Source organism: Pyrus communis, chromosome 7, assembly GCF_963583255.1.
Source record: "Pyrus communis chromosome 7, drPyrComm1.1, whole genome shotgun sequence".
NCBI lineage: Eukaryota > Viridiplantae > Streptophyta > Magnoliopsida > Rosales > Rosaceae > Pyrus > Pyrus communis.
Genome location: NC_084809.1, coordinates 5748191 through 5820279, shown reverse-complemented (window position 1 = coordinate 5820279; position 72089 = coordinate 5748191). Strand labels below are relative to the sequence as shown.

Genomic DNA, 72089 nt, shown 5'->3' with positions numbered 1-72089 from the left:
AGAAATAATACATTTTTTTTTTATTCTGAAGAATAGGGAAGAATGATTTTATTTACATTTCTAGTGATATGCGAACATCACTGTATTCTGGTCTTGAGGAAAATAGTCTCTGAAACCCTGTCATTCGGAACTCGTATCAGATTTATAATCTCTAAAAATAAAAATATATTATTAGATTACTTGGGATATCCCTCGTTCCCTAATCCTTGAATCACTTGCTTGCTGGCATGTTTACGGATTTCTTAACAAGAAAATTGATTAATAAGACATTGTTGGATGTTGAAGCATTATTAAATAGTATTTACTGCATGTGCTCTTTATCCCACTTTCATTTACTACTATTACAATGCCTTTTATGCCGCGTGAATTTTAATTATGTATTTAGTTATTCTGCCAGCAGTCATCCATCATATGAACCGATCATCGACACGAGTTAATGTTAAATTTCATTTTCCAGGTTGACATTGACTTTGATAAGGAGCCAATTGGAACAGGGAAGGATGGTAAGAGTGTCTATTTCAGGGACATTTGGCCGTCCACAGAGGAGATTGCTGAGGTAAATTAGAATTTTGGATTTCTTGCAAAACTCTAGCAGTATACAAAATCGATTCATGACTGTATGTATGGTTTGTAGGTAGTGCAATCCAGCGTGTTGCCAGATATGTTCAAGAGCACTTACGAGTCAATTACTAAGGGCAACCCCATGTGGAATCAGCTATCAGTTCCCGAATCCAAACTATACTCATGGGACCCTAATTCAACCTACATTCATGAGCCCCCATACTTTAAGGGAATGACAATGGATCCTCCCGGTGCTCATGGAGTGAAGGATGCATACTGCTTGTTGAATTTTGGTGACAGTATTACAACAGATCACATCTCCCCAGCGGGAAGCATCAACAAGGATAGTCCTGCAGCCAAGTACCTTCTTGAGCGTGGGGTGGATCGCAAAGACTTCAATTCTTATGGAAGTCGTCGTGGCAATGATGAAGTTATGGCAAGGGGAACTTTTGCCAATATCCGCCTTGTTAACAAGCTTTTGAATGGGGAAGTAGGTCCAAAAACAGTTCACATTCCTTCCGGGGAGAAGCTCTTTGTCTTTGATGCAGCAACTGTGAGTTACCACCGAATATTTGCACAAATTTCTATCTTTTGTTAACTACAGAAAACTATTCACTAAATCTTGTCAATCAATGTTCTGTTTCTATTTCAGAGATACAAGGCTGATGGGCATGACACTATTGTGATAGCTGGAGCCGAGTATGGAAGTGGAAGCTCTAGGGATTGGGCCGCCAAGGGCCCAATGCTATTGGTGAGTTAATTTACACAAGCCATTTGAATGAGTTTGCAAGTTTTCGTTATGGTATCTTAATCTTTGGTTGACTAACTTTTGCCATGCAACAGGGCGTTAAAGCAGTGATTGCTAAAAGTTTCGAGAGAATCCATCGCAGTAATTTGGTTGGAATGGGTATCATTCCTCTTTGCTTCAAGGCCGGTGAGGATGCAGACACGCTAGGATTGACTGGTCACGAACGTTATACCATTGACCTCCCTAGCAACATTAGTGAGATTAAACCTGGCCAAGATGTGACTGTCACAACGGACAATGGAAAATCTTTCACCTGCACTGTTCGCTTTGACACTGAGGTACTTGCTACTTTCATCATCCGTGTATTATATTGCTTTTGTCTAATTTCCGTTTTATTCTAAAACTAAGTAATGTTCGGTGATAATACCGTTCGGTAACACTACAACGTTTTCGTGAGCATGAGCTCGTCATTAAAGATCTCTTTCTAGGTTGCTCATTTGTGATATGGTTGCACTTGCAGGTGGAATTGGAATACTTCAACCACGGAGGCATTCTGCAATACGTTATCAGGAACCTAAGCAAGCAGTAATTGAATCGTGTTGTTCCGAGGACTTGTTATCCATCTCACCGGAAGCGTTTTCGATTGAATGTGAGGAAGAAAATAAAGACCCTAAAATTATAGGAAACGATCCCTTTTCGCGGGACGGAGGCCATTTTTGGTTATTCATTTTAACACTGCCCAGGTTGTGTAGGCTTGTTGGTTTGTCGGTCTTTCGACAGGGTTAAAAATATAGTTTCGAGCAGTAGAATAATTTTCCGGTTCCGATTGTTTGCTTGTTCTAAAGCATTTAAATATGTACCTTGGGCTTTCAAGGGCACCAAGATTATAGGCAGTGTTGTGCCTTTGAACACGATAAACGGCTAATGTGATATTTTGTTCATGGTACATGATGAATCTAACTCCTCCTCAAACCCCACCCAATTATGATAACGAATTATTGCTCGATTTTCATCAAATGTGAATTTGAACACATTATTATTAGTTTATTATGAGGTTTAGTCTAATCTTTCACTCCTTTACTGTGAATAATATTGTTTGTTTGTTCGAGGAAAAAAAAAACAGCTTGAAGAATGCAGAGATTTTTGGTGACTCGCTTTTTGATTTGATATTAATGGGAAGGAAAATAAATGAATACGTTGTTAATCTTGATTATTGATTTCAAGTATAAGGGTGAGTAGTCTAAGAATCATCGATTACTATGCGACCGAGAAATGTGACAAAGAGAACGGAATTTTTGAGAAGTGTATGATACTGTAATATTGTTACGCGTTATAACACGAGAAGGACACCATACAATAATTTCTCAATTAGATATTTCATCATGTTTTCAATCCACTGGTTCAACTTTTTGAGTATTTTTAGGCGCTGGTTGCACAATTGGATTAAATCTAAACAATTTAAAACTAGTGACCGATGATTATTGAATTTGATTTAACGACTTAAAAGACGTCGGTACTGATGACAAATTGTGATTAATTCACTGAATTCATCCAATTATTTTACGGTTAACATGACTATAAGTGTAAACGATGAGTGACTCGTGTCGTCTTGAAGGATTCGAAAAGAAAGGATTTAGTGTAAACGATAGACGAAAGGAAAGAGCACAATCTTGCCCAAATCCATGCCAGAATACGCATCAAATATGCTGTGTGACAATTTGTCAATTAGCCAAAAACCCAACGGATGCCTAATGGCAAAGCACCCCATATGCTGTGTGGGTCGATTTGTCAATTAGCCATACCCAATATTTATTTAAATACCTTGATATTAGATTATTAAATTTGATTGTTATTTATGTCTTACTTTTCTTTTTCCTTTTGATACAATAATTTTAAAGGAGAGAAATTCGTTGTAATTAAATATCAAACTAATTATTTATGAGAATTGAACTCGAAATCTTATACTTGACTATCCATTTATTATTGTTTTATGTTGCTCCTCACGAACTCTCTAGGTAGGATCGATTACAACCTTGTTATCGGAGGCAATGCATGCATTCTTCTAAATCTAAACTTAAACACTACACTCTAATTTTTTTTTTATTTATTAGGAGCGATACTCCAATTTATTTTAAAGACCTATTTGTCGATTTGTTCTTTGAATTTGTATAGAGCTGTCAATTTTCTCATGAACTTTAAGTTTAGCCAATTACACCCCCTAAACTTTTATAAATAGCTAATTTCCCCCTAGTATTAAATTTTGAAAATTTTCATTCAATTTTTCATCAATCTTGGTCATGCGGACAATACATGACAACTATATATTGTCAAAAAGGTAAGTTTGTTTTGGAAAATTGGGTGCAAAGCCAATAATTTTCAGCTTGTAATTGGATTCCCATAACTAATTCAAACAAAAAGTGTACGGAGTGAGCTAGTGGAAGAGAACAAGACGAAGAAAAAAGCAATCCGTTGTCCGTATTAGGGATAAAATTACTTATTGCCCTCAAACATTTGCCATGTTACCAAAATGGATAAAAATTTGAATGAAAAATTCCAAGATCTAACATCAGAAGGGAAATTGGCTAATTGTAAATGTTTAGAGGATAATCGGCTAAAATTAAAATTTATGAGGGAAACTAGTAACTCCTTACAAGTTATGGGAGGAAATTAACAAATACCTCTAGTTTAAATTATAAGGTGGGGGCATCAAACTTGGTGCAGAGCCAACTGGTTAAATTCAAATCTGTAACTACCATAATCTTTCAAAAGTTCCAAAAATTAATGGCCTAACTGTCTTGAACAATAATTTGGTTGCAGTTGCAACTTAAAGCAGAAATGAATTAGTAATTTATTCGATGGTTGAACGATCACCTACTTTTCTGATTTGCGCCTTTAACTTATATATGCAACATAAAACTAGAAACCCAAGTAATTATCGTGAACAAGTAAACCACAAATTTTGGCTTTTGATGGCGAACATATAATGAATCAACTGAACAAATTTGCAGACTTGAAGTTAGTACTAACTCAACAAACAGTAGTACAATGATGGTATGGTGATTAAATACTAACCCAATAGATAGATATATATAGATACAATTAGTGTGTATATATATATATATATATATATATATACACACACATATCAATGTTGATCCTCTGGAATGCTCTCTAAAGTTGGCCTCCAGCAACTACTACTGCTTATGCTTTCATCATCACTACTTGTTCCATTAATTTCAGACACCCTAGTTCCTCTGGATTTGACAGCATTCAACAATTCCTCCAAAGATGAGTGGTTTGAATCTTTCTTATAATTCAGCAGCTGTTTCAGCTCCTCCTGTGTGACAACCAGTCTAATCCTCACAGCCCCACCAGTTTTAGAATCACCACCATCAACTCTTTTACCACTGTTTTGATGATCTTCTTGTAAATTAAACCTCACAGACTTCTTCTCCTGCTTCAAATTCGAAGGCACTGGCATTGCTGTTTTTCTGGCTTCTAGGGTTTCTGCTTCTTTTGCTGCCTCATGCTTCTCATAATCTTGTGATGCAATCTTGTTATTATTTCTCAAACAATTTCCCATAGCTGAGATTTTCTAGAAAAAATGGAGTATTACTTGAGAGAGAGAGAGAGAGAGAGAGAGAGAGAGAGGGGGGGGGGGGGGGGAGAGAGACGTGGTAGGGGTTATAAAAAAGTGTTTGCATTAGTATATATAGATGGAGAACCGGAGAAGGGCGAAACAAAAGCACATGAGGTTGCGTTTGTTGCGCCGAATATTTTGAAGGAAAAAGTGGGATTAACATTTAATTATTGCTTGAGAACAACACTACACTTCCTCACATAAATTAATTAAGCGATTCTCGATTTCTTATATTTCTAGTATTGTGAAAAATATTCTACCATACTGCGGCATATGTGATTGTTTTATGTGATTAGCGTAACCGTTTATTAACTGAGTTTTTTATTTCTAGTTCTGGTCAACCAGAAGCACAATTCAAAAGTATCTGCATTAATATAATGGTCTTTCTATTCGATTAAGATTCCTTTTGATCCGTCCAATATATATGCATGCGTGTTTGGCTTAAACTTAGATAAATTAATACTAATTATAGTTTAATTAATTAAGTTCCCCTAAATCACTGCCAAATACAAGGTACAGCCACTGTAGATGACACCAGATGATACTTAATTAAAATTTGTTGTTAATGGTAGGTTTTATTTCTACATATGTGCTGGATTCTATGCAATTTACATACTCCCAATAGAGGGTATCAATCAGAATTAAGTACGTGACGAAGTTGGTACAATCCAGCTCCGATCATTTCTGTTCTATTCCTAATCCTATTATCTAGCTAGCTACTTATTTGGATGACAATGAGATGATCCGATAAACGATTAATCATACAAACCGATAGTACTCAATTCATGCATGTAAAATATTCATATTCCATCATGATCCAATTACCAGTAAGTGACCCCAATTATAAGAGAAGGATTAATATGGCAGCGTACACTGTTGCGATGACTTTTCGTGCCAATAATTCAACAACACGTGTAAATTTATTCATTTAGTAGGATTTTGAGTTATTCGTCCAGCACACCATGACGACAGTATATTTTTATCAAGAAGTTGTTCTCTAATTATAGATGCAAGCTACACAGATAGGCTTCACCAAATTTTAACTATCTTTTATATTACAATATTAAGCATACATAGATGTAGGAACCGTCCACATTTATAAGTTGATCGATCATATAACGAATTAAAGTGTCATATGAGCTCATGCCATCAGCTAGAACAGTGCTTTTGTATATTTGCGTTTTATGATGAACTGGTTTTTGCTTATAGGACTATTATACTGATGACGCGCAGAGAACAGACTTGATGGAATTGTTGCTTGGACAGATCATACTCCTAAAACAACAGGTATAAGATGCTTTAGTTATCATATTATAATTAGGTGTGCGCTTCAAATTCACAGTAAAACAACTTAAATATTTATCTGACAATATGAGTCTGATATAATATTACTCAGTCTGTGATGTTTGGTATTTAAACTAGTATATACGTAGGTTTCGACGCATTGGATTTATAGATATCATCAATAGATGGTGAGGATTTACAATTTGACATCATCCAAATTTATGTAGCAAACAACAAAAGTTTGACAAGTGAACATTTTCTGATTATCAACAAGTAAAATACAAGTCAAAGCAGCAATTAGTAACATATACGTGTCTGCAAACTAATGTGTTGGACAGCTATATCACGTAATTGGTTGTAAAGGGTGGTCGGGTGGGGTTCACCGCATGTGATGGAGATGCTCTGCATGGTGAGGTGGGTTCACTGCATATCATGTGAATTCTGAAAACCGATATTTTCAACTTCATTCTCTGCATTGCATTGCGTATACCACGATTTCAGGGGGGTCGTTGAAATTAAACTTGAATTATGTATTTACACAGACACACACACATAGGAGAGGGTTTTACGCGTTAAAAGTGTCTTTGGAAACATATCTCACATGGATCAGATATTTATGTTCATTGTTTTATTGATTTCTTTACGAAATATTGGAGCCTTGTTACGCGTATGCAGATGTGGATGGTGGTTTCAACTTTCCTATTCATATTGTTATCATACATGATATATAATGGGAGACAACTACCTTTCACAAGGGCACAAAGCCCCAAATTTGGAAGGATCATGAACAGTGGGTTGACCAATGTGACATTGACTCTCTTAGTTCACATTTTTTTACCAAGTATTCTAGCACCGAAAAGTATAGGGTTTCAGGTGTGAGGGTGAAATCCAAAGACAACAAAAAAAACGTGTGAGGGTAAATATGCTCATAAACAAGTAATTAGTTATAACTTAAATTCGTTTAACCATTATTGTAGGATCCCGAGTCTTTATATTTATCATCTGACATGTGACATGTGACAACATCGATATTTTGGCGTTCCATGATACAAGGGTTAGCGTGTCAAAGTGTTAGAAGAATGCATGGTATGACATGCTAACCCTCACATTGTGGCATGCCAAAACATCCATGTTGGGCCTGACATGACAAGTGTGACGAATTGTCGGCATAATGTATGTCATAGCATGCCATGCATTCTGTTGACAATTTGCGAGGCTTGTTATGGTGTGCCACGATATGAGGGTTAGTGTGTCAAGACATGTCATGCCCTGCATTATGGCGACAACTCGTGAGGCCTGTTATGACATGCATTTTTTTAACAGTTTGCTTACTATTTCGGAATAATTAAAAAAGAAAAAAAATCTAGGAGGGAGTAGGCCCCAGGGCCTTTTTTATTTTATTTTAATAAATTAGTACAAAATAGGACATTAGTCATATATAAATGTGTTCATACCGGTAAGAACACGTTCATTAGTAGAGCTGAAAATTTACACGCATTCTTACCGGTAAGAACACGTTCATTATGGAGCTGAATATTTACATGCATTCTTACCGCTAACAACCTTTGTAAATTTTCAGCTCAATTAGTGAACATGTTCTTATAAGAACTAGTCATATATAATTGCCTACTATGTTGTAGTAATTTTAAAAAAAAAAAAATTTAAGGCTAGAGGGTCTACACTTTCCTAGATCTTTTTTTTTTACATGCATTTTGCCAACACTTTGCCTACCATTTCGGAATTATTTAGACGTGAGGCTAGTGTCGGGGCTAACAATGATGTTTTTGCGTGCCATGATATGAGAGTTAGCCTGTCAAAGTGTTAGAAAAATGCATGACATGACACGCTAACCCTCGTATAGTGGCACTCCAAAACTTGTTGTTGGCCCCAACATGACAAGTGTTGCAAATTGTTGGCAGAATGCATGTCATGACACGCCATGCATTATGTCAACCATTCGCGAGGCTTGTTATGAGGTGCCACGATGCAAGGGTTAACGTGTCAAGACAAGTCATGGCGACACTAACTGCAATACCCTGAAAAATTTAAAATATATGATTATGTGAAAATTTTTTTGAAGGTGAAATGCCCTTATTTGGTTAAGCTAATTTTATGAGGACGTATTTTATCCTCGCATATTTTATCGTATTTCTTGACATATCTGGATAGAAGACGATTCCACGAGCTCGTAGGTGAAAGCCGTTTGCGAGTTCGGATTATAACGGTATGCTTACGGACATTTGAAGTTGTTTTACTAAACTATAGTTTTAATTTAAGTGATATGCTATCCATACACCCCTTTTTACTTCTCACACACCCTTATTAATTTCTATCTGTTGATCTTTTTCAATTCATCCAATTTGATGGCCGGAAACTTGAAAGGTTTGGGAGAAGTAAAAAGGGGTGTGTGGATATCACACCCCTTAATTTAATTAAACTCCCACTAGGTGGGAGTGAGAACCAATCAAGGGCTTGGATTCGGCCCAATCAATTAAAGGGGTTATGAGACCAATCAGATTATGAGAAGGGAGGCATGAACCAATCAGAAAAAAGAAAAAAAAAACAAAAAAGGAGGGAAATGAGAGAAGGAGGGGGAAGAACAGGGTCACCCTTCAACCCTCGCCTTTGACTCGTTTCCTCCATAATTTTCAATGGTTTTCCATGAATTGGACCAAGCTACCACTCCCAAACATCATATAGCCCTTCTCTCTTCCTTTTCCACCCCATATTTAGAAGAAAATTGTTGTAAATGGGTGGAGAATCGTTGGTGGGTGCGACAGGTTCGTGCGAGAAATCCCAAAATCCTGAAGCTATTCCCACCAATTACCACCACCATTAGACTCCCCATGAGGCCTTGAACAAAGCCCAAGCCTTGGTTGGGGCGGTGGAGCACTGGAGGTGGCAGATTGAGGTCACCCAATTTCTAGGGTTCCGACGGTTCGTGGCCAAATTAAGGTATTTTCAGGATGAATTAGACCTCGGCCCATGTATGAAAAATGTTCCTCTCCTTGAGTTGTACATTCTTGAAAAATTTGGTAATTTTTGAAAATAGTTGAAATTTTTCGACGAGTCGGGACAGCCGACCACCACGCACAGTGGCACGTGCGGCGGTGCGTGGCCAGTGAGCCAACGCTACCATTTTATGCGTATTTCGATATACTGAAACCATATTTGATATGCATTTGGTATGACTCACTTGTTTGAACCTAGTTAGTGATTGTTAGTCACTTGAATGATTTTCAGAAATGAGTTAGAAATTGAAATTGTGAACTACGAATGGCTTGATCCCTTTGTAGGGTACGTTGGCAATCTAATAAGAAGGTTAGATGAAGCCATAATAAAATAACTGAGATTTAATCTTTTCTTGGAAATTGTCTAAGAAAATGAATTTGGTGATCATCTTCCGAAATAAATTTTGGGCCTATCTTAGTTTTTGCTTCCAAATATAAATTTTCGGGTCGTTACACTAACACTCACGTCCTGACACGCCAACATTTAACCAACACTTTGCCTACTATTTCGGAATAATTTAATACATGTCACGACATCCTAATCCAATAACATTCCCATCAAAATGCATGCCATGACTTGTCATCGCATATCAACATCGATGTGTTGGCGTGACACGATGCGAGGGTTAACATGTCAAAGTGTTAGAAAAATGCATGGCATGACACGGTAACCCTTGCATCGTGGTATGCCAAAACATTGATGTTGGCCCCAACATGACAAGCGTTGCAAATTGTCAGCAGAATGCATGTTATGACACGTCATGCATTATATCGACAATTCGCGAAGCTTATTATGGCGTGACATGATGGGAGAGTTAGCGTGTCAAGACATGTGACATGTCATTGCATGCCAACAACGATGCTTTGGCATGCCACGATGCGAGGGTTAACGTGTCGAGACAAGTCATGGCTTGTCAAGACATGTCATGCCCTGCATTCTGATGATAACTCATGAGGCTTGTCATGACATGTATTTTTCTAACACTTTACCTACTATTTCGGAATAATTGAAAAAAAAAAAGATCTAGGAAATAGTAGATCCCGAGGCCTAAAATTATTTTTTTAGAAATTAGTACAAAATAGGACGCTAATCATATATGAACGTGTTCTTACTGGTAAGAACACGTTCATTATTAGAGCTGAAAATTTACAAAAATTCTTACCAGTAAAAACGCTTGTAAATATTCAGCTCACATATTGAACGTGTTTAAATTAACTCATGTAATCGAATGGAATCCAATCCTCCCACGACAGGTTTGAATTAAATCCCCTTCGTACCATATCGTTTCCTTTTCTTTGCCGTCTCCTACACCCTTCTATCTCGATGTCTTCTCCACTTTATGTAAAATCACAAAGCACTTGTCATCAAAGTGCTTGCTATGGCTGTGTAGTTTTATTGTGCAACATCCAACTATCTATTGTCTTCCATCATAAAAATATAACAAGCTCCGTAATTTGATGGGTGTGTGAAGGGACATACAAATAACTTTCTTAACCTAAATTGTTTTGGGGTAATGACTAACGTTAGTAAGGGCTGATTTGGTATTGCTATGCTTTGGAAAAAAGCTGCTTCTGCTGTGTTATGAGAATAAGCAGCTATGAAATAAAGCAGCAGAGTGTTTGGTAAACTTTTTGTAAAAGTGCTTTTGGAAAAAAAAGCAGTATGATAATGTTTAGTAAACTTTTATGTAAAACAGCTATGACTGTGTGAAATAACGAAAAATGGTATAATACTATAATATTATTATGATATTTTATTTAATATTATTATTTTTATGTGAGGATTTTGTGTGGCCGTGGGGCCCACACCCCATTTCTCTTATCCCTGTGTCTTCTTTTCCCTCTACACTCTCGAACTCTCTCGAAAACTCTCAGCTCTCTCTCTTTCTCTCTGCACTCTCTCCTCCACCGAGACAACCCCACACACAAACATTCGATCTCAGACCATCTCACCTTAGCTCTCTCTCTCTCTACACTCTTTCTTCCTCCTGCTCGGAATCCTTGGAATCAACCGTCTGAGCTTGAGCTGAGTGAATGTATCGGTGAAATGGAGAAATGGGTTTTGGGAAATTAGGGTTCTTGATGGGTTTGGAGCCGCCATAGCTTAGTGGACGAAACGACGTCAGAGGCTGGGTCTGTTTTCCTCTGATTTCTGTTCAGGACTTTCTCCGCCAACTCCCACTCGATCAGGTCTAGGTAAACGGCGTCGTCAAGGACCTGGTCGGCGAGCTTCGCCCAGTCCTCGAAGTCGCGAGCGCAGAGATTTTTGGAGACCCACTTGAGGTAGGCTGAAGGGAGGGTGCCCAGCATCTTGCCCTTGTATTTTCCGAAGTCAATGACTCTGTCTCTGGCAGGCGACGGTGTTGAGGAGGATATAGAAGGTGGTTTGGGGGGTTTTGTGGGTTTGAAGGAGCAGGAGAGGCAGAGAGGGTGCAGAGAGGTGTGGGAGAGTGGTGAGTTTGACGGAGGAGTATGGAGGCGGAAGAGAGAGCTTAAGGTAGGATTGCCAGAAACTTTCATTAAAGGGTCACTGTTCACCCGTGTTTTAGAGGTTTGCATAGAAGTTGAAAAGCCAGCTTTTCAAAGCTGCATTTTGGCTTTTTTTCATCCAAAACTGTGAAAAAAAGCTGAAGCTGGAAGTTTACCAAACACAAAAATGACCCCTAGCTTTTTTTTATATCAGTTTTTTTTCAAAATCACCTCAACCCCAAATCATACCTGAATCTTACCATTTATCTCTTCCCCTGCGATTGAGTCAAAGAACAAGATTTGATAAAATAAAATAAAAACAATCGAAGAACAATATTTTTTGTGTGTATTTATATCTATTTAATTATCAAGAACGCTCATTTCGTAACTATTATATATCTCTTTGAAATTTTCAGTCAAAAGGAAAATTGACGATTAGTTCTTGGAATTGAATTGTTAACTGAAATAAATAATTGTAGTCTTTCAACCAGTTGGCATTGTGCGTCGAAAGAAAAGTGGAAAAGAAGGACAAAGAGAAGACTCGCACAGAAATGTATTAGTGCTAAGGTGCAAAATGTGTGACGTGGGAGGATTAAATTCGTTAGATTACATGAATGATCAAGACTTGTAAGTAAGAGGTTTTAGATTCGATTCTCGCCAGAAGCAACGTTGAAGCATATTATTATGACAAATCTATTGTAAGGCTTAGCCCACTATCCTACCCCTTAGGGTAGATACTACCTTTAAAAAAATAAAAAATAAAAACTAAATTTTACATTCTCTAGGTATGTGGCGATCCTCAAAATGGATTATGGGGTTGCATTTTTCACACATTACACCTTTGATGTTTTGAATTCTTATGCATTCTAATTATTTGACCTCCCAAGCCTTTCATTATATCTATAACATGATAGACTTTAGACTAGTTCTGGGCTAACGTGTAAACAATATTTTCATCACATGAGCAAAAGGATAATACTTCCCTTCCCTATATGTTTAATACTATTTTAGAACTTCTATGTGCAATTGAGAAAATTGAAGCATCATGATTCATTTTATCCGCAAAAGGTAGTACTTCCCTTATTTCAAATAAGAATGAAAACTCTCATTTCTCTCTAATGTGATATCATTTCACCTTGTAAATGTCATAATCCCAACTTTTATTCTTCTTATCATAAATCTAAATATAATATTTATAAAAATTCATTCGACTTGAAAGTTGTTTAGACTTGCATCTTCATGGGGAATTGTTAATTTCTTTGATTCATATGATGACTATACTATTTTCAAATTAAATGAATGTTTCTATGCATGATGATAAGAGAATGAACGATTTTGATTATGAAGTTTGCACAGTTAAATGACATCACATTAGTAGAGAAAGGGAAAAGTCCCACTAAAGATAATATATCCCTCATTCCTAATAAGGAGAAAATTCCTCATTCCCCACTAACGCGACCGTAAAACATTATCATTCATTCTATTTACATCCTCATCTAAAATGACATGAAAATTTTATTTAATTTGAAGACCTTGTAGTTATTCATAGATTTCGAATAAATCGGTAGTTTAATCACCTCAAACTTGTTGACTGTATAATATCCCCAAAAAATCCTTCTTCCTTGTACAATGTAAGTAGCCCTAAAAAGGAAGGAGATACTCTAATTTGCTTGCATCCGACGGCTCTCTCTCCTTTTCTGACCGGCATCCGACGGGTCAAAAGCCGCCATGCCGCACCTAAACGCAACACAACTCGACACACACAAGCAACTGCTCACGTGCCAATCGTAAAGCCTTGGGCTTCCAGCACGTGATCATCCCTGACATTCACCGCAACACGTGCCTTCCTCCGTCACACGTGCGAACTGTGCCATGGCTGGAGAGAGAGGCTGAACTCCATTTCTCTCTCTCTCTCTCTCGTCACACTCTCACCCCGCTTCCCATTTCTTCTTCCTCTACCAATTTCACCTGCTTTCAACCTCTACCAGTATTTGTATAAACGTTGAAAGTTTCATACTTTCTGTTGCTGCTTCTCTGTCAGCATTTATACTGGGCATTTTTTGAGTTGTACCGGTCCTACCAAGTGATTGGTGTTCCCTTTTAGGTGTTTTTTTTTTGGGTGGGGTTTTATTTCAGCATGTAAATTTTTTAGTTGGTATGTTGGAGTAAAGTTTATGGGTACATTGGTATATTATGGTTTCTGCAGATTAGATTATTGTTTATCTTATTTGTTTCCAATTGGATTGGCAATTTGGCATGTTAATTGTTTATCTTATTTGTTTGAAGTTTGAGGACTGCTCATGTATTAGACCTGTCTTCTTGTTGATGACTGAGTTGGGTTTTCTACTTATGAGTTCTGTTAACGTGTTTGCACGTGTATACGAGTCCCATTGTGACCCGGTTATAGCTCCTGATGTTGCAACCGGTGTAAACCCTCAGCCTTTTCTTCCTTTATTAGCCCCTTCACCATTGACGCCATTCACGAATAACAGCGTCCCAGCATTATCAGGTACGAGGAGCAATGTCAAGAATACTTCTTGTGAATTACCATGTGATAGGACTAGTCGTTCTCTAAGAAGATAAAGTCCGGCGAGTTTATCTATCAATTAGAAGTTGAAAGCATCCTACATTGTCCAAGTTCTAGTAGTTTTAATTAGGTTGCACACTTGAAGTTTGAATGGTTCACTTAGTGCAGAAATCCATTAGAAGATGCTTAACAAATAGGCACCTTTATGTCATGGAAAATGTGGAGAAGCACATGATGGTTCGTTATATGTTTCAGGACTCTACATTAAAATTTTCAGTGGCTGTAAATATGGTGAGCATAACAGCAACTGACTGCTGGGCTTTCTTCGCACCCTTATTGGCCTGATGTAGTTTGTTGTCCTCAATTTGACGCCACCTTAGCGGCTCTTATAGGACACTCAAGTAAATCCTCTGGGATGCTCTCTTTGAATGCAACTCATGCAAAACACTGCCTCTCAGATGTTGAGAAGATCCTAGAGGGTCAAGGAGCAAACGAGAATATTCAAAAGACTTGCTCAATTCGACCAGAAAACCTTACTGCAGCCTCTTGCCCTGTTACAGAGGTTGATATGTTTGAGAGCACTGTGGATTCTTCAAAACTAGTTGATGCTTGTAAAAACGTTGATCCCGTCAATGAGTGTTGTGATCAAGTTTGCCAAAATGCCATATTAGATGCTGCCAGAACAATTGCTGCGTTTGGTATGCCAAATTCGGAAGGGGTCCACGGGTTGCCTGAGCACTCAACTAGGATTGATGATTGTAAGACTCTTAGAGGACTTTCAAGTTGCAAAGTAAATAAATGTCAGCACACAAATAACTTAAGGACCCTTTTATTTCAGAGTTATCAATCATATGTTGACTTATAGATCTTCAATGTTTTTGTTGCGTATGGTTCAGTGTGTCCTCTGGTTTCCCCCAACATGACAAATGTTGTGAAAGAATGTGCAAATGCGATAAGCAATGAGACAGCATGCTGCAATGCAATGGATAGTTATGTTTCCCGGTTGCAAGAACAGAGCTTCATTACAAACTTGCAGGCCTTGAATTGTGCAGCATCACTTGGAGAAAAGTTGCTGAAAGCTAATGTGTCCAATGTTTATAATCTATGTCGTATAAACCTCAAGGACTTCTCTCTTCAAGGTCAGTGTTGTTATATCTGATTGGATGAACGAATACCGTATATAATCTTCTTTCAGTTCTTCATTTTGGCGAAAACTGATACTGATTAGCATATTCTTTTCCGATTTATTGTTCGTGGGGGTGGATTTTACTAATTGGATGCACCAGTTGGTTCACAGGTACTTCTTAATATATCATAGAAACATACAATTGGCCTCGCTTTGCCTCGACTCTGTAGGTTGACAACTTGCAACTTTACTCTCATTTTCTCCCTTATTCTCCTATACCGTGACAGTAATAATGGTTTCTTCTGTGTTGTGGGACTTGAAGAAGGAAATGTAAGAATTCGGAATACTTGCTTACTAATTTACTAAAATTAGAAGCACAAACTTATATGACAGAAGCTTTGAATGATTAGCCGATGCCACATCAGCTGATTTACTTTTGATCAAACGTTAACAAACCATTAGCTAAGCTAACAAGAATTATCGTATGCTTGTATCTGTACTAATGATACAATGAGGATGAGCTTGAGATAATTTTGACGTATCATATAAAAATAGTGAAAGTGTATCAGACTAACAATCTCTGTTTGTAGTATCATCTGTGTCCGTTCTTTTCATATGGTTAATATGAACAAATACTTAAGCATGTCGTTCTCAATGAATCTGCTATTCTTCGCTCACAAATTTTTCTCTTAAGAATTCTTATCTTTCGTTCTAGCTTTTTACTATCCAATGTATTCGCTGCTCTAAAATTGTGTGTTTTCCGTTTATACTGTCAGTAGAGTATGGCTGCCTTCTGCCGAGCTTGCCTTTGGATGCGACTTATGATAAAACTTCGCGAATCAGCTTCGTTTGTGATCTTAACGACAACGTTGCGGCTCCATGGCCGTCTTTGTCTTCTGAATCTCCATCATCTTGCAAGAAAAGTAAGCGAGAAATGTGTTAAGCTCTGCATTTTTTAGTTGAATTTAGTATCCTATGCTTCCTATGGTTTATTCCAGCCACACGTTTTGCACTGCTTTTCATTTGACTTGTTCAAAACTTGGTGGGGTTGCAAGGACTTTCCAATTGGCTTTTTGTGTGTAATTATATATTCCTCTGGGTTGATCTGGACAGCCAACGTGGTTAGCAATCATAACCCATAGCATTTAAAATATTACTTTTAGACTTTTAGTAGTGTAATGTGATGCAAAAGAGAAACTTGTTCACTGCTTTTAAATTTTAGAAAGTCCAACACAATATGAACACCTACTATGCCATGATAAACTTGATTTCCAACACATGTGCATATGAATTCAATGATTGAAAATGATACAATTTTATATTAGTAAAAGTCGTGCATTTAGGGATTTACCCCCATACTGATTAAGGAGAGGGGATTTGTATCTGACTCACTAGCTTAACTCATATTTATTTAAACACTGAATATTAAAAGTACAATTTTTCATAATAAGCTTTCAAATAATATAGGTTGAACATGGTGACCAACGAGAGGGGTTCGAATTTGGCCAACTGGACTAACTCATATTTATTTGAATGCTGAATTTTAAGCTTTCAAACTTTAGAAATATGTAAGTAAAGTTTATAAAGTATAAAAAAAAATCAAATATGTGCACATTAGGGAATTAACTTTCACGCTTCTGTCACTCATATTTAATTTTGGTATTTGAATCGAATAAAGCAAAAAAGAATTAAGAAATAAAAACGAAAAGTGATTTTTACAAACTTATTTTTCTCATGCACGTATATTTTTTGTCATTAAATTGAATAAATCAGAGTAGAATGAAAAAAACAATAATATATAGTGGTGCATTGAGAAAAAATAAAAAGATAAAAAATACATAAAGTAATGAGAGATTTTTCAAAGTGTCGTAAACACAGTCCAGTACATCAAACGATATATTTTGTTATATAAGATGTTAGATTATCTACCAACGGAGTTCGAATCCATACCATCATGCAGGAACTAAACTCATTTTCATCACTACAGTAAATGACCACTTGCTCTTCAAAATAAGAGTTTAGAGACATCATTTCTTCATTATATTATTACATTATTACGACGTCACTTTTTTGTTCTTTTTTTTTGTTCAATAGCAACCCATATGTTCCACGCCTCTCGACGATTTGAATGTTTTGGCTCACAAATCAAAACTTGCAACTTCCTCCATGTTGACTCTCTCCATCTTACATCATCTCTCTCGTTTGTCCAGATCTCAATTATCCCATTTGTCACGTACCCCATAACCATCATTTATCCCTTCCTAATCCTACCTACTTAAACAAACTTGCCACGCCGCTCATCCCGCACCCAGCAGCTGAACCCAGCAGATTGCTTCAAAACCAAAATCTCCCAAATGACTTCTCCCAAAAACGAGCTTCAACATCCTCTGTTGGAATCCTACCCTCCCCTTCCGTCCACCAAATCCTTCACCTCAAAGCATGCTCACGAAGAGCATGCAAGCGGCGAGCTGGAACAAGTACTATGCGACACCGGCAAGCCGTTTTCACAGCGGCTTAAACCCGCCCTATGGATCGAGTCCAAGCTCCTCGTCGTCCTCGCCGCCCCCGCCATCATCGTGTACATGATCAACTATGTCATGTCCATGTCCACCCAAATATTTTGCGGCCACCTCGGTAATCTCGAGCTCGCCGCCTCCTCCCTCGGCAACAATGGCATCCAAATCTTCGCCTATGGTCTTTTGGTATGCAACGGAATTATTAACAGACTGTTTGGTGATAAAAATTTGATAAAATAATTTTAGTGATCATAGCGTATTTGCATCTTTCATGAAATAAATTCAGTGAATAAATTTTGCGAGTTTTGGTATCTTGGATCGAATAAATCACTAGATTAAATGTATGTAATAGGAAGAAACGTATGTCGATTTTCAGGTTTTATCTAAGTTAAACTTGGAAATGCTGAGGAAGGAAACTTAATCTTCTAAATCCGACCATTTTTGGGGAGATTCAAAGTAAAAAAAATTCAATAATTCGCATCCATTTCTTCATTCAGCATACATCTCAATCTAATGAGTTGTAATAATTCAAACCAGTCCTTGACACCGAGAAAGTCCGTAATTCCGACATCTGTCTTACTATTTGTTCTTATGTCCGGACAGTTAGGTATGGGAAGCGCAGTGGAAACCCTATGTGGACAAGCATACGGTGCCCAAAAGTACGAAATGTTAGGCATATACCTACAAAGATCAGCAGTCCTCCTATTTTTCCCTGGTGTACTCCTCACCATTATTTACGTCTTCTCCGAACCAATCTTGCTTTTACTTGGTGAATCTCCGAGCATTGCTTCTTCAGCTGCAGTTTATGTGTACGGACTGATCCCTCAGATCTTTGCCTACGTTGTCAACTTCCCGATCCAAAAGTTCATGCAATCTCAAAGCATAGTTGCCCCAAGTGCTTATATATCGACTGGAACCCTAGTTATCCACATTTTGCTCAGCTGGGTCGCTGTGTACAAAGTGGGGTTGGGTTTGCTGGGTGCGTCGCTGGTGCTCAGTCTGTCATGGTGGATCACCGTGGTGGCACAGTTCGTGTACATTGTTAAGAGTGACAGGTGTAAGAACACGTGGACAGGGTTTTCGTGGCAAGCTTTCAGCGGATTGTACAGTTTTTTCAAGTTGTCTGTGGCGTCTGCTATCATGCTTTGCCTGGAGACGTGGTACTTTCAGATTCTTGTTTTGCTTGCTGGGTTGCTGGAAAACCCTGAGCTGGCCCTTGACTCCCTCTCCATCTGGTAAGCCATGGTTAAATGTTCTTTGACTGTTTTTTATTTATTTTTGTCAGTTTCTTTTTTAGATTCTCACACCGCTGATTCAATTCTAATTATCAATTAAATGAATTAAATAGATTCAACAAACATGATTAGATAATTGTCTATGAAAAGCTCAAATAGTGTATGTTTATCATTTTTTATTTCCCCTTATACACATCTTTGTTTATAAATATAAATAAATAAATAAGGGTGAAAAAACTATGTAAAAATCCTTGTTTTTCTTACCCACGGAAGAGGTGCTTCTATAATGACCTGACCCCCAAGGAAAAATGCTTATACTATTTCCCCGACAATACTTGGGTCTTCACAGGCATGCCTTATTATTACACGTCACTACTCAATACTGGTCGGACCCAAACCCTGCAGTTAATTATTTACATTTGGCCATAGGGAGAAACTTTTTTAATGTGACGGAAAACCGGTCCAACCACCAAATATGCAATGATTGTATTAAGTATTTAGTGTAGCAGATGCTCCATGCTTAAAAAAATTTTGGACCACAAGAAAAACTTCTTTTATTATTATTTGCCGATCGTAGGATAAAATTTACAAATTAAATGACTTTTCATCAATAAGAAATGAGTACGTTTATCAACATTCAGGCAATAACTCAATCCTCAATTTCTATGTAATTTAGTTTACACAATTTAGTTTACAAATTTAATTTATCTAGTATTACCATTAAGACGGCGAACATATGGCCCAACCGAATATCTGGATGCCAATTGATATACATGCAATAAAATATATGATGTGCATACTCTATTTTTGTTTCTTGATTATCATTTTTTTTTAATATAGAAAGTGAGAAATAAAAGAAAAGTACAAGAAGAAGTTTAAAATATCGCCATATAATGGGTCACATGTTGTTAGGAATTTCTACTTAAAATTAGTGGATGACCCGGCTTCTTCTCGCTCACCAAAGCGTCAATTATTGATATAAAATAAGTAAAAATACTCTCAAAAAACAATAAAAACGGAGGTTTATGAATGGATTAAGAGGTGAATCTAAGTTGTCGTGTTGGCTTCAATTATTGATATAAAAAATAGTGTGAAAACAACGTACTTTATGCTGTAGTAGGTAAACTCTAAACTGTTGTAATGATTTCATTTATGAATTGAGAGGTGAAAGAATCTGCATTCACTCATTTTTTTAGGATATAACTTGGTTGCTGAAAGAATCAGTAGCATTCCCTGCTAATCACCAATCACGGTTGGACACATGTTCAAGTTGTGATTAAAAAATTCACAATTTGGACACGTGTTCAGCCGTGATTGGTTATCAGCAGGAGGTGCTGCTTAATCTTCAGTAGTCAAGTCCCGTTCTTTTTTTTTTTTTTTTTTTTTAAATTATGCAAAAAGAAAGATAGTTAATTATTTCTTTCGGCGATTTTGCAAATAGCGAAAAATAATAATGTTTATATACTTTGGTTCAAGTTTGATCTCCTCTAATTCTTTGTTTTTTAATATTTAACAATTTAACCAACTAGTTACGAATCGTGATGCATTGCGAGATTTATTGAGATCAATGGGTCCGCAACTTGTCATGTGTTTACATGCGAGTGGTCAATTTTGTCTATCTAAGTTGGCAAACATTATTTGAATTAGGATTGAATGGAGCTTAAGCGTCGAGACATAGCCTTACATTTTAGATGGAATTTTCCACATGAGGTTAGCGAACTTTTTGGACAATGGTAATTGCTGGCTGGATGGAAGATGTGAACGAATTGACTAGGAGCTTTGTGGTCTCCAAGTCAAATTCTAATTTCATTCATACCCACGTGGCACTTGCATTGCTTGATAAATATTCTTATCTTCTATGCATTATTACAAGCCAAAGACAAATGTGCGTTTTGTCTCTTTCCTAATAGTTATTTTTGGCATCATTCTATTAATTCCTGCTTTTAGGCTTTAGGCAATTCTTGGACCACTGGCCCTAAAAATGGGTCTAATTAGTATGGACCTCACCATCGCATGAAGGCCGTGTAACGGTCTCATTTGGTGAGCGGATCATAACATGATTAAGACTAGGTTGAATTCAGTATGATATGTTTATGGAATGATAATGAGAATAGTAAAAAATTAGAAAATTTGGAAGTAACGAGCATGGTTGTGACATAATTGAGATTAGGTTAAATCTAGTTACCTAGAGTCATGTCCTAATACTCATGCCTCGTTTAGTGATCATCCATTTCATGATTTAGACTAGATTGAAATCAATATTGTTTGGTTTCATTTAGTGGGCGAATCATGACATAACTTTGAATAAGTTAAATCCAGTTGCATAGAGACTAGAGTCATATACCTTGGAGAAGAAATTTATTTTGTCAAATGTGTGGGACATTTTATTTAACGTTCCAATCCCTCTTCTATATATTAAGAGCACCAATCGTGGGACAACAATACAATAATTCTTTACAATTGCAACCGTCATGTCATGCTCTCTCCGAGTCGAAGGTGGTTAATATTTGATGTGCAAGTTTATCAGAACCAACCACCAACTCTACATGGAAACCTAATTTTGTGTCTTTAATTGAGTTTGACATATGAGGTTTTTTTAATTAATTGCAGCATGACAATCAATGGATGGGTCTTCATGATCTCAGTTGGGCTAAATGCAGCTGCAAGGTCAGTGCCATATTCATATATATTACATACATGCGCCTGATGAAAGGGATCCCGATTCACTATAGCCGGAGCTGAATCCATATCGATAAACATATTGAATATCAAAAGCTGTACGATCAATTATCGGAAGTATCAATAATATGAACGATATGTTGATAACCCGATACAGTTAGAATATGATTGTCGATATCTCCCGCTCCAGCTACAATGGATTTGAATTCCTCTTACGAGGGGTCCTATACATAAATATCGATAGGTCACATAACTTTTTTATGTAGAGAACATGGAATTATTTAAACTTACTTTTACTTTTCATGATTTACTGCAAGCAGTGTGAGAGTGAGTAATGAGCTTGGAGCTGGACATCCAAAGTCTACAGCATTTTCAGTTGTGGTGGTAACTGTAGTCTCTTTCATTATCTCAATCGTCGCAGCCATAGCTGTTCTTTTACTGCGTCATAAGTTGAGCTACGCCTTCACCGAAGGTGAAGCCGTGGCTGCTGCTGTATCTGATCTCTGCCCGCTTCTGGCCCTCACCCTCCTCCTTAACGGAGTCCAGCCAGTTTTGTCCGGTAAATATAAATTGGAGCATTCGTCCATGAACTTCCCTACGTTAAATGAAACATATGCCAACTAATGTAAATGCACGAATTCAGGTGTTGCTGTTGGGTGTGGATGGCAAGCTTTTGTTGCGTATGTGAATATTGGATGTTATTACGTGGTTGGAGTACCATTTGGTGCGCTCCTAGGGTTTTACTTCAAGCTCGGCGCCAAGGTACAAAAAACCAACATCAAATTGAAAAATATAATTTCGTAGTTCTCATTACTGAATTATCTAATCGTATGATGCGAATGTTTTTTAACATTAATTGTCGTATCATATAATGCACTAATGTGATCGAAAAAAGTATCATACAAATGATGACGACTATAATAATTATGTGCGATAAATTTGTAGGGAATATGGTTAGGAATGGTGGGGGGCACATTGATGCAAACACTCATCCTACTGTGGGTGACCATTCGGACTGACTGGAACAAAGAGGTATCAGATTTGAGTGCCACTTTTCTTTTACTTCAAATTTTTTTATTATAATTATTTTTAGATTTGAGTGCCACTTTTCTTTTACTTCAAATTTTTTTATTATAATTATTTTTAGATTTGAGTGCCACTTTTCTTTTACTTCAAAATTTTTTAGTATAATTATTTTTGGGATTTATCTTGCATGATTTATTAATTAACATTATAAATGATTTTTTTATTTTTTTATTTTTATATAATCGTTATTAATACGAAACCATACATTTGAATTGAATTGCAGGTGGAAGAGGCAAATAAAAGGCTGAATAAATGGGATGTGAAGGAGCCACTCAAGTAGTGAGAAAACAGTTGTGAAAGAAGGAACATTCATTTTTGGGTGTGATTATGATTTGATTTAAGATACATAATAATATGTACTGCAAAACAATTTAATCATTATTATCTTCCACGATTTTACCATTCACTGCTGCTTTATGGTAACTTTCTGTTACGATATGATAAAATTACGCACGACTTGATGCCACGACATGAACACACACAAAGGTTTAATGTTCGGGTTGAGCATTGACGGGCAAACCAGTTAAAAAGGGTCGTGTTTATGAGAAGAAACAAAATCATTGTGTTTTGTTTCATTTTATAAGCTATTGACTATACTTTTCCTTAACAGCTTGGGTTCGTGTGGATTCGTTCAGAAATCGGGTTGTGTCCAACACGATCTGTTTGCCAGGTCAACTTTTCAGCATCCACCTTAATGTGAAAATACAGATACTGGAATTGCTCGCGGTAATGCAAGTACATTCGATAATTCTGACACATTTGACAAGCAGGAATGTGAATTCAAAAATGAAACAATCCAAGGCTGTTACTTCTTCTTCCCTGCTTTTCCCTCCTTCCTTCTTATGATTTCATCAGCATATTTCACACCCTTACCTTTGTACGGTTCCGGGGGTCTCCATTTCCTGATCGACGCAGCAAACTGACCTATAGCACTCTTGTCGTATCCGCTAACAACGATTCTGGTGTTTTCTTCGACCTTGACTTGTATACCATCAGGGATATCCATCCTAACCGGATGGGAGAATCCAAGACTTAGTACCAAGATCTTTCCTTCTAAAGTAGCTCGATAACCGACGCCTACCAATTGCAACCTCTTATCAAATCCTTTTGACACCCCCACCACCATGTTGTCGGTAAGCGTCCTAAGCAAATTATTCAAACAGGCACATAAGGAACAAACCATTAAGAGTAAGGCTGGTTTATTGTTTAAAGTACATGGCCAAGGAGGGAAGAAATGTACCTGAAAAGGCCATGCATTTGATTGGCTCTTCTAGTCTCTACTGCCTTTCTGACCCTTAGCGCCCCAGAATCCTCCTTCTGAACCAGCACTTCTCGCGGGTAAGTTAGTGAAAGCTGCCCCAATGGTCCCTTGACTGCCAAAGCCTGTCCTTCCAAAGAAATTGTCACATTGGATGGTATTTCAATTGGCTGCTTTCCAATTCGTGATTCCTTACACTCTATTGTCTTCTTCAAAAACCCGACATGAGATACAGGTACACTACAAACAGAGAATCCGTTTCTCTCGCCCAAAAAAGCAGACCGCAAATTGCTGAAGCATGATAGTAAAAAGGATCTTCACTAAACCAGAAATAATCCACTCTAATGTTAACTTCAAAAACATAACAAAACAATTTAAAAACTAGGTTCTTATGTTCCATTGGGTTTCTGAAATTCATGAAAGTTTTGACCTTCTCCAAACACTGGATAACAAAGTAACGGAAACTTCAAAACATAAGAACACAATCTAACCACTAATTTGTTATGATCCACTGGGTTTCAGAAAAATTCATGAATCCATTTCAAGTTTGGACCTTTTCCAAAATTTGAAACCCGAGAACAAAGTAACGAAACTTCAAAAACATAACACGGTGCAAACATTAGTTTCTTATGTTCCATTGGGTGTCTGAAAAACACATGAAATCGGACCTTTCCCCAACTTTGAGACCTGAGAAACCAACACTACCCTCAGTTGAGGCAAATGCACTAAAATACGATATTATTTACACTAAAAAGGATGAAGAGTGGGTTAAGCTCACAATTAACTAGCAATAATGTAATTCAATTTCACTTTTAACGAAAATAAAACTTAAAACCTCTCACTTAAATATCACTAAACCATTCTACTACGTCTGCCTTGCATTTGTTACCTGCATTATAAATTTGATACCTTTCCACGTGTGGGGTGTAGTGGGGCCAGTGGCTGGCCATGAAATTGAAACGGCACCGTTTGAATGTGAAACTAAGGTAGGGTTACAATACAGGCCATCATCTTCTACCTCTAGATTAATTCTACGGATGCGCACTCTTTTTTTATGCTTAAAACAATTTTCTACTTAATAAAATAATCACCTGAAAATATAATAAAATCCTTCAATTCCCACAACCCAATCTTCTTGAAAAAAGCTTCAAATTGTCAGAAAGATTCAAACTTTACAAATTATTACAAGTAATTTTGACCCAAAAGACAAGGAACAGAAAACAAATGCTTGAATTACAGAGCGGCATAGTAAAAGTAAAAGCAAAAATAAAAGTAAAAGTAAAAGTAAATTGTGAGCTGACTTGGTTTGGAAAGATGAGGTGAGTGAGGAGGCCATTGTTTTCAAGAGCTTGAGAGCCTCACCCGCTGCATTTGTACTCTACTTCTCTGGACTAATCAAGATTGAAGGGAGAGCATGGATCCTTTGTTATCCAGTTCCCAACCACTTGCTACAATTACAAAACTACCCTCCAGACTTGGGCTTTCCCAACCCAAGCACGAATCCGGATTCTCGGTTCTCTTTGTAAGGATCGCGAATCCGTAAATCATATCCGTTTATAGTACATCGTACGGTCATAAATGATTTTAAATATTTTTATTTAAAATTAAATACAAACAATATCTAACAAAAACTAATCGTACAATGTATGATGAATGAACAAGATTTACAAATTCTTAGAATTCTTATTAAAAGGATCCGAAGAAGATGCTGTTGGGCTAAGCACAATTTACAAGATGTCACGATCCATGTAGGAGCCCAAATGACAAAAACATTTTCTAATAAAATTTTCATTTTTTTTGTGGTTAAACATTTTATAGTGAAATAAGGTGAGTGGACAATCGGTCAATGTACTTATGCAGTTATGCTTATATCTTGTGAGAAGAGAAATGAAGAGAAGTTAACCTTTATGTTTTGTGTAGTGCTATTTACGTAATTTTGTTTTTTAACTTCTTAGAGATTTTTGTTAATTTTTGTTCGTTAATCTTTTTTAATTTATTCAATTCGACGACTGAAAATTAAAAGAATGTATAAGAAATAAAAATAAATGTGTGAACAATATCACGCTATATTTAATTGCCAAATTATCAATGAAAAATGTTTTCTCTTTTGAAATAGAAGAAGAGATTCTATGTTCGAATTTTACTACGCCATTCATAGGAAAAGTATGTTGTTCTTCCTTTTCCTCTGTAATTGGAAATTGTTCTTAGATGTGAAAGTAAAGAGGTGCATGGTCGATAAACAACAAAAATTATTGTGTTTGTCGAGAAGTGATAGTGTTATTTCATTGCTCCAGTGATCAAGACATTGATCTAGGGTGCATTTGCACAAACAAGCAATTAGAGTAAAACTCCTACATGACAATCACAAGCACAAGCGTCGCCACTATAGAGCTATCATAGGAACACTAGATCATACCTACATCATGGCACACACTGGCTATTCTCGAATAGCAAAGTCACATAAAGTCATTGTTAAAAGATGAGACCGCATTACGCTGTCGATGAAAAACGAGACCACAACGCTCACTAGATGAGACAACACCCGCTAAACGCAGTACAAACAAAACCTACACTAATTCCATTTTCTCTCCTTGCACTCTTAGAAAAGAAGAAAAATGTAAAAGAATGATGTGTGAAAGTCATAAAAAAAAACACTAAATGTTGATAAGAAACCTCCTATATATATCACTGACAACTAGCTTATTTTCTTGCCAGGTGGGATCTTGCTATCCTTCACGTACTCCACTAGGTGATGTGAGACTCTCAGAATTCCATGGCCATAAAAGACTCAAAACCTAAGACCATCTTTAATGGTGACTTAAAACCTAAATTTTCCCTTCCCCACCCCCCTCCACCAAATCCACTCCAACCCAAAACCTAAAACCCAAAAGGAAGGCAAATACCGGCCACAATTTAGCTCACAAATTGAAGTGAGACCCACAAATGAGAGTGAAAAGTGGGTTGTGAAGCCCACACCCCAAAACCTAGTCTCCCAATGCGCTGCACGTGCCAATGACTTTTCCAGCCGAGGCCTACCCACGTTGGGCTGCCGCCCTTGCGTCTCAGCGTCACTATAGCCCAATGGCTACTTTTCTTCATCCAACAGCCAGTTTAATTGGACCGTTGGTTAATCCAACGGTCCATGTTCAATTTTTTTTTAATATTTATATATTTATTGAATTCAACGGCTTAAATCGAATATAATCAAATCTAACGGTCCAAATTTAAATCCAACGGCTAAAATTATTTAACTTAAAATTCAACCAAAAAATTTGATGGTGGATACCATTATTAAGTTTATGAGTTTTCGATTGTATTAAGTTTATGTGGTTTATTAATTGTCTTTTTTTTTTCTTTTTCTTTTTAAGTTTATGCGGTTTATTAATTGTCATTTGTATTAAGTTTATGTGGTTTATTAAATGTTGTTTGTATTGAGTTTAAGTGGTTTATCATGATTTTCATGTATTGATTTAGTGATTTTTCAAAATTTATTGGAATTTAAATATTTTTAGGTTAAAATGTTCATATAATTAATTTAGCATAGTCTACATAAATATTTTTTTAAAAGTTAATTTTAAAAAAATTAGCCTTAATTCATTATTTGATAATCTCGGGCTAAAATTTTAGACCAGAAGAGTTGGAGCAAAAAAACTGTTTCTAGACTAAAAATTTTTAGGTTTTAATTCACCATTAGAGATGGTCTAAGAAAAATAATGAACTTTGAGAATATGACATTAGAAGTAGACCTGGTGCTTCTTCCATTCTAGTGTGATTCTTTTTTTTCATAATGTCCAATATCATGCTCACTTGCACTTCCAAATTCAATCATTCAACCACAACAGACTCCTTCCTTCAAATGTTCAACGGTTGGACTTCTAAAATTTTCACTTCTATGAAGTTGAACTGAAAATTTCTCTGGAAATCAATAATTTGTAGGTGAAATTTACCAACTTTCTATGGTTTTTCAGTTCACCAATGAGTGCTCTCAACTGGGTAGTTCACTGATCAAGCAATAAAGCTTTCCTCCTCAATCTTTATCCAAAGTTTGCAGAATATCCTATGTGTTTTCATGCCATATTTACTGATTATATGAAGCTTTTGAAACATGGGTTTTAGAAAAGTTCGAGACTTTACTGTGAGGAATTGCTGCAGAGGGAAAAAAAAATGAGGGGTGCTGTAGTTTCGCCACTGCAATTTCTGATATGGGTTTTCCTCACTAGCTGTTTTTACTGCCAGAAGCCTTCTGTGGTGAACATTGGAGCAATTTTTAGTTTTAACTCGGTTATTGGTAGAGTTGCAAAGACAGCCATGGAAGCTGCACTCTCTGATGTTAATACAGATCCAAGAATACTCAGTGGGACGGAGCTGAGGTTGCTTATGGAGAATACAAATTCTAGTGTGTTCTTGGGATCCGTTGAAGGTACTAATTGATCGGTATTCTTGTTTCTGCGTATGAATATCATTACTGGTTCCAGTTCATTATTTATTAGGAATGTAGAACAAACTTTGGATAGCGGGAATTGAAAATGACTCTATGCAATACCTTTGAGGGAGCTTTCAAATGATTCCTTGAAACGAGTCTTTCGAAAGTCATTTGTTTAGTGTCTTTATAGTGTTTTAGTAGTAGTTTTGCAGTGATTGAGTAGTTCATCGCTAGTGTTCTTGTAGTACATCTTAATAATTGAGTCTAGAGTTCCTTGGTACTTTGAAAGTGCTAGTGGTTGTAAGACGATGTATAGGACATTCTCAGGTTGCTATGACTCAAATTTTCTCACCTCTTGTATTTGTTGTAGATTTGAAGTTCCAAAACACGTGGAATCAATCGCTAATTTTCTCACCTCACCTCTGCTCTGATTAGTTTAAGATTTCTTTCACCACTATTAGCCCTTCATGAGCTCTTTTCTTGTCTTTCATATACATTTTCAATGGCACCGCGTCTAGTTTTAAAGTTGATTTCCTTTTAATATTTCCATATGTTGCGCTTCTTATCCTCTCCTGGGACGTTTGATATTGAACTTCACTCTGAATTGCAATCAATGTAACCCACATTTCTTAATGGCTCACTTTCTGGGAGCAGTTTTTCAGGTGCTTGACAAAAGTATAGTAGCCATAATCGGACCACAGACCTCTTCAATGGCTCATATGATCACTGAAATTGCTAATGGTCTCCAAGTACCTCTTATCTCATATGCTGCCACTGATCCTACTCTTTCTGCTCTCCAATTCCCATTCTTTCTCCGAACTACACAAAGCGATGCTCACCAAATGGCTGCTATGGCTGGCTTGATTGATTTTTATGGGTGGAAAGAGGTTATTGTTGTCTTTGTGGATGACGGTTATGGGAGGAATGGAATATCTGCTTTGCATGATAAACTTGACAAAACAATGTCAAGGATTTCTCATAACTTGGCTTTGCCTGTCCAATATAATTTAAATGACATTGCTGATTTGCTCAATAAATTCAGATTTCTTGGCCGTCGTGTCTATATTGTTCATGTTGATCCCGATCCTAGGTTGAGAATCTTTACTGTTGCCAAAGAACTTCTTATGATGACAAGCAATTATGTGTGGTTTGCAACAGATTGGCTTTCTACTACAGTAGATTCATTCTCTCCAATGAACCGAACTTCACTCACTGCCCTTCAAGGTGTAGTTACTTTACGTAAGCATATCCCAGAGTCCAGTCGAAAGCGTGCATTTATGTCTAGGTGGAAAAAAATGCAGCAAGACGGTTTAGCAAGTTCCGAGTTAAATGTCTATGGACTTTATGCTTATGACACAGTTTGGGCTGTTGCACACTCGATTGAAAATTTTATGAATGAAAACAGAAATATCTCATTCTCTGTCCTTGATAAATTACTTGACATGAGACAATCTCAAATTCAGCTGGGCAACCTTATGATGTGTTCAATGAAGCACTGAAGTTAGTCCCGTATGATGTTCCTTACAGATTTGAACCTTCTGGTGATGGCCAGTCCAATCCCAGTTATGATGAGCTTGTGAAGATGGTTGCAGAAAACGTAAGTAAACTTTACACAGTTATAATTGGTCAATCCAAAGAAAATTTAAAATGTGACTGTGGGGTGGCATTACAAGCCAATACATGGAAACATGATGTGAGTAGGAGTCAATTGCAGTTCTAAGTTTTCTGTATTTTGTAAATGGAGTCCATTGCAGTTCTTCTCGAAGATTAATATCTTGAGTACGATATCATTACTGCAAATAGATATTATTATGTACTTCTTTCAACTAAACCGATCATGTGGTTCTGACATCATTCGATCCTTTCATATTGCAGGTTCAGCTTTTCAACCCTATTTAAGAAAAATCATAAGCAAATATTTGGGCTCTGCAGTCTAATAGTTCTTATTAACATGAATCCTAAAAGTTAGCTTGTTAAGTTCACATCTGTTAGATTACTAGTTTTCCAGTTGCTTATTTTTAATAGATTAGCAGTATGTAACCGTTTCCTCGTTAGTTCATATTCTTGTTGAAAGATTGAAGAAAATTAGCCTGCACCGATCCTGTTCGACCATCCCCTTCAAATCACATTTTAGTAAAGTATTTACTTTCTTATCAATCACAGAACCCGCTTTGGCGAATGGTAATGGTGATATGGCTTTTCCTATTGATGGTGATCACATCAAGCTATACTGCAAGCTTGACTTCAATCCTTACAGTTCAGCAGCTTTCGATTCCCATCATTGGAATTGATCGTTTGATTGCAAGCAATTGGCGTATAGGCTACCAAGTAGGGTCATTTGCTTATAGCTATCTGACTGATAGCCTCTACATTCATAGGTCGAGACTTGTTCCACTAGGCTCCCCGGAGGAGTATGAAACTGCACTGCGAAAAGGGCCGGATGATGGAGGGGTGGCCGCTATTATAGATGAGCTTACTTATGTTGAATTCTTTCTTTCAAGTCAAACTGATTTCGGAATTATTGGTGACACATTTACGAGGAGCGGATGGGGATTTGTAAGTACCTTTGTCTTTCACATTAGATATTACGCCTCTGGTGACAAGAATCTGGACTCCGACGAGTCCGAGCTTCTGGGGTCTATACCTATTATGTGGCGCCTTCACTCTCGCTGCGCTTGTAAACTTTCGGCTAAGAGTGATACACCAATATGTCCGCTACAAGAAGCAGCGCGCAAACCATCTCTCTTCATCTTTGTCATCAAGCTTGTGGAGTTCTCGATGTTCTCAGGTCATGAACTTTGTTGACTTCATCGACGAGAAGGAAGAAGCAATAAAAAAAATGTACGCTCAGGGTGACGGTACTCAAGGTCATGTTAGCTGATAAATACTTGGATCATAAAAGAACAAGCTTACTTTATGTTAGTTCAACTTGAGAATTCTGATGATCATTTACTATAAGGTTTTTATCACCAATGGTCCCTGAAATTGACCAAACTCATCATTTTGGTCCCTTACTTTCAAAATCAATCAATGTCGTCCCTGACATTCACTACCACACATCAATTTGGTCCTTCCGTTTAGATTCCGTCAATTATTCTGTTATTTTGCATGTGGGACCCACAAATCCAATAAAATGGTGACACGTGGATTATACAAAAGAATGGTTTTTATCGCAAATGGTCCTTAACATTGATCAAACTCCTCATAATGGTCCCTGAGTTTCAAAAATCAATAAATTTGGTCCTGACTTTCACTATCGCACATCAATAGTCTTTCCATTAATATTTCATCAATATTTTTTGTTAGTGTGTTGATGTGGTCCCATTAATCCAATCATATGGCGCCAAGTGGATTAACTATAAGAAATTAATTTTTATTAGAGTGAACCAACTGACGAGTATTATGCGCTAACATTTCTCTTGCATCCCACAATTCCGATTGGAAAATAAGATTCAATCTAAATTCGATAAAATTGAATCCAAATTCAATTCAAATTTGATGGTATTATAACCAACTAGAGAGAATGAGAAGTGAGTTCACGGAGGACAAGAGCTTTAGTGGTGTTATGGTGCCTTTTCTTTTTGAGCATACCTAGATGAAGACGATGATGTCCTTTTGTTTTTAATTTCTATAGTACTTTTAGTTCTAAATCTTAAATTTTTTTTAGTTAATCCACGTGGCGACATATGATTGGACCAGTGGGACCATATTATTATACTAACAAAAAATATTGACGAAATTTGAACAAAATGATTAAATTGATGTGCGGTAGTGAAAGTCAGGGACTAAATTTTATGATTTTTAAAACTCATGGACCAAAATGAAGAGTTTGATCAATGTCAGAGATCATTTGTGATAAAAAATAAAAATAAAAACCTTCTTTTGTGTAATCCACGTGTCCCATTTCATTGGATTTGTGGGTCCCACATGCAAACTAAAAGAAATAGTTGACGAAATCTAAATGGAAGGACCAAATTTATGTGCAGTGGTAAATGTTAGGAATGACATTGATTGATTTTGAAAATGAGGAACCAAAATGATGAGTTTGGCCAATATCATAGACCATTGGTGATAAAATAACATGTATATTAATTATTTTTTCTCTAATCCATTGAGAAATAGTTTTCTGAATATTTGAGTTAATTATAAAATGCACCTTGAGGTTTAGGGTCGTTTTCAAAAAAGGATACAACGCTTTTATCTTTTCACTTTACCGCACGCTAATAACTCGAGTCATTTTTGTTCACAGCCACAAACCTCAGGGGCATATTTTGTAATTAGTTCTAAAATTTTATTGGATTATGGAATTTTACTGGCAACTTTGAATTTTGCTAAATGGTTTTGTCAGAAACATTGTCGTGAGATATGGTCAAGAAGGAACAATGTACATGCATTATCCTGAATCCTGATACCTCCGTTGTTGTTGATGCTATGGTGTTATGCCTTTATTGCTGCTGTTATGGCCGGTCATTTCTTTTGCACATGGCTAGATTTTCCCACCCAACAAAAAATAAAGGGGTGTGCTACCCACACATCCATTTTTACTCCGTACACATCCCTTGTTAATTTATGTCTATTAATCTTTTTCAATTTATCCGATCGGACTGCTGAAAACTAAAAATGTGTGAAAGAAGTAAAAAAATGTGTGTAGATATCACATCCCAAAATAAAATTATAAAACTTTCCTTTTCACCGGACTTGATTACGATACATTCATGGACTTTGTATATTCACCAATAACGGTCATATACGTTGTCATGACATCTAACAACAAAATATATCCGTCAATGGGTGATTGTATTAAGTATTCACCACCATACTTGTAATAAGTGGCAATAGGTCTTGTTCAAATTTACTCACACACACACACACACACCAGATGATAATTGGTCTGGCAATAGAACTGTTGACTAGATGACGAATTAGAGAAGATTGACTAGAATAAATTGATAAGATGAATGTATAGAAATCTGGCTCGGTTTCTATTTTATGAATAAGATAATAAATGAATACTTAAATTCTGGAATAACTGAGATTGCTAAGTAAAACAAGATCATAAATTATAATGAAAATAATGAATTCAAATTAATGATGCAATATAATTGTTGAAAATAGAATTTATTATTAACTTTTGAAAACTTACAATTGACTGATAAATTTAGTAGAAGTTGTGGAGGATGGTGCTCGTAGGTATCCTTGACAATTGAAAATTAACATGTTTACAATCTTTCTTTGGTTGCAGTGTGAACTCAAAGAAATTTTTGAATTAATTGGAAAGATTGTGGAGATTCCTCCTCCTGTTCTTTCTCGAGAGTGTTCCTTTTAAAGACTTGGAAAAGAGTCTTGGACGATTGGTTTCCTTATTGTTGGAGATATATACATATATATATATATATATATATATATATATCTCTCTCTCTCTGTTGTAAACATTCCTAGTTTAAGTATGATTGTGTAAATCCTAGATTAGATTTGATTCTAGTTATCCTTTCATATTGTATCTTGTATTCCTTAGGGATGAATGAATATCTTCTCTCCTTTTACTACTATAAATAAAGGCATAATGTAGGAGGGATAACAACACACATTCCCCTACAATTCTACAAACACATCTCTCTCACTCTCTCTTCTCCTTGCCGCCAGCCACCATAACCTTGTCAGATAAAATAGACCACAACAATACCATGTTTCTGTTAGCCCACAAGTTGATTAATACACATGATACAATACACATACTATTTATGAAAAACGAGAAAAGTTATCATCTTAATAATTATATTAGTTAAACAGCGTTAATTGCGTTTTAAATGTGTTAGTTAAACACACATCAGGTCATATGTTTGTACGAATTCTAGTCATAAAACATGTCATGTTTGAAATTGGCAATTTTGTATCCTAAAATTAAAGATCAACTTAAGAATAGTCTTGGTTGATGCAGATATAGCGATATGCTTTGAATACACACCGTTAAACAGTTACCGATGACCTTTACATTTACTGAAGTTGGATGCTTTTGTTGTGTTTGGCATGTCCTTCTACATAATTTGATTCTTATGGACCAGGATCCTCTCCTAATCTAAGGATGATGATCCTCATGACCAAGAGATGTGGACCGTTGGATAAAAATCCAACGGTTATAATTATTATAACTTTAAAGGGACCCGCCTGTTTGTAACTGTTGGATAAAAATCCAACGGCCTACATTCCTTGGTCATGAGGATCCTCATCCTTAGATTAGGAGAGAATCCTCATCCTTAGATTAGGAGAGGATCCTGGTCCGATTCTTATCGTCCACAGATATGGAAAATATCTCTTAACACATAACGACTTGCCTACCAATCTGGAAAGTCATTATGTTATTCCGAATTAATAACATGATATCATGTGTTTTAAATTTGTGATTTCACACGAATAGTTTGAGACACTATTATTTTAAAATTCTATCTGGCCTTTAAGTTATTCTTTTAATAAGCCAAATAAAGATTTTAAAATAGCAGCGTCTCAAATTAATCATATGAAGTCATATGAAATTCTTTAAACACGTGACGTCATATTATTAATTTAGAATATTAAAATGGCCTTCTTTTTTTTTTTTTTTTTTTTTGGACAAAAATGGCCTTCTAGGCGTGTCAGTAAATTGATCTCTTAACAGTAAAAATTTTATCTACAATGAAAGCGCCAAGCATAACTTAAATTTCTATCGTGATAATGAAAAAAAACAATCATGTCTGTGATTTATTAAACCAATGTTGAAAGAGGTGGCTAATTTGAGGTGATGTTAATTAGATGTTCTTGTTTCTTGTGGAGAAAAGAACGTTTACGTCCGTTGTGGAGAAAAAAAACAAGGAATTGTTTGGCTTTGTCTCAGATATTTTGTAATTTTGTTCCACTTTGAGGTGACAACTGTGCAGCCAACGACCTTTCGAATTCACAGAAAACAATGATAGCAAAAAAACGCAAAAATCAACGCAAGTGTACTGTGAAAGGAACACATGCAGCTTCACGTTGGCTTCTTTTGATGGAAGATTGTCTGGAAGACAATGATTATTCACCCTAATTAATCATGCTTTGCTTAAAGGTTTGCCATGAAATCATTTTTGACCAGGTTTTTGTCAGTCCCTTTCCTTCTGTTGAGGGATTCTTCAAATAAGCTTATAGAGAATTGTGTTTTTATTGTGTTTTAAACTTCAGAGAAGAGTATGTTCGTGATAAATATTTTAAGGATTGTGTTATTTACGCTTTATTTTTATTTTTATCTCTTACATAATTTTATTAATTTTTTATTGTTAATATTTTTTAATTTATTTAATTTGACGATTGAAAATAAAAAAAAATATGTAAGAAATAAAAATGAATTTGTCAAAGGCTCTACCCTATTTTGATTATTTAAAAATGTAACTAAGATATTTTTGGTTCCTATTCAATATTTTATTTGTTGTCATCGTATAATCTAATCAAATACTTAGTGGAGGAGGTGGCATCAGAGCCAAGTCTTTGTAGTCGTTTTCCAAAACTTTGGCAGATGCAATAACTCTTTTTATATTTTCCATATCTAAAATCAAAGTACAAAATTATATTGTCACACAAAACACAAAAGGGTTTTGTTAGTTGTTTCGAGCAATGTATTTATTTTCTTGCAACAAGTTTAAATCTTCCTATTAGTTATACTTGTGACTAGATCATTGAGATATAGTTGTGTGTTCGTTCTATTGCACAAAGTTCAAAATCTCCTTACTTACGCCATTAAATATAATAGTGCATTCGTCACTCACACTATATAATGTGACCACCCTTGCATGGTTGTTCACAATTTTAATACCCTCTATCTAGTGGCCATTTTTTTCTGTTCTACCTACCAAATTAAAGGTCCTACTTCCCATGTCAATAAAGGACAATATTCTTTTCTTTTTTTTTTTAATGAAGGGATGATAATGGATTAGTTGAGTCAAATTATATAAAGCTTGGTAATCAGATTATAATAGTAATTTTACTCTCTAAACCACACAAGACGGTAAGAAAGAACCAAGACCCTAGGAATTGGTATGAATAGTGGCTCCCCCAAAGAATTGAAAGCACAAAATGGCATGCCTTAAATTGCCATTACTATTTTCCTCTTTCCCAATAACCAACAATTTGAGTATTCATCAAGGCAGAGCTAAGCTAACCACATGTAAATGGTGGATGAAATACAATTGTGCAAGAGGCATAACGTCCAAGTTTTGGAGGGCTTGAATTTGGAGAAACACATCGACTCTTTAATGTGAATCTTTCTGTATTCAGAGAAACAAAGAAGTAAAACAATGCAACCTACGTTTTGGACATGGCTAAAGTTGTGATCCCATGGCTTATGTAGAGTACACGGTTAGATTTTTCTTTAGTATTTATAGACGCTCAATGATGATACATATTTGATTGTTCGGTGTGATTTAAGGATCTTCGATCACTCGATTTAAGTAATTGGATCAAATCTAACAATCAAATGTGTCGACACTAAATACATGTAGGTACTTAAGAAAAAGCTCACAAAATCCACCCCAAGTTTGATAGAGGTACTTAACCATCATGAAGATTAAGTATGAATGTGTACGGTTTAAATTTTTATAGTATCTATAAATGTTCAGTGATGATACATATTTGATCATTCGGTGTGATTTAGCAATCTTCAATCACTCAATTTAAGTAATTTGATCAAATCTAACAATCAAATGTGTCGACACTAAACGGCAATAAGTACTCCAGAAAAAGCTCATAAAATCCACCCCAAGTTTGATAGATGTACTTAACCATCAAGAAGATTAAGTATGAATGTGTACGATTTAATTTTTTTAGTATCTATAGATGCTCAATGATGATACATATTTGATCATTTTATGTGATTTAAAGGTCTTCAAACACTCGATTTAAGTAATTTGATCAAATCTAACAATCAAATACGTCGACACTAAATATCTGTAGGTACCTAAAAAAATGCTCACAAAATCCGCCCCAGGTTTGATACAGGTACTAAACCATCATGAAGACAAAGTACGAATGTGGATGTGTGAATATTGGTTTATACTTAATTCTCATGTTTACACAAGTATAATGCACACATGTGTCACATATGGCACATTTTATACGATTACCATTTTTTTAAGTTGTGAATTGCCCTAGTAGTTAGTACATTATTTTTAATTGATGGCGTCCCCAATTCAAACAAAACATGTTTTATTTTATTCCTTTTTTCTAATTTTTACTATAAATACAGAGAAACTATGAACACTGATAAGATAAGTTACATTGAGTATCATTTTAGTGAATGATAAAATTATAGTTAAATGAATTTAGCCAAAATGATTTCTGACATTGACATAACTCATCGCTTTAGTCCATGACATTGAAAATCGATAATAATGGTTCATGAGTTTGTCAGCCGTCAACTATTTTGGTCATTCTGTGAAAAATCTCTGTTAAATGGAAAAACGAGGGGTTATTGGACAAAAATATTTTTAAGATTTTTCATAAAAATATCAAAATGATTGACGGTAGACAAAATTAGTGACCACTTCTATCAATTTTCAATCTCAATAACTATCTCAATGACCAAAATCGAAAAGTTATATTAATCTCAATACCATTTTACTAAAAAGCATTAAATAAAATAATAACAAAATTGCTCAAGAATCGGTTGAAGTTCAACTGTTCAACCTAAATCATCATTTATGTTAACTTGCGGATAGCCAATTAAATGATGCATATTATATAATATGCATATAAAATAAATAATAAATATAAAAAATATCCTAAAAAATGAAAAGCCAGAAGTTGATTCTTTACTTGTGCTTGGAAGACTGTTGTGGGTAGGGGTGGGCACGGTCCGGTTCAATCAGTTTCCACCCACAAATGGAATTGGAATCGAAAAATTTTAACAGTTCGGTTCGATGCAATTCTGTTTAAATTTATTACTAAAACCGTACGGTTAGGTTCATGATGGTTTCAGTTTGGTTCATGCTAGTTTACGGTTCTAACCAACATTATATATATATATATTTTTTTTTTTAATTTTCTACTTCTAATACCAAACACATATTTCAACCACAAATTCAAGTAAATTTGAGTTCCACTACTAGATCTACAAAATTTGTGACCGGAAGATAGAAAGTATGCATATAAAATAAATCAAAATATAGAAAAGCTCATATCAAGACCAAAGTGTATATCTTGAACTAAAACTAAAGTGTACATAATGCATAATATACTAGAAAATAATGGAGAAAAATAAAGTAGCTAGGGGGAGAAAATTGATAAAACAACAAAGGAGGAGAGAAGTGAAGAAAAATATTGGGTTTATGCACATGGTCTTCTTGGAAAATTGTCTTATTTATATAAAAATAATAATAAAAGCATAATTTATATTAAAAACGGTAAGGTCCGGTTCCTTATGTTCTTAATATTTTCAAACCGGAACTGGAACTGTTTGAAATGGTTTGGTTTGGTTTTTGTTCCAATTTTGAATTTTTTGGTCAACGCGATTTTTTACCCTTTATTTTGTCACAATTCGATTCAGTTTTTTGATTTGACGGTTTTTATGCCCACCCGTAGTTCTGGGAAGACAAAAGTCTAGCTGAGAGTATAAGAGAAACAGCATATGCAGATGCATATGTACAGTCTAAAACTGTTGAAAGCTAAAGCTTCACCCAACTTTGGCTATTCAGGTATCTAAAAATGCTATCTTCTTCCACTCAACTTCTTTTGGAAAATCTTATTGTTTAAGGCTGTTATTTTATTTTAACTTTTTGTGTACTTTTATGTTCTGCATGTGGTTTGCTTCGCCAACTTGTTCGTATAAATACTTGGTATTTTATACTGTTTAGGAATAGGGGTTCCTGGCTTGATTTGGTAATGATGGTAGTTTAGTACACTGATTAGCCGTTCAAAATTGGAGTTTTGAGTAAAACCCATGTCAAAATTGTTCTTCTGGTTCCCATTTGGTTATTAATTTTCATTTTTAGAAACCACGTGGTCTAAGCCATTATTCAAGAGGATTTTAATTGGTTTTATTTATTTATATTTGTTAATAGGAGTTTTTGAGTAAAACCTCATGTTCAAGCTTGTTCTTTTGGTTCCATTTGGGTATCAATTTCAAGAATCCAAGGTGTTTTAAGACAATATTAAAGTGGAATTTTAATTGGGTTTTTGCTGCAAAATCTTGGTGTTCAAGGTAAAATATATAATCTGGATTATCTTCTAAGAATTTTGGAACCCATGATGTTAATCTTCAATCTGCCATTCTTTACAGGTCTTTGTTAAGTTTGATTCACTGCTTAGTCCAAGTTGAAGACTTAACAAGTTTTCGACCGGCAGTTGCAGAGATTTCTGTAGGCATGGAGGTATTGCTGATGAATAGGCCTACTGACCATGTATGCAAGACAAGAACACTGCTTGCATTGATCTTGTGCATGTGGGTGTCCATGCAAGTGATGGCTGGAACAGAAAATGCCACGCATTTGTCTGCAAGGCCAAGTTCTCTGAATATTGGAGCTCTGTTTACTTTCAATTCCGTTATTGGGAGGGCAGCCAAGCCGGCAATTTTAGCTGCAATTGATGATGTCAATTCTGATCAAAGCATTCTTCGCGGGACAAAATTGAACATTATTCTCCATGACACGAATTGCAGTGGATTTCTTGGAACTGTTGAAGGTATTCCTACAACCTGCTTCTTTTATAGTCTACTGGAGTGGAAAAACAAGATCCTACTAAATAAGAAACCAGCTTTTAGATCAAGCTGCTACTGATTTCATTTATCAAATTAGTTGCCATCATAATGCTGAATTTTATTGCTAGACGATCAGAGTCTCGAAATACTAGTCCTTGGTTCTATGTATTTGCATTATGATCTGTAAATTGGTTGTTTTGTATGATTCTTCCTGCTTGAGCACTGTATTTCGAATTTTGTTGGCATCACCATGTCCTTGTCTCAGAATGGATAAATTTATAAATATTATTGTTATCCCTGCCTCGCTCTGTCTTAAAACTAAAAAAATAAAGTGATGTCTTTCTCGTTGCAGCTATGGAGCTGATTGAAAACGACGTGGTTGCTGCAGTCGGCCCACAATCCTCTGGAATAGCTCATGTCATATCCCATGTTGTTAATGAGCTCCATGTACCACTTCTATCATTTGGAGCAACAGACCCCTCCCTTGCTGCTCTCCAATACCCATATTTTGTCCGAACCACACAGAGTGACTATTTCCAAATGTATGCGGTTGCTGATTTAGTTGAGTATTTTGGATGGAGAGAAGTAATAGCAATCTTTGTGGATGATGATTATGGCAGAAACGGGATTTCTATACTAGGCGATGCCTTGGCGGTGAAGCGTTCTAAGATCTCATACAAGGCTGCCTTCTCTCCTGGAGCCCCCAAAAGCGATATCAATGAATTGTTGGTGGGAGTGAACCTCATGGAATCTCGGGTTTATATTGTACATGTTAATCCCGACTCCGGTTTAACTATTTTTTCCATTGCCAAGTCACTTGGAATGATGACCAGTGGCTATGTCTGGATTGCGACGGATTGGCTTCCTTCTCATTTAGATTCACTAAATTCCCCTGGCCCCGACACAATGAATCTCTTACAAGGGGTTGTTGCTCTTCGTCATCATACCCCAGATACTGATCTCAAAAAGCGCTTTATGTCTAGATGGAGCAAATTGCAACATGACGGGAGTCCAAGCTTCAATTCTTATGCGCTCTATGCATACGACTCTATTTGGCTAGCAGCCCGTGCTCTTGATGTTTTCTTCAACGAAGGTGGGAATGTATCTTTCTCTAATGACCGAAGGTTGAATGACACAAATCGAAGCACACTGCATTTAACATCACTCCGTATTTTTGATGGAGGCCAAAAATATCTACAGACGATTCTTAAGATGAACTTCACAGGTATAAGTGGTCAGATTGAGTTTGATCAAGATAAATATCTAGTTCGTCCAGCATATGACATTCTGAATATTGGAGGAACTGGTTCCCGTAGAGTTGGCTATTGGTCAAATTCTACTGGTCTCTCAGTCATTGCTCCAGAGATATTATATAAGAAGCCATTCAATAGGAATACGACTGCTCAACTTTATAGCGTTATATGGCCTGGTGAAGTTACAGCTATACCTCGGGGATGGGTATTTCCCAACAATGGCAGGCCACTGCGAATTGGAGTGCCTTATCGGGTAAGTTACGAAGATTTTGTGGTTAAAGACAAGAGCCCTCCAGGGGTCAGAGGATACTGTATTGATGTCTTTGAAGCTGCTGTAAACTTACTGCCGTATGCTGTGCCACGGACATATATGTTGTATGGAGATGGTAAGAGGAATCCTGAGTACAGCAGTCTTGTAGCCCAGGTTGCGCAAAATGTGAGTATTTAGGTTAACAGAATCACCTTTATATACAGTTTTGTCTAATCAAAACTTTGATTTGCTCACTTCCTTTTTCCTTTTCAGAAATTTGATGCAGCTGTTGGAGATATTACAATTACTACTAATAGGACAAGAATAGTTGATTTTACACAGCCTTACATGGAATCGGGACTTGTTGTAGTTGTTCCTGTCAAAGAGGAAAAATCAAACGCTTGGGCTTTCCTCAAGCCATTTACTTACCAGATGTGGTTGGTCACCGGTGCCTTCTTCCTTTTCGTGGGAGCTGTTGTTTGGATTCTTGAGCACCGGATCAATCATGAGTTCCGTGGTCCACCGAGCCAACAGCTCATAACCATTTTTTGGTTAGTATATCTTACATCATTATGGCCGTTGATAAGTGCCTATACGAGTACTTTTACTGATACCGCTTTTGATTTGCAGGTTTAGTTTCTCCACAATGTTTTTCTCACAGAGTATGTACTTCATGCTTAATCTTCCTTTATCTCGTGAATGCAACTCGTAATATTAACTACTAACATCCTTTGCGACTTGGACTTGGTGCAGGAGAGAACACTGTGAGCACCCTGGGACGGCTGGTGCTGATTATATGGTTATTTGTAGTGTTAATTATCAATTCCAGCTACACGGCTAGTTTGACTTCAATTCTCACGGTGCAACGGCTGACGTCACGGATTGAAGGGATTGACAACTTGATATCAAGTAATGATCGAATCGGAGTTCAAGACGGGTCATTCGTTTGGAGGTATTTGGTTGATGAGATGAACATAGCGGAATCTAGACTGGTTAAGTTGGAAGACATGGAAGCCTATATTAAAGCCCTTACAGATGGACCGACACGTGGTGGGGTAGCTGCCATCGTTGATGAGCTTCCTTACATTGAGTTTTTTATGTCCAGCACCAAATGCGCATTCAGGACAGTAGGGCCGGAGTTTAGCAAAAGCGGATGGGGATTTGTAAGTATTTATACATTTAGATTTGGAAAAATGAATACTCTGACCATGAAATGCTGATCTTCAACCACACTGCCTTTATTATTTTTCTTATGGATGCCTTATACAGGAACAAATAACATTATCGTTAAAAATTCAGTGTTTCGGTTTTTACTTTTATTGAATGATGCATTTGTCAGTTAGGAATTCACAAGACAGCCACAACATTGTTTTGTACTCTCATATTTAGTTTCCTTGTCTCAGGCCTTCCAAAAGGATTCTCCTCTTGCTGTTGACTTGTCGACTGCAATTCTTCAACTCTCAGAGAACGGTGATCTGCAAAAGATCCGTAATAAGTGGCTTACGCATAACGAGTGCCCTACTCAACTCAATAAAGTTGATGGAGGCCTGCTATCTCTAACAAGCTTTTGGGGCCTGTTTCTTATCTGCGGTATTGCATGCTTCCTTGCTCTTGCGGTGTTCTTCTGTAGGATCCTTTGTCAATACCGCAGGTTTACCCCCGAGCCTGTGGAAGCGGACGTTGAGGAGATTGGACCTACCAACACGAGATCTCGACGCTTACTCTGGTCAACTATTTTTAAGGATCTTATGGTCTTTGTAGATAAGAAAGAAGCAGAGATAAAGCACATGCTTAAGCGAAAGAATAGTGATAGTAAGCACGAAGCTAGCCCGAGCGCTGATGGGCGGCTGCATTCCCTTCGTGAGGAAGATTTGAGCGCTGATGGGCAGCTGCATTCCCTTCGTGAGGAAGATTTGAGAGCTGATGGGCGGCTGCATTCCCTTCGTACGTGAGGAAGATTTGCTTTCGGCGGGTTGATTTTGCAGTGCCCACTCAGCACTCGGTTAATCAAATTTTATCCAATCCCTGTGGCATAAGCTACGTATATAGAATAACACTAGAAAGTTCTACCCGCACGTTGCTGTGGGATTAAAAATTATAAGAAAGATTATGTTTCAAAGATGTAAAGTCTATGCCATGAAAGATTTATACTATTTACGTATGAACTCAAAACAAGTTGGTGCTAGCCATTGTTGAAAATCAATGTCAAAGTTAGGCATTGAAAGTTAGGCAATGTTAGGTATGGTTGAATAAAAATTATTAGGTGCAATTAATGTGTTTTGTGTTGTAATAAATAATCTTAGTTTAATCATTTGGTTTCCTATAAATACCCAAGTTCTCAAGCATTGTAAATCATCCCATCCAAATCCCACTTCCAATTGTGAAGAAGCTTGTAAGCTTTCTTATTCCAATAGTTTGTAAACCTTTTCATATATCAAAGTCCAAGTGTTTAGCCAAAGCTTGTTGCTTCCCTCCTTTCTCTATTTCTTTCTTTGTCCAATTTTATTTGAGAGTGCAAAGTGAAAGAGGTGTGATAGAGTTTGTAAACTTATCACCCACATATTTTGGTATTGAGTTAGTAAACTGTAAAATACCAACAATTGGTATCAGAGCCAGAATACCATTCTGGCAGGTGCAGCAGTTATGGCGTCCAACTTAGTGCAACTCCAAGTTCCCACATTGAAGAAAGAAAATTATGAAAGATGGTGCATCCAATTCAAAGCATTGTTTGGATCACAGGAGCTATGGGAAGTTGTCAGTAGTGGGTATGTTGTACCCACTGCCGAGCAAGAAGCCGTATATACTGCGGATCAAAGGAACACTCTCAAGGACTTACGAAAGAAGGACCAAAAGGCGCTGTATCTTCTATACCAGGGTTTGGAAGATTCAACGTTCGAGAAGGTTGCAGAAGCAACAACGAGCAAGCAAGTATGGGATACACTCAGTACAATCTACAAAGGAGTAGATCGAGTCAAGAAAGTGAGGTTACAATCACTTCGAGCAGATTTTGAAACTGCTCATATGAATGAAGGGGAGAGCATCTCCGACTATCACTCAAGGCTCATTGTGATAGTAAATCAGATGAGGAGAAATGGCGAGAGACTCGATGAAGTACGAGTTGTGGAGAAGATACTCCGGTCACTCACATCTAAGTTTGAGCATGTGGTGACTGCCATTGAGGAATCCAAGGATTTGGAGGTGATGAGCGCAGAAGAGCTACTAGGATCCCTCCTAGTTCACGAGCAACGCATTCAGAAGAATGCAAGCCCCACAACGCTAGAGCAAGCTTTGGAGTCAAAGTTGAATATTGACAAACCAAATAAAGGTCGTGGGCAGTGGAACTCACGTCGTGGGAGCTCATCCAACCGTAGCCGAGGACGAGCCCGAGGAAGAGGTCGAGGCTATGCACAAAATCAAGGTCAGTCTCAGGAGTGGAGATCTACTCGAGGAAATGCGCATATCCAGTGTCACAACTGTAAGCAATATGGACATTATGCCAATGAATGTTCACATAAAAATGGTGAGCATGTCAACATGGCAGAATCAAGTGGAAATACTGATGAAGAACTTACAGTCTTACTAGCACACCATGATTCCAGTAGCCAACAAGATGTTTGGTATTTGGACTCTGGTGCAAGCAATCACATGTGTGGAAAGAAGGAGTTTTTTGCCGAACTCAAAAAAGGGGCCTATGGATCTGTAAGTCTTGGTGACTCCTCAAAGTTGCCAGTTGAAGGCAAAGGGAAGATCAAGATCATCCAGAAGGATGGAAGAGAAGAATACATCTCCGATACCTACTACATACCAGGTATGAAGAGCAACATTCTGAGCATTGGTCAACTGCTCCAGAAAGGGTACATTATACATATGGAGAACATGCTTCTCACTCTCAGGAATGAAAGGAGAAAGCTTATTGCACGTGTTCGAATGTCAAAGAATCGGATGTTTCCGTTGAATTTGAACACAAAGATTGGAAGCTGCAACATCGGTGTAATGGAAGATGAGTCATGGAAATGGCATCTTCGATTTGGCCATCTTAATTTCAATGGCCTAAAGTTGCTGTCAAGTGGAGGAATGGTTCGTGGTCTACCCCAGATTGAAGCCACACGCCAAGTATGTGAAGGTTGTGTGCTTGGCAAGCAAGCACGACTATCGTTCCCTGTTGGTGATACATGGAGAGCAAAGGCACCACTGCAGTTGGTGCACACAGATATATGTGGTCCATTGGATCCCATGTCTTATGGAGGTAATAGGTATTTTATTACCTTCATTGATGATTTCAGTAGAAAGACTTGGGTCTATTTTCTCAAGGAGAAGTCAGCTGCCCTAAAATTTTTCAAGGAGTTCAAGGCACTCACAGAGGCAGAAAGTAACCACAAGCTTGTGGCTGTGAGATCAGATAGAGGTGGAGAGTACACCTCCAATGCTTTCCAAGCATACTGCAAGGAGCAAGGAATTAGGCATCAACTTACTGCTGCCTATACCCCACAGCAAAATGGGATAGCCGAAAGAAAGAATCGAACCATCCTTGACATGACAAGGTCCATGCTTAAGGAGAAGAATTTGCCAAAAGAGTTATGGGCAGAAGCTGTAGCTTGTTCGATTTATTTGTTGAATCGATGTCCAACAAAGAGTGTCAAGAGGATGACACCACAAGAGGCTTGGAGTGGATACAAGCCGAATGTTACACACCTAAGAATTTTTGGGTGTGTTGCATATGCTCAAGTTCCAGAAGCCAAGAGGAGGAAACTTGATGATAGAGGCGAGAAGTGTGTGTTTGTGGGCTATAGTGAAGAGTCCAAGGCATACAAGCTCTACAACCCACTAACTGGCAAACTAGTGGTTAGTAGAGATGTCATCTTCAGTGAGGAAGAGACATGGACGTGGAACAACAAAGAAGTCAGTAAAAAGAAGATCGTCTCCACTGATTTTGAAGAACCAGAAGTTGTACCGCCGATTGAGCAACAGCCTGCTCAAACAATCACAACAACTCCAGTGCACAGAATTGCAAGGAGTGGTCCTACATCTAGTGAGGAAAGCAGCTCCTCAACTCCAGTGAGGTTAAGGAGTCTCACAGAGATTTATGGACAAGAAGAAGAAGAAGAAACCAACCTTTTCTGCTTGTATGCAGACCACGAGCCTTTCTCATTCAATGAAGCTGTGGAAGAAGATTGTTGGAAGAAAGCCATGGAAGAAGAGATCCATGCCATCGAGAAGAATGACACTTGGGAGCTGACAAAGCTCCCACCAAATCAGAAGGCTATTGGTGTCAAGTGGGTTTACAAGATCAAACGCACTGCAGATGGGAGTGTGGATCGATACAAATCAAGGCTTGTAGCAAAGGGCTACAAACAGAAGTATGGAGTGGACTATGATGAAGTCTATGCTCCAGTTGCGAGACTTGACACGGTAAGATTGCTAATCTCTCTTGCCGCACATCATAAATGGAAAATTTATCAACTAGATGTCAAGTCAGCCTTCCTTAATGGAGTACTTGAGGAAGAAGTGTACGTGGAACAACCGGAAGGCTTCCAAGTACAAGGAGAAGAAGATAAGGTGTATCGTTTGAAGAAGGCTTTGTACGGCCTCAAGCAAGCACCACGAGCTTGGAACTCAAGGATCGACAACTACCTTCACCAAAATGGATTTCAGAAATGTCCATACGAGCATTCAGTTTACATGAAGAATGGTGAAAAAGGGGAGTTCTTAATTATTTGTCTCTATGTAGATGATTTATTGTTTACAGGAAACAATGAGGCAATGTTCCATGAGTTCAAGCAATCCATGTTCAGTGAGTTCGAGATGACTGACAATGGATTAATGTCATACTTTCTTGGCATAGAAGTGAAGCAAGAAAGTGATGGTATCTACATCTCTCAACAAAGGTACATGAGAGACATATTGAAGAAGTTCAATATGGACAAGTGCAACACTGTCAATACCCCAGTCGCAACTGGATTGAAGCTGTCCAAAGGAGGAGAGGGTGAGTTTGTAAACTCAACAGTGTACAAAAGCCTCGTTGGAAGCCTAAGGTACCTTACAATCACAAGACCTGATATAGTTTATGGTGTTGGACTCGTGAGTCGATACATGGAAACACCAAGGGAGTCTCATTGGCTGGCCGCCAAGAGAATTTTGAGGTACATAAGAGGTACTCTAAACTATGGTCTATTTTATAATTTTGGTGAAGATGCAAAATTATTTGGTTATTCAGATAGTGATTGGGGAGGTGACCAAGATGAAAGGAAAAGCACAACTGGCTATGTGTTTTTTCTAGGATCAACAGCTTTCTCATGGACTTCAAAGAAGCAATCAATTGTTGCTTTGTCATCATGTGAAGCCGAGTATGTTGCTGTAGCCTCAACCGTGTGTGAGGCAATTTGGTTAAGAAATCTGTTGAAGTCAGTGTGTCATCCACAAGTGGAATCGACTGTGATTCACGTAGATAACGTGTCTGCAATCAAACTTGCAAAGAATCCTGTTCAACATGGAAGGAGCAAGCACATTGATACCAGGTTCCATTTTCTAAGGGACCATGTGAAGCAAAAGACAATTGAACTTGTCTACTGTCACACCAAGGAACAAGTGGCAGACATCTTCACAAAGCCATTGCCAATTGAAACATTCCGGCTACTGCGTGAAATGCTAGGAATGAAGGCGTTTTGATTTGAGGAGGTGTGTTGGAAATTCAACTCAAAACAAGTTGGTGCTAGCCATTGTTGAAAATCAATGTCAAAGTTAGGCATTGAAAGTTAGGCAATGTTAGGTATGGTTGAATAAAAATTATTAGGTGCAATTAATGTGTTTTGTGTTGTAATAAATAATCTTAGTTTAATCATTTGGTTTCCTATAAATACCCAAGTTCTCAAGCATTGTAAATCATCCCATCCAAATCCCACTTCCAATTGTGAAGAAGCTTGTAAGCTTTCTTATTCCAATAGTTTGTAAACCTTTTCATATATCAAAGTCCAAGTGTTTAGCCAAAGCTTGTTGCTTCCCTCCTTTCTCTATTTCTTTCTTTGTCCAATTTTATTTGAGAGTGCAAAGTGAAAGAGGTGTGATAGAGTTTGTAAACTTATCACCCACATATTTTGGTATTGAGTTAGTAAACTGTAAAATACCAACAGTGCCCACTCAGCACTCGGTTAATCAAATTTTATCCAATCCCTGTGGCATAAGCTACGTATATAGAATAACACTAGAAAGTTCTACCCGCACGTTGCTGTGGGATTAAAAATTATAAGAAAGATTATGTTTCAAAGATGTAAAGTCTATGCCATGAAAGATTTATACTATTTACGTATGAAAGATTTAATCTATGCAACAGACATCAAAACTTGTAGAAGTTTTATTACTTTATCTAGAATGATAAAATACGACAAATATTGTTTACTGCAAAGCTCAATTTTTTTCTCCAGTACTATTGATTGTTAAGAAATCACCCTAGGCAACGAAAGAAAATATTGTAACACATGAAATTAATTTATATGACAATGGAATTATACTGTAAAGAAAATAAGAATATAGTATGGTTACCTTTTCAGCAATTTTATAGCACCTCATCAACTTTTGTGCATTTGCCTCTTTGATTAGTTTTGTCTCACTACCTTAAATGTATAACAAAGATTGAAAATGATAAATGTATATTAGATAAAAGCTGGATGAAAAATAGAAGAACACACTGTTTGTTTGTTAGGGTGTAAACAGAAAGTTATATACCCATCGATCAATTGGGGTGGCAAAAGTTGTATAGCTGAAGTTGCAATGTAAGCTTTCTATATCACTGCGACTGTGCATCATTCATTTCTTAGCTTCTTTTAGTTCAAACCACCTAAACCAAAGAAAACAAACAAAATATTAAGTACAGTTTATCATCTGTCTTTGCAATTTAACTTCTAACATGACTAAATATAATCTGAAGGCAATAAAGCTTGAGCCTAATTCTATCAGCCAAAAGGGAGGAACACTAAATTTTACACACGAAGTCCCAAGGGGTTTGATAAAGAAATCCCAAAACATAAACTATAATTTGAAAAATGTGCATAAATGGTCAACTTTGTTCAAATGTCTTAATAAAATACATCCACCAAATTAGAAATATTAAGTTGTGAAAAATGAAGCTAATTCCTTTATAATAACAAAATGTTGGTCAAAATACCACAATGTGAACAAATATATCATAAAGGACAAATAGAAAAACGATACTTACCAATATCGACATATGGATTGCTTCAAAAGAATGTTACATGCATTGTTATTATCTCAATGGTTTGATCTGCAATAAGAAGAGTAACTATTTAGAAAGCAGCATCATTGCCACTTGTTAGTCTTCCTACATGATTTAAGAATATAACTACTTAAATAGATATGAGATCACATTGACCATAAATTATTACATGCAACTCAAAAAAAAAAAAAAAAAAAAAAAAAGAGAATAGAGTCGTCAGAAAAATCGAAACTTGCCGGAAAAAGTAACTGTTACGCAACTAGATCTCTTTTAATAATTGCACATTTAAATCTTTTTCTTGATCAGTAAGATGTCATAAATACAATGTTCCACAGTTCATTACATTTTCATTTCTAGCCATCAGAACTTGAAACACATAACTAATGAGTGTTATAGAAACTTACCACAACATTGTCAAAAGAGAATATAAGACCATAAGTTTCATCCAGTTTGACGACATATAGTATTCGTTTAAGAAAATCTTATTGCTGTTTGTCTTCCAAAAAATCCTACTCTTAGTAAAAATTAACAGTAGTAAGTCATAGCATAATCAGTATTAATTTCGACAGAGCATAAAAAACAATGACTACTATACATATAATTCCATAAATTACATCACATCAACCTTGAGAGGTCCAACATGTCCAAAACTCTCAAAACCTTCTCCATATTTAGCTCCAATCGCCTAAAAACACTGAAAAGTGGAGGAAAAAAACATAAATTCATCAAAATTTGCTACCCAAGGATAAGTTAAAAATGGAAAGTATTTTCATTGGCTAATATATGCATGAGTATTAGTTACTATGTTGAACTGTTGGCAACACGGAAAATACTCTTCCATTCTCTTACCCACCAAAAAAAAAAAAGCACTATAAAAATCTCAGAGAAATTCTTTGCAAGATTATCGAAATTACAAAAGTGGTAAACCAGCAAGTCATGTTTTGGATCAATGTTGGACCACATTTGTTTCACTTTAACTGTCATAATTACAACCTCAAGATTAGATTCTAATTCCACAATTAGATGAGCAATGCTTCTTGATTCCGCATGATTATTGGCATTTGCAATTCACACAACCTTAAATTTTAAAAGAACACACAAAAGAAACAGAACATAAAGTATCCCTCTCTTTTTACCATCTCAAAAACGTGTCTTAGGGAAGCTGTTGTCAGAGGCTTAGCCTTTTGATGTTTACAATCCACGAAATAAAAAACAAATAGAAAAGAGCCTCTATAACCAAAATATGCATGATGGTATTTTTCATTAGACAAATTAGTTATTGATTAAAAATTGGGTAGTATAATTCTAATTACCTTTTAAGTCCTAGTTTTAGCTTTCCTTATTTAATGGCTTTTAGAGCTGAAAGTTTGAAAGCGACTGCAAATAAAAGATCAAAAGAAATTTAAATTCATACAAATTAATAAAACCCCAGAAGAGAAAACTGAGTTTGAAGTTTTTGCTGAACTCACAACACATAAAAGATCTGTTTTTGCAACACATTTCGTTTCTTGGGTTCAAATTTTGGGAAAATAATAATTGATACATGAAAAAAATATGTCGGAAAAATATGTTGAAAAGAAGATGAGTTGTTCATATTATTTGATTTGATATAGTTTGGTAATACTCACTGGTCCACTTTGATGCTAGAGAGTGGTTGGCCATATGGCTTGAACAACGAAACATATGCGCTTCTGTGTAAATACAATACCAAAACAAAAAATGAACAAAAATTCTATGAAAATTAACATCTCTTATTCCATACAATATATACAGTATATATGAGTAAATTGCTTACGGGTCTGACTTCAATATAACCCCACTCATCTTCATCCATCTAGAATCCCTACAGCTGCTACTGTTGTAGTTCCTGCAGCTGCTACTGCTATATTGAAATTGAAGACCTTAGATAGTTTATTTCACATTCTTACACACATGACAAACCAAAAAACATTTAAAACATATAAATAATCTAAAAAAAAGGCCAATTTAATACCTTTTCTCAAACAGGTGATAAGCACTGATAACAGAAAAAATAGCTGAACAACCATTGTGAAAAATACACCCAAAGAGTTAGTGAAATTAGATATCGAACATGAAATCATTCATAAAACAACATGAATAAATAAAGGAAGACATAACAACTCACCCTTACCGAAATCAATCAAACACTGTAAATCTGCAATTAACAAAACAAACAGTAAAAGTTCACATAATCAAACATGCCAAAATTAAAAAGAAAAAGAAACATGCAACAATATAAATCTATTAAACATAAGTTAAGATAACATTAATGAATTTGACCTACTATTTTACTTGTATATTTGTTTTTGGAATTTTGAGTGAATGAACGGCAAAAGAACATATAACAAAATAACAGAAGCGTACCCCATTGAAGGAAGCCCGCCCGGCCAACCGGCACAGACATCAACAAAGGTACAAAGCCCGATTGCACTAAAGAATCAGAAGACCAAATCACTATATGAGCAACCCAAATGAGAGGTAGAGGGGAGTGAGCGAGCAAGAGAGATAGAGGCAGAGAGAGAAACTAAATTACTAGTTTTCTCAGCATGGACCTCACCATGGCATGAAGGCTGTGTAACGGCCTCATTTAGTGAGCGAATCATGACATGATTGAGACTAGGTTGAATTCAGTATGATATGTTTACGGAACGATAATGAGAATAGTAAGAAATTAGAAAACTTGGGAGTAACAGGCATGGTTGCGACATAATTGATATTAGGTTAAATCCAGCTGCCTAGAGTCATATCCTAATACACAATGGCCTCTTTTCGTGATCATCCATTACATGATTTAGACTAGATTGAAACCAATATTGTTTGGTCCCATTTAGTGGGCGAATCATGACACGACTATGAATAAGTTAAATCTAGTTGGATAGAGACTAGAGCCATCTACCTTGGAGAGGGGATTTATTTTGTCTAATGTGTGGGACATTTTATTTAATGTTCCAATCCCTCTTCTATTTCTTAAGAGCACCAAGCGTGGGACAACAATACAATAATTCTTTACAATTGCAACCGTCATGTCATGCTCTCTCCGTGCTAGTTTATCAAAACCAACCACCAACTCTACATAGAAACCTAATTTTGTGTCCTTAATTAAGTTTGACATATGAGGTTTTTTTTAATTAATTGCAGCATGACAATCAATGGATGGGTCTTCATGATCTCAGTTGGGCTAAATGCAGCTGCAAGGTCAGTGCCATATTCATATATATTACATACATGCACCTGATGAAGGGGATCCCGCTTCACTATAGCCGGAGCTGAATCCATATCGATAAACATTTTGATATGATATCAAAAGCTGTACAATCAATTATCGGAAGTATCAATAATATGAACGATATGTTGATAACCCAATACAGTTAGAATATGATTGTCGATATCTCCCGCTCCAGCTACAATGGATTCGAATTCCTCTTACGAAGGGTCCTATACATAAATATTGATAGGTCACAAAACTTTTTTATGTAGAGAACATGGAATTATTTAAACTTACTTTTACTTTTCAAGATTTACTGCAAGCAATGTGAGAGTGAGTAATGAGCTTGGAGCTGGACATCCAAAGTCTACAGCATTTTCAGTTGTGGTGGTGACTGTAGTCTCTTTCATTATGTCAATCTTCGCAGCCGTAGTTGTTCTTTTACTGCGTCATAAGTTGAGCTACGCCTTTACCGAAGGTGAAGCCGTGGCTGCTGCTGTATCTGATCTCTGCCCGCTTCTCGCCCTCACCCTCCTCCTTAACGGAGTGCAGCCAGTTTTGTCCGGTATATATAAATTGGAGCATTCGTTCATGAACTTGCCTACGTTAAATGAAACATATGCTAACTAATGTAAATGCACGAATCCAAGTGTTGCTGTTGGGTGTGGATGGCAAGCTTTTGTTGCGTATGTGAATGTTGGATGTTATTACGTGGTTGGAGTACCATTTGGTGCGCTTTTAGGGTTTTACTTCAAGCTCAGCGCCAAGGCACAAAAAATAAAAATAAAAAATAATTTCGTAGTTCTCGTTACTAAACTAATCTGATCGCATGATGCGAGTTTTTACTAATATTTAAGTTTCGTATCATTTGATGCACTAATGTGATTGAAAAAAAGTATCATACAAATGATGATGACTATAACAATTATGTACGATGATTTTGTAGGGAATATGGTTAGGAATGGTGGGGGGCACATTGGTGCAAACACTCATCCTACTGTGGGTGACCATTCGGACTGACTGGAACAAAGAGGTATCAGATTTGAGTGCCACTTTTCTTTGACTTCAAAATTTTTTATTATAATTATTTTTGGGATTATCTTGCATGATTTATTAACATTATAAGTGATTTAAATTTTTTTTTTTAATATAATCGTTATTAATATGAAAACATACATTTGAATTGAATTGCAGGTGGAAGAGGCAAAGAAAAGGCTGAATAAATGGGATGTGAAGAAGCCACTCAAGTAGTGAGAAAACAGTTGTGAAAGAAGGAACATTCATTTTTGGGTGTGATTATGATTTGATTTAATATACAGAACAATATGTACTGTAAAACAATTTAATCATTATTATCTTCTAGGATTCTACCATTCACTGCTGCTTTATGATAACTTTCTGTTACGATATGACAAAATTATGCACGACCTGATGCTACGACATGAACACACACGAAAGTTTAATGTTTGGATTGAGCATTAACGGTCAGAGCAATTAAAAAGGGTCGTGTTTGTGAGAAGAAACAAAATGAATATATTTTCTTTTATTTTTTAAGCTATTGACTATACTTTTCCTTAACGGCTTGGGTTCGAATGGATTCGTTTAGACTCGATCCGTTTGCCAGGTCAACTTTTCAGCATCTACCTTAATGTGAAAATACAGATACTGGAATTGCTCGCGGTAATGCAAGTACAATCGATAATTCTGACACATTTGACAAGCAGGAATGTGAATACAAAAATGAAACAATCCAAGGCTATTACTTCTTCTTCCCTGCTTTTCCTTCCTTCCTTCTTATGATTTCATCAGCATATTTCACACCCTTACCTTTGTACGGTTCCGGGGACGTCTCCATTTCCTGATCGACGCAGCAAACTGACCGATAGCACTCTTGTCATATCCGCTAACAACGATTCTGGTTTTTTCTTCGACCTTGACTTGTATGACATCAGGGATATCCATCCTAACCGGATGGGAGAATCCAAGACTTAGTACCAAGATCTTTCCTTCTAAAGTAGCTCGGTATCCGACGCCTACCAGTTGCAACCTCTTATCAAATCCTTTTGACACCCCCACCACCATGTTGTCCGTAAGCGTCCTAAGCAAATTATTCAAACAGGCACATAAGGAACAAACCATAAAGAATAAGGCTGGTTTATTGTTTAAAGTACATAGCTGAAGATGGAAGAAATGTACCCGAACAGGCCATGCATTTGATTGGTCCTTCTAGTTGTAAGAATCCTTTGTGGACTTAACTACTTGTGATAAAGGTGGAATTACATGTGGATAATACAACTTCAATAAGAGTTTAATACTTGGAAAACTAACGTCCTATAATTCAGGAAACACATTTGGAATGTTTGGGATGCAACTGCCATCCACTAACCCTTTTTCCACTGAACTTGATACAACGGGACAATAACCAACTCACCCATGATAGATGAGAGTTGGCAGCCGTTGTTTCTATACATGTAGGAGTTCCCTGCTCACCAAGAAGACATTCTTCAACACAAGGTTCTATCACCATAAGAATACAAAGGTCTTAAGTGAGTAGAAGGATTCCTTGTGGAACTAACCATGTCTTCTTTAGAGCTATTGTGTACGATTAACAACCACCATGGCTGCACCAGGTAAGCTTCTCTCATTACATTTGATTGTGACCTAGCAAAGCATGCTAATATGAACTTGGGTTGTTCTTACATTTGATATCAGAGCCATGTTAGTAAGCCCTAGGTCCGATGAATTAATAAGAAATCCTAATGCTTTATGCACGTATAAAATTCGTATGATGATTGATGTAGTTTGTCTATAGCATGATTAATTGTTCTAATGCCATATGCTGCTGCCAAAGTTGTATTCACTGCAAGAAAAGGAATATATGGTTTGGAGATTAGACCATTGTAAGCATTGTGCTTTTGTCATTCTAGAATTGGTAGTCATGGTTGCTTCAATTTCACAAACGATGATTGGTATCTGTTTGAAATCCGGTATTTGATTGAAATCAGTTTCTTGATATCTATTTGATATTCATGTTGCAACCAATATGCATAAACTTGTAACAAAACCTCAATTTTTCTCTGAAAAGAACTTTTCTTCGAACAACATACCGTGATATCAAACGTATCCTCAACCTTGAGATTTATCACTGCTAATTTACGTAATATATGGCTGAGAACATACCTACATGTATGCTATCTGCCTCATTCTTTTCTATAAACCCTTTTGAGGGTTTATGATGATTTCTGGGTTTATGGTGCCAAGTGTTGATTTTATTTCGATCTTGGAGTTGTGGTTCTCATAATTGATAAACTTTTTTCGAGTCGAAAGTGAATTTCATGTTTTTTGAGTTGAAGTCACTACCACGGTACATTTGTCGTGTGACGTTAATATGGAATCATTGTCTTTGAATCTTCAATAAATTTTGAACTGGAGGGTTCCTTCAGGGGGGTGATCTTATATCAATGTTTATTTGAGATTTTGATTATGGTCTTTACTAGGAGAACACATATAAAGTATATCATTGATTAGAATCGTTATTGAGAGAAATCATCAGACTTTAACTGCTTTCGATAAAAGCTCCAAAGTTGATCTGATCACTCTGGATTTTGGAGTCTATTTATTATTAAGCTTAGGAGGGAATATTTTGAGTGGTTTGATTTCTGAATTTGAACATTGTATCTGGTGGAATGTTAAACAAATTCGATTCTTTTAATTACTATTGTCGTTGATTATATTTTGATCTTGGGCACTATAATTCTTCGATTAATGTTTGTAAGTTCTCTGTTTTTCTGGGATATTTGCATTTGTAAAGTGGTTAGTTGAACATAGGCCATTGGTTGAAGGGCGTTATTGTCTTGAACTAGCCAGGTATTTCTCGACTATTTCACACCTTCATTTGTGTATGCAATCATATACAGCTACAAGATAGATGGATGGAGCTTTGAGTGATCAAAGCTGGCTTGCTATTACCAACATGTGAATTCTTCAGCTGCCTTGTACCCGTGGGCTACTTCCATGAATTATGTCTTGGAATTGGTGTTGTTGTGTGGGAGTAAAAAGTGTATTGAGTTGATGAAGCCAAAAGTTGATGAGCTTGGTTGACGAGTCTGGCAGTAGGGGTATTCAAGAATCATGCTGCAAACATGGGTGTGGTTGAATCATTTGGCTCAGCTACTATATGAAAGTAAGGGTTGGTCTTTCATTTTATTTTGCCTTATGCTTTAAATAAAGCATGGACTTATGTGCTCGTGAATTTTACCATGTTAATGGTTGAAGTTTTATTTCAGTTATTGTGTATATGTACAAATATATGCATGCGGTATATTGAAATATTGTGGACTGATGAAAGATTCAGATCGAATGAGCTTGGTATTATAAGCATTCCATTCAAGCTAAACAAAAGCTTGACAATGGTGGAGCACTCTGATCAATGGGAGCTTGTAAACAGAGCTTTAAATTTGTTTCGGTATTTGTATCATGCATAATGCATATTTGACAGTTTATGCTTTTTGCCCAAAGGTGTAACATAAATCTGTGTTGTTTGATGCTGCACTCTTTGCTTACAGGTAATGTCTTCTTGACTGCATTATAATACATATTGATATCTAAATATGTATTGGCAATAGCCATTGGTAGCTTAGTAAGTTTTTGTTGTCTTATTCTAATATGTCTAAAAATGATTGTACACATATATTCTAAATCTCACTCTAGCATTGATGTGGTAAAGCAATATATTTTATTGTGCATATGAAATGTGAGCATGATTTAATTGGTAAGCAAGTGCGTAAACACATCAAAACCTTTTCATTTTAGTTTGAACTCGATGTTGTGTATGTATGTTAAAGCAAAGGGGAGTGGAGATTGGGATTTATGTTGAACTTGAATATGGCTGGTAGGTTGCAAGGTTGAACCTGATATATGTGAAAATAATCTATAATTAGATTTTACTTATGTAGAAAATTGATTTTTCATTCGACGTTTGAATGATTTCTACAATCAAATTGAAATGCTAAAGTTTTATGCAGGATATCAACACTAATAATCTCTATGCTTGAACAAATGTTTAAATAAATCTTCACCAAAGTGGGAATTATTAAGAAATTTTGTTCAAGGGATTCTTAATTGAATTTTGTGATGACAGTTCATTACATGAGACCAATATTTCAAAAGAGAGAAATAGTGAATGGCTTGAACTGTGATACAGTGTATAGTATTTTATAAAAGTTTTAAGCCGACTTTGTTCCCTTGTCCAAAGACATGATTTGAGTTGTAACTTGAAATTTTTGTGAAATAGCTATACAAGTAAGGATGCATGATTAAGATTGCATAACTGATATTTTATGTCTCTTGCCCAAAGGTGTTACATAAAATTGCATGTCATGGTTATTCACTGAATAACTAGATTATCTGCATAAGGCAAAATTGAGGCTTAACTGGAAGCATTAGGCAAACTCATTGGAGTTTGATAAAGGATCGAATATGTTTGTATCATATTTTGATGTTGTTTCATGTGAAAGGAATGTATAAATGGTTTGAGATGTTTTCAGGGTATAACTTTTGTAAGAAAATTAAGTTGACTGTTTTCTTGTCCAAAGGCTTGAAATCTTGGTTGTTTTCTTAATCTTTATACAATAAGGTTACATATCAAATAGTGGAAATATGGGAGTGAGATCGACATTTTGACATGCATAAGTATTTGTGTTCATGTTGCTCTTGTTGAATCATGTTTCTTATTCTGTCAACTAAATGCAATGAATGTATTGTACGCATTAATCAATTTCAGTGCTTGATAATGTTGCGATACTTCATCATTATTATATCTTTGATTCGTAAAGATAGCAGATTGAAATCTGTTGTTTAAGGTGTGTCTATCCAAAGACGATACATGAAGAAACCTGGGTTTTGTATGATTAAATAAAGGCACGATAAATCCATTTATGGTATAAGGAAACATCATACAGTTTGGGTTTAAATACTTGTGGTTCTAGAGTGCATGACAACTTGGGTTCCGTTGAAGTGTGGGAGTAACAATCTAATATATGTTTTACTTTTGCTCAGTTTACTTGCTTTAAGTTTGTCATTGCTGAATGTATGAGGTTTTAATTTATGACTTGCAATAAAATGTCTGATCTTTGTTCCAAAGAACATTTGATTGAGTTTTATTATGCAGGAAAATGGAAAAGGAATCCAGTGATTGAAGATGGCAAACCACTTTCAATCAATAAAGGTAAACTGGATAAATGGGAATGAAATGGGGTATGCATCAAGAACCGTGTTTAGAATGTGTATAAATGTATGTCATCATTAGCATTATACGGTATGAATTTGTGGATTGTGGTTCCCGGGTGAATGCAACATTATTGTATGCATTATTTCCTGAGATTCGAACTCCAAATGATTACTGGTCAATGTGTATAGATGCTAGTTGCGTAGAACTCAAGTGATCACTAAGGAATGAAGTTATGTAGTACATGAAATTTCAAAACCACAACTAGTTAGTGTCCATGTGGGAGAATGTAAGAATCTTATATGAACTTAACTACTTGTGATAAAGGTGGAATTACATGTGGATAATACAACTTCAATAAGAGTTTGATACATGGAAAACTAACGTCCTATAATTCAGGGAACACGTTCGAAATGTTTGGGATGCAATTGCCTTCCACTAACCCTTTTTCCACTGAACTTGATACAACGGGACAATATCCAACTCACCCACGATAGATGGGAGTTGGCAGTTGTTTCTATACATGTAGGAGTTCCCTGCTCACCAAGAAGACATTTTTCGACACAGGGTTCTATCACTATAAGAATATAAAGGTCTTGAGTGAGTAGAAGGATTCCTCATGGAACTAACCATGTCTTCTTCAGAGCTCTTGTGTACGATTAACAACCACCATGACTGCACCAGGTAAGCTTCTCTCATTACGTTTGATCGTGACCTAGCAAAGCATGCTCATATGAACTTGGGTTGTTCTTACACTAGTCTCTACTGCCTTTCTGACCCTTAGAGCCCCAGAATCCTCCTCCTGAACCAGCACTTCGCGGGTAAGTTAGTGAAAGCTGCCCCAATGGTCCCTTTACTGCCAAAGCCTGTCCTTCCAAAGTGATTGTCACATTGGATGGTACTTCAATTGGCTGCTTTCCAATTCGTGATTCCTTACACTCTATTGTCTTCTTCAAAAACCTGACATGAGATACAGATACGCTACAAACAGAGAATCCATTTCTCTCGCCCAAAAAAGCAGACCGCAAATTGCTGAAACATGATAGCAAAAAGGATCTTCACTAAACCAGAAATAATCCACTTTAATGTTAACTTCAAAAACATAACAAAACAATTTAAAAACTAAGTTCTTATGTTCCATTGGGTTTTCTGAAATTCATGAAAGTTTCGGCCTTCTCCAAACACTGGAGAACAGTAACGGAAACTTCAAAACATAGGAACACAATCCAACCACTAATTCGTTATGATCCCCTGGGTTTCAGAAAAATTCATGAACCCATTTCCAGTTTGGACCTTTTCCAAAATTTGAAACCCAAGAACAAAGTAACGAAACTTCAAAAACATAACATAGTGCAAACATTAGTTTCTTATGTTCCATTGGGTGTCTGAAAAACTCATGAATCCGGTTCAAGTTCGGATCTTTCCCCAAATTTGAGACCTGAGAAACCAACACTGCCCTTAGTTGAGGCAAATGCACTAAAATATGATATTATTTACATTAAAAATGATGAAGAATGGGTTAAGCTCAAAATTAGCTAGTAATAATGTAGTTTAATTTCATTTTTAGAGAAAATCAAATATGAGACATCTCATTTAAATATCATTAGGCCGTTGTCCTACGTCAGCTTTGCATTTGTTACCTGTATTATAAATTGGGAGTTTTAACGAAAAACTTACGGTACTGCTCACTTTAACGAAAAAACACATTTTTACACTAAAACGTCAATTCTGGTACTATACACTTTACCCTTTATTTTATCTTTATCATTACAATTTAAAATTTTCAAATCTCTTTCATTAGTTTTTCTTTATAAATTTGATACCTTTTCACGTGGGGTGTAGTGGGGCCAGTGGCTGGCCATGAAATTGAAACGGCACCGTTTGAATGTGAAACTAAGGTAGGGTTACAATACAAGCCATCGTCTTCTACCTCTAGATTAATTCTGCGGATGTGCATTTTTTTTATGCTTGAAACAGTTTTCTACTTAATAAAATAATCACCTGAAAATATAATAAAATCCTGCGATTCCCACAACCCATTATTTTAATCTTCTTGAAAAATGCTTCAAATTGTCAGAAAGTTTCAAACTTGACAAATTATTACAAGTAATTTTCACCCAAAAGAGAAGGAACAGAAAACAAATGCTTGAATTAGAGAGCAGCATAGTAAAAGTAAAAGTAAATTGCGAGCTGACCTGGCTTGGAAAGATGAGGTGAGTCAGGAGGCCATTGTTTTCAAGAGCTTGAGAGCATCAGCTGCTGAGCTTTTTGTACTCTACTTCTCTGGACAATCAAGATTGAAAAGAAAGGATGAAGCTTTTGTTATCCAGTTCCCACCCACTTTCCAAAATTACAAAACTACCCTCCAGACTTGGGCTTTACCAAGCCAAGCACAACTTATAAGATCCATGTAGGAGCCCAAAAGACAAAAGCATTTTCTAATACAATTTTCATTTTCCTTGTGGGTAAAACATTTTAAAGTGAAATAAGGTGAGTGGACAATTGGTCAATGTGCTTATGCAGCTACGTTTATATTGATTTTTGTTCATTAATTTTCTTTAATTTATTTATTTCGAGCGTCGAAAATTAAAAAAAAACCTACACTGATTCTATTTTCTCTCCTTGCACTCTTAGAAAAGAAGAAAAATGTAAAAGAATAAAGGATGTGTGAAAGTCATAAAAAAACACTAAATGTTGATAAGAAACCTCCTATATAGGGATTCGAATTCTTCTCGGATTCTTTTGGTAAGGTTTTCAGAGATCTATGAATCGTATCCGTTCATCGTACATTGTGCAGTCAAAAATCATTTTAAATATTTTTATTTAAAATCAAACACAAACAATACCTGCTAAAAACTAATCGCACAATTTATGATGAACGAACACGATCTCTTCACCAAAAGGATACGAGAGAATCATGTTGGCCTATATAGGATATCACTGTCAACTATCCTATTTTCTTGCCAGGTGGGATCTTGTTATCCTTCACGTACTCCACTAGGTGATGTGAGGCTCTCAGAATTCCATGGCCATAAAAGACCCAAAACCTGAGAAAAATAATGAGCTTTGAGAATATTACATTGGAAGTGGACCTAGTGCTTCTTCCATCCAAGTGTGATTCTATTTTTTCATGTTGTCCAACATCATCCTCGCTTGCACTGCCAAATTCAATCATTCAACCACCACAAATTCCTTCCTTCAACTGTTCAACAGTTGGACTTAAAAAAAAATTCAGTTCTGTGAAGTTGAACTGAAAATTTCTCTGGAAATCAATAATTTGTAGGTGAAATTTACCAACTTTCTATGGTTTTTCAGTTCACCAATGAGTGCTCTCAACTGGGTAGTTCACTGATCAAGCAATAAAGCTTTCCTCCTCAATCTTTATCCAAAGTTTGCTGAATATCCTGTGTTTTCATGCCATATTTACTGATTATATGAAGCTTTTGAAACATGGGTGTTAGAAAAGTTTGAGACTTTACTGTGAGGAATTGCTGCAGAGGGAAAAAAAATGAGGGGTGCTGTAGTTTTGCCACTGCAATTTCTGATATGGGTTTTCCTCACCAGCTGTTTTTACTGCCAGAAGCCTTCTGTGGTGAATATTGGAGCAATTTTTAGTTTTAACTCGATTATTGGTAGAGTTGCAAAGACAGCCATGGAAGCTGCACTCTCTGATGTTAATGCAGATCCAAGAATACTCAGTGGGACGGAGCTGAGGTTGCTTAAGGAGAATACAAATTCTAGTGTGTTCTTGGGATCCGTTGAAGGTACTTAATTGATCGGTATTCTTGCTTCTGCGTATGAATATCATTACTTGTTCCAGTTTATAGCTGTAGTGGTTGTCCTTTTCTAGGGTGAAATTTTGATTTTAGCAACTGTTATGGTGCATTCGGACGAGGGACATTCAAATTTGATGGGAATGTAGAGCAAAATTTGGATGGAGGGTTTTGAAAATGACTTTATGCAATCCATTTGAGGGAACTTCCAAGTGATTCCTTGAAAGGTGTCATTGGAAAGTCATTTGATTAGTGCTTTATAGTGTTTTAGTAGTAGTTTTGCAATGATTGAGTAGTTCATCGCTAGTGTTCTTGTAGTACATCTTAATAATTGAGTCTAGAGTTCCTTGGTACTTCAAAAGCGCTTGTGAGTTGTAAGACGATATGTAGGATATTCTCAGGTTGCTATGACTCCATATTATGTGGAAACCTCTTGTATTTGTTGTAGATTTGAAGTTCCAAAACACGTGGAATCAATTGCTAATTTTCTCACCCCTGCTCTGATTAGTTTAAGATTTCTTTCACCACTATTAGCCCTTCATGAGCTCTTTTCTTGTCTTTCATGTACATTTTCAATGGCACCGCGTCTAGTTTTAAAGTTAATTTCCTTTTAATATTTCCATATGTTGCGCTTCGTATCCTCTCTTGGGATGTTTGATATTGAACTTCACTCTGAATTGCAATCAATGTAACCCACATTTCTTAATGGCTCACTTTTTGGGAGCAGCTTTTCAGGTGCTTGACAAAAGTATAGTAGCCATAATTGGACCACAGACCTCTTCAATGGCTTATATGATCTCTGAAATTGCTAATGGTCTCAAAGTACCTCTTATCTCATATGCTGCCACTGATCCTACTCTTTCTGCTCTCCAATTCCCTTTCTTTCTCCGAACTACACAAAGCGATGCTCACCAAATGGCTGCTATGGCTGGTTTGATTGATTTTTATGGGTGGAAAGAGGTTATTGCTGTCTTTGTGGATGACGATTATGGGAGGAATGGAATATCTGCTTTACATGATGAACTTGACAAAACAATGTCAAGGATTTCTCATAACTTGGCTTTGCCTGTCCATTATAATTTAAATGACATTGCTGATTTGCTCAATAAATCCAGATTTCTTGGCCCTCGTGTCTATATTGTTCATGTTGATCCCGATCCTAGGTTGAGAATCTTTACTGTCGCCAAAGAACTTCATATGATGACAAGCAATTATGTGTGGTTTGCAACAGATTGGCTTTCTACTACAGTAGATTCATTCTCTCCAATGAACCGAACTTCACTCACTGCCCTTCAAGGTGTAGTTACTTTACGTAAGCATATCCCAGAGTCCAGTAGAAAGCGTGCATTTATGTCTAGGTGGAAAAAAATGCAGCAAGACGGTTTAGCAAGTTCTGAGTTAAATGTCTATGGACTTTATGCTTATGACACAGTTTGGGTTGTTGCACATTCGATTGAAAATTTTATCAATGAAAACAGAAATATCTCATTCTCTGTCCTTGATAAATTACTTGACATAAGACCATCTCAAATTCAGCTGGGCAAGCTTAAAGTCTTTGATGGTGGATCTCTTCTTCGTGAGAAGTTATTGGAGACACATATGAGTGGTTTAACTGGTCACGTTGAATTTGATCAAGACAGAAGCCGTGCGAGTGGCATTTATGATATCATCAATTTTGATCAGATGAAAATTCGTACGGTTGGTTTTTGGACTAATTATTCAGGTTTTTCAGTTTCTCCCCCGGAAACTCTAAAAAGGGGAAGAAGTAGCTATTCTCCACTGGATCAGAAGCTTGACAATGTCGCATGGCCTGGTGGAAATACAGAAAGGCCACGCGGTTGGGAGATTGCAGATAATGAAAAACCATTGAGAATTGGAGTTCCAAAAAGAGTAAGCTTTGTTGATTTTGTTACAGAACGGAACAACAGCCATAAAATCGAAGGATACTGCATTGATGTGTTCAATGAAGCACTGAAGTTAGTCCCGTATGCTGTTCCTTACAGATTTGAACCTTTTGGTGATGGCCGGTCCAATCCCAATTATGATGAGCTTGTGAAGATGGTTGCAGAAAACGTAAGTAAACTTTACACAGTTTAGATTTGGTCAATCCAAAGAAAACTTAAAATGTGACTGGTTTTTGGGGTGATATTACTTGCCAAACATGGAAACATGATGTGAATAGGAGTCAACACATGCAAATAACTCTGAAGAATACAATGTCAAGTTCTGAAACTTTAAATAGAGGTGGTGTGCCCGTGGTATCTATCTTATCTTCTAATTGACATTTTGCACCAGGTGTTTGATGCAGCTGTTGGGGACATTGCAATTGTGAAAAACCGGACAATGAATGTGGATTTTTCTCAGCCCTATGTTATCACCGGGCTAGTGATAGTGGCACCTATTGACAATTCAAAGTCAAATGCTTGGGTGTTTCTCAAACCATTTTCATTGGAGATGTGGTGCGTCACTGCATCTTTCTTTGTGATAATTGCTGTGGTAATGTGGGTTCTTGAGCATCGAGTCAACAGAGATTTTCGGGGTCCCCCTAAGAGGCAGCTCGCTACAATCTTTACGTAAGTTTTCTGTATTTTGTAAATGGAGTTCATTGCAATTCTTCTCGAAGATTAATATCTTGAGTACGTTATCATTACTGCAAATAGATATTATTATGTACTTCTTTTAACTAAACCAATCATGTGGTTCTGACATCATTCGATCCTTTCATATTGCAGGTTCAGCTTTTCAACCCTATTTAAGAAAACTCGTAAGCAAATATTTGGGCTCTGCTGTCTAATAGTTCTTATTAACATGAATCCTACAAGTTAGCTTGTGAAGTTCACGTCTGTTAGATTACTAGTTTTCCAGTTGCATATTTTAAATAGATTAGCAGTATGTAACCGTTTCCTTGTTAGTTCATATTCTTATTGAAAGAATGAAGAAAATTAGCCTGCACTGATCCTGTTCGACCATCCCCTTCAAATCACATTTTAGTAAACTATTTACTTTCTTATCAATCACAGAAGAAGAAACTGTGAGCCCGCTTGGGCGAATGGTGATGGTGATATGGCTTTTCCTATTGATGGTGATCATATCAAGCTATACTGCAAGCTTGACTTCAATCCTTACAGTTCAGCAGCTTTCGATACCCATCACTGGAATTGATAGTTTGATTGCAAGCAATTGGCGTATAGGCTACCAAGTAGGGTCATTTGCTTATAGCTATCTGACTGATAGCCTCTACATTCATAGGTCTAGACTTGTTCCACTAGGCTCCCCAGAGGAGTATGAAACTGCACTGCGAAAAGGGCCGGATGATGGAGGGGTGGCAGCTATCATAGATGAGCTTACTTATGTTGAATTATTTCTTTCAAGTCAAACTGATTTCGGAATTATTGGTGACACATTTACGAGGAGAGGATGGGGATTTGTAAGTACCTGTGTCTTTCACATTAGATATTACGTTTCTGGTGTAGTTGCTCACTTAAACGAACATCTGAATTCTAAAATGATTATTGTTTATGATTATTCTCTATAAGTTTTGTTTACTGAGTATTGTGTTATGGCCTTTTCTTATTTTTATTCACTATATGAATTAGGCCTTTCCAAGAGATTCTCCCCTTGCTATTGACATTTCCTCTGCAATCTTGAAACTTTCGGAGAGTGGAACACTTCAGAAGATTCATGAGAAATGGTTCTGCAAGATGGGTTGTCGCAGTGACGAGAACTCCGACGAGTCTAATCAACTCCACTTGATGAGCTTCTGGGGTCTATACCTATTATGTGGCGCCTTCACTCTCGCTGCGCTTGTAATCTTTCTGCTAAGAGTTATACACCAATTTGTCCGCTACAAGAAGCAGCGCGCAAACCATCTCTCTTCATCTTTGTCATCAAGCTCCTGGGGTTCTCGATGGTCTCAGGTCATGAACTTTGTTGACTTCATCGACGAGAAGGAAGAAGCAATAAAAAAAATGTACACTCAGGGTGACAGTACTCAAGGTCATGTTAGCTGATAAATACTTAGATCATGAAAGAACAAGCTTGCTTATGTTAGTTCAAGTTTAGAATTCTGATCATTTACTATATTACAAACATATTAAAATAGCATGTATATATCACTTTTCCCCTAATCTTTGAGAAAGTTTTCTGAACATTTGAGTTGATTATAAAATACACCCTGAGACTTGGTGTCGTTTTCAAAAAGGGATAGGACGTTTTTATTTTTTTCACTTTACTACAAGAAGTACTCACACGTTAATAACTCAAGTCATTTTTTTTTCACAACCAAACCTCAGGGGCGTATTTTGTAATTAGGTCTAAAATTTTCTTGGATTATGGAATTTTACTGGCAACTTTGAATTTTGCCAATTGGTTTTGTCAGAAACATTGTTGAGAGAGATGGGTTTCCGTTCTAATAAGATTCATCGTTCAAGAAGGAATAATTTAACATGCAGTTTCCTGGATTCTGATGTCGCCACTATTGTTGATGCTGTGGTGTTATGCCCTTATTGCTGCCGTTATCGGCAGTCATTTCTGCTTTGCACATGGCTAGATTTTCCCGGCCAACAAAAAGTAAAAGCATAAAACTTCCCTTTCGCGGGACTAGGCTATATACTGACATGTACTTTGTGTATTCGTCAATAACGGTTATATATGTTGTAATGACATCTAAAAACAAGTATGTTCATCAATGGGTGATTGTATTAAATATTCACCATCATATATATATATATATATATATATATATATTTTGTGTTTCTGTTAGCCTACAAATTGATTAATACACATAATAAAATATACGTATTATTTACGATAAATATGAAAAGTTATCATCTTAATAATATATATTAGTTGAAAAGCGATAATTGCTTTTCAATGAGTTAGTTAAATACACATCGTGAAACATGTCGTGATTGACACTTTTGTATTCTATAATTACATATCAGTTTAAGAATGGCTTTAGTTGGTGCAGACGTGGCAATATGCTTTTTGGCATACACACAGCTGAAAAGTTACCAATCACCTTTACATTTACTGAAGTTGGATACTGTTGTCGTGTTTGACTTGTCCAACTACATATTTTGATTCTTGTTGTCCACAGATCTGGAAAATATCTGGCAGACCATATCCAATTTATAGGATAAAGTTTAAAATATGGGTTTTAAAAGCCTCATGTATCATCTTCAACTATTGGCCTAAAATAAAATTAAAGAGAAAATATATTTCTGAGCTAAACTTCCCCTAGAATTTAAGCTTGGCTTAAATTATTTTGGATCCATAAAACTATCATATTTCAAACCTTTTTTTGTTTTTTGTTTTTTACTTATAATCTAACGGTTATGATCAAATGAGATCAAAACTAATGGTTAAAAAACAGATTTGACGGCCCAAAATTAAATCAGTTGTCTAAAATGTTTTAAGAAAATTATGTAAATCAAACTTTATAAATACCTATATATTTGTATGATTTTTAATTACTTATCGAAATTTAAATATTTTTTATATTAAAATGTTCATAAAAATAAATTAAGAGAATCTACATAAATTTTATTTTAAAAAAAGTTACCCCAAAAAAAAAAAGCTAAAATTATTATTTAATAATCTCGGACTAAAATTTTAAGCTATAAAGGTTGGAGAATAAAAAAAATTTATAGGTTATGGCTTAAAATTTTCTAGCTTAAATTTTTAAGTTTTATCCCTAAAAGTTGGAGATGATCTCAACAGAGAACAACTTACCTACACATCTGGAAAGTTATTATACTAATCTGAACCAATAACATGATATCATGTGTTTTAAGTTCGTGGTTTCACGTGATTAGTTTGAGATATTTTTATTTAAAAATTTTATCTGACTTTTTTACGTAAGTAATTCTCTTAACAAGCTAAATAAGAATTTTAAAATAGCGGTGTCTCAAATCAATCATGTGAAATCATATGAAACACTTTAAATACGTGACATTATATTATTAGCTTAGAATATCACAGTGGTCTTGCAAGGCTCGATCTCTTAACAATAAAAAATTTATCTGCAGTGGAAGCGCCAAGCATCATCCAAGTTTCTCTTGTGACAGTGACACAAAGTGGTCACGCCTGTGACTTATTAAACCAATGTTGAAAGAGGTGGGTGATTTCAGGTCGAGTTATTTTGATGTTTTTGTTTCTTGTGGAGAAAAGAACGTTTGTGTCCGTTGTGGAGAAAAGAAGGGGAATTATTTGGCTTAGTCTCAGATATTTTGTAATTTTGTTGCACTTTGAGGTGGCAACTGTGCAGCCAACGACCTTTCAAATTCGTAGAAAATATGACCAAGTGTCGTGTGAACAAAATAATAGCAAAAACCCAAAAAATAACACAAGTAGTGTGAATGGAACACATGCTACACGTTGGCTTCTTTTTTATGGAACATTGTCTGGAAAATACTGATTATTCACCTTAATTAATCATGCTTTGCTTAAAGGTTTGCCATAAATTCATTTTTGCCTAGGTTTTTGTCACTCCCTTCCGTTCTGTGGGGAGATTCTTCAAATAAGCTTATCAAGGATTGGTTTTTGTTATGTTTTAAACTTTAGAGAAGAGTGTGTGCGTGATAGATGTTTTGAGAATAATGTTATTTACGCATTCATTTTTATCTCATATATACTCTTGTTAATTTCTTTTTTCTACGATCATCTTTATTTCATTTAAGCTGACGACTGAAAATTGAAAAATATATGTAAGAAGTAAAAATAAATGTGTCTAAAGCACTACCCTATTTTGATTTTTTTAAACTAAGATATTTTTTTTTATTCCCATTCAATATTTTATTTGTTGTCATCATATAGTCTAATCTAATCAACTACTTAGTGGAGGAGGTGGCATTAGAGCCTAGTCTTTGTAGTTGTTTTCCAAAACTTTGGTAGATGCAAGAACTCTTTTTATATTTGCCATAACTAAAATCAAAGTACAAAATTATATTGTCCCGCACAAAATTGGGTTTTGTTAGTTTGTTAGAGCAATATATTTGTTTTCTTGCAACAAGTTTGAATCTCTCTATTAGTTATATTTGTGACTAGGTCATTAAGATATAGTGGTATGTCCGTCCTATTGCACCGAGGTCAAAATCCCCTTACTCACATTAATTAAATAAAGTAGTGTATTTGTCACTTACACCGTCTAGTGTGCCCCACCCCTTGCATGGTTGTTCACAAATTTAATACCCTCTATCTAGTGGCCATTTTCTTTTGTTCTACCTTGGTACCAGATTAAAGGTCCTACTTCCCGTGTCAATGAAGGAAAAGATTCTTTTTATTTTATTTTAATAAAAGACTAATAATGGATTAAATGATTCCAACTACACATAAAATTTAATCGTCGAACTACAATAGTAACCTTACTCTTTAAACCTACACAAGACAGTAAAAAAAAACTAAGACCCCAAAAGTGGTATGGACAGCGGCTCCCCAAGAATTGAATGCACAAAACAGCTTGCCTTAAATTGCCTTTTCTATTTTCTTCTTTCCCAATAACCAACAATTTGAGTATTCATCAAGGCAGAGCTAAGCTAACCACATGTTAGAAATTGTGGATAAATACAATTGTCCCAAGTTTTGGTGGGCTTGAATTCATTCGAGAAACAAACAAGTGAAAAATGCAACCTATATTTTGGACATGCCCGAGGTTGTGATCACATGGCCTATATAGAGTACACAGTTTAATTTTTCTTAAGTATCTATAGATGATAAGTGATGATACATATTTGATCATTAAGTGTGATTTAACGATCTTTGATCACTCAATTTAAATAATTGAATCAAATTTAACAATCAAATGTGGCGCCTTCACTATCGCTACGCTTGTAATCTTTCTGCTAAGAGTGATACACCAATTTGTACGCTACAAGGAGCAGCGCGCAAACAATCTCTCTTCATCTTTGTCATCAAGCTCGTGGAGTTCCCGATGGTCTCAGGTCATGGGCAGCTTTATTGACCTCAGGTCAGGGTGACAGTACTCAAGGTCATGTTAGCTGATAAATACTTAGATCATGAGGTACCGTTTGATACACAGATAGGACGGGACGGAACGGAATAAGACGGGACTAGACGGGACAGAATAGAGGTTTAGTGTATGTTTGGTACGCACATGATGGAACATGATGGTTGTTCAGCTCTGCGTTTGGTACGCGTTGGACGAAATGGAATCAAAAGATTGAATGACTGCAGAGCCACAGCCGGAGGTGCAGAGACTGCAGGGCTTCTGCCACAGCCGGTTGTTCATCACGCTCAGCAAACTCTTCGGCGCTTGCAATAAACAGAAAAACCCAAATCCCAAATCAGACAAATAAGAAATCTTTTAAACCGATTTCGAACAAATTGTCGGGAAAAAATCAAGTGGGTACCTCTCGAATTGGCGAATTGGCGATGAGGGACGAAGCTTCGGTTCTGAAAAGAGAGCGGGTTACCAAGTAGCTGTTGTCGCAAAGGTATCGGTCGACGATGAAGACAATTTGGATGGGGGTGACCATTCCCTTTCCCAAATTCTCAGATTGCTTGCCTTTGGATGGCTTCCCCATGTTCTGAATATTGAGAGATGTTGTGGAAAACTAGGGCTTGGATGGAAGCGAGGAGGAAGAAGAAGGAGACGGAGAGGTTGAGATATAAGGAAAGAGACAATGGGAGAGGGTCTTTTTTGTCTTAAAATGTTTATTTTGTGTTCCACGAATTCCAAGGGGGTGAGCCGGAACGAAAATTCACCCAAAACTCGTCCCGTGGAATAGCGCCTTCCACCCGTTTTAGGCGCACCAAACGTGAGACGGAATGCCTCGTCCCACTCAATTTCGTTCCGTCCCACATACCAAACGGTACCTGAAAGAACAAGCTTTGCTTATGTTAGTTCAACTTGAGAA

At 36.4% G+C, this 72089-nt stretch overlaps 5 protein-coding genes and 2 pseudogenes across 8 annotated transcripts in view; 5 read left to right on the top strand and 2 right to left on the bottom strand.

Annotated features, from left to right (window-relative positions):
• Nucleotides 1–2356, top strand: part of LOC137738832 (aconitate hydratase, cytoplasmic) — a 6894-nt gene extending 4538 nt beyond the window's left edge. Inside the window, exons 16-20 of the mRNA XM_068478305.1 lie at nucleotides 458–556; nucleotides 635–1114; nucleotides 1214–1312; nucleotides 1405–1647; nucleotides 1830–2356. Coding sequence (XP_068334406.1) covers nucleotides 458–556; nucleotides 635–1114; nucleotides 1214–1312; nucleotides 1405–1647; nucleotides 1830–1898 — 990 coding nt within the window. The 3' untranslated portion in view covers nucleotides 1899–2356. The remainder of the gene's footprint in view (nucleotides 1–457; nucleotides 557–634; nucleotides 1115–1213; nucleotides 1313–1404; nucleotides 1648–1829) is intronic.
• A 2098-nt stretch (nucleotides 2357–4454) lies between these two features.
• On the bottom strand, nucleotides 4455–4892 carry LOC137740418 (uncharacterized). The gene has a single exon (XM_068480292.1). It carries the CDS (start codon nucleotides 4890–4892, stop codon nucleotides 4455–4457), a length of 438 nt encoding a protein of 145 aa, XP_068336393.1.
• A 6687-nt stretch (nucleotides 4893–11579) lies between these two features.
• On the top strand, nucleotides 11580–16309 carry LOC137740416 (uncharacterized GPI-anchored protein At1g61900-like; annotated as a pseudogene).
• A 1241-nt stretch (nucleotides 16310–17550) lies between these two features.
• On the top strand, nucleotides 17551–23284 carry LOC137739120 (protein DETOXIFICATION 40-like). Its single transcript, XM_068478614.1, has 7 exons — nucleotides 17551–18068; nucleotides 18486–19117; nucleotides 21728–21784; nucleotides 22117–22355; nucleotides 22440–22558; nucleotides 22742–22828; nucleotides 23106–23284. The coding sequence occupies exons 1-7, from the start codon at nucleotides 17721–17723 to the stop codon at nucleotides 23160–23162; spliced, it is 1539 nt and encodes a 512-aa protein (XP_068334715.1). The 5' UTR covers nucleotides 17551–17720; the 3' UTR covers nucleotides 23163–23284.
• Nucleotides 23285–23579: 295 nt separating this feature from the next.
• On the bottom strand, nucleotides 23580–25547 carry LOC137739121 (large ribosomal subunit protein uL6c-like). The gene is made up of 3 exons (XM_068478615.1): nucleotides 25442–25547; nucleotides 24123–24431; nucleotides 23580–24024 (listed from the first exon to the last, which is right to left on the bottom strand). The coding sequence occupies exons 1-3, from the start codon at nucleotides 25474–25476 to the stop codon at nucleotides 23688–23690; spliced, it is 681 nt and encodes a 226-aa protein (XP_068334716.1). The 5' UTR covers nucleotides 25477–25547; the 3' UTR covers nucleotides 23580–23687.
• Nucleotides 25548–27987: 2440 nt separating this feature from the next.
• Nucleotides 27988–31444, top strand: LOC137740415 (glutamate receptor 3.7-like; annotated as a pseudogene).
• Nucleotides 31445–39155: 7711 nt separating this feature from the next.
• Nucleotides 39156–67504, top strand: LOC137739483 (glutamate receptor 3.4-like). 4 transcript variants are annotated; one of them, XM_068479062.1, is made up of 7 exons: nucleotides 39156–39257; nucleotides 39842–40242; nucleotides 40611–41947; nucleotides 42035–42312; nucleotides 42392–42423; nucleotides 42515–42924; nucleotides 43165–43920. In XM_068479062.1, exons 2-7 carry the CDS (start codon nucleotides 39927–39929, stop codon nucleotides 43711–43713), a joined length of 2922 nt encoding a protein of 973 aa, XP_068335163.1. In that variant the 5' UTR covers nucleotides 39156–39257; nucleotides 39842–39926; the 3' UTR covers nucleotides 43714–43920. The 4 variants fall into 4 exon arrangements, with proteins under 4 accessions (XP_068335163.1, XP_068335166.1, XP_068335162.1 ...); XM_068479065.1 differs by lacking the exons at nucleotides 39156–39257; nucleotides 43165–43920 and adding exons at nucleotides 39309–39763; nucleotides 66810–67504; XM_068479061.1 differs by lacking the exon at nucleotides 39156–39257 and adding an exon at nucleotides 39309–39763.
• Nucleotides 67505–72089: the final 4585 nt, after the last annotated feature.

Coding starts and splice junctions, on each gene's coding strand:
- LOC137740418 (XM_068480292.1), bottom strand. CDS start 4,892: ATGGGAAATTGTTTGAGAAATAATAACAAGATTGCATCACAAGATTAT.
- LOC137739120 (XM_068478614.1), top strand. CDS start 17,721: ATGACTTCTCCCAAAAACGAGCTTCAACATCCTCTGTTGGAATCCTAC. Junction 19,118..21,727: donor CTTGACTCCCTCTCCATCTG/GTAAGCCATGGT, acceptor AATTAATTGCAG/CATGACAATCAATGGATGGG. Junction 22,356..22,439: donor AGTCCAGCCAGTTTTGTCCG/GTAAATATAAAT, acceptor GCACGAATTCAG/GTGTTGCTGTTGGGTGTGGA.
- LOC137739121 (XM_068478615.1), bottom strand. CDS start 25,476: ATGGCCTCCTCACTCACCTCATCTTTCCAAACCAA. Junction 24,432..25,441: donor ACCTCATCTTTCCAAACCAA/GTCAGCTCACAA, acceptor ATCATGCTTCAG/CAATTTGCGGTCTGCTTTTT. Junction 24,025..24,122: donor CAAATGCATGGCCTTTTCAG/GTACATTTCTTC, acceptor TAATTTGCTTAG/GACGCTTACCGACAACATGG.
- LOC137739483 (XM_068479062.1), top strand. CDS start 39,927: ATGGAGGTATTGCTGATGAATAGGCCTACTGACCATGTATGCAAGACA. Junction 41,948..42,034: donor TAGCCCAGGTTGCGCAAAAT/GTGAGTATTTAG, acceptor TTTCCTTTTCAG/AAATTTGATGCAGCTGTTGG. Junction 42,925..43,164: donor GCAAAAGCGGATGGGGATTT/GTAAGTATTTAT, acceptor TCCTTGTCTCAG/GCCTTCCAAAAGGATTCTCC.